Source organism: Panthera tigris, chromosome D1, assembly GCF_018350195.1.
Source record: "Panthera tigris isolate Pti1 chromosome D1, P.tigris_Pti1_mat1.1, whole genome shotgun sequence".
In the NCBI taxonomy this organism is placed as follows: Eukaryota; Metazoa; Chordata; class Mammalia; order Carnivora; family Felidae; genus Panthera; species Panthera tigris.
In genome coordinates this window covers 100,470,777-100,542,865 of record NC_056669.1, presented here as the reverse complement: position 1 = coordinate 100,542,865, position 72,089 = coordinate 100,470,777, and the positions used below count along the sequence as shown (strand labels likewise).

At 36.4% G+C, this 72,089-nt stretch overlaps 6 protein-coding genes and 1 pseudogene across 6 annotated transcripts; 2 read left to right on the top strand and 5 right to left on the bottom strand.

Annotated features, from left to right (window-relative positions):
- Positions 1 to 14,566: 14,566 nt before the first annotated feature.
- On the bottom strand, positions 14,567 to 15,556 carry LOC102955439 (olfactory receptor 8K3-like). The gene has a single exon (XM_042959626.1). The coding sequence runs from the start codon at positions 15,554 to 15,556 to the stop codon at positions 14,567 to 14,569; it is 990 nt and encodes a 329-aa protein (XP_042815560.1).
- A 6,937-nt stretch (positions 15,557 to 22,493) lies between these two features.
- On the bottom strand, positions 22,494 to 23,435 carry LOC102955147 (olfactory receptor 8K3-like). Its single transcript, XM_007088814.2, has one exon. The coding sequence runs from the start codon at positions 23,433 to 23,435 to the stop codon at positions 22,494 to 22,496; it is 942 nt and encodes a 313-aa protein (XP_007088876.2).
- A 9,105-nt stretch (positions 23,436 to 32,540) lies between these two features.
- On the bottom strand, positions 32,541 to 33,488 carry LOC102954852 (olfactory receptor 8J2). The gene has a single exon (XM_015540511.2). The coding sequence runs from the start codon at positions 33,486 to 33,488 to the stop codon at positions 32,541 to 32,543; it is 948 nt and encodes a 315-aa protein (XP_015395997.2).
- A 6,555-nt stretch (positions 33,489 to 40,043) lies between these two features.
- Positions 40,044 to 40,997, bottom strand: LOC102966957 (olfactory receptor 5T2-like). The gene has a single exon (XM_007088778.2). It carries the CDS (start codon positions 40,962 to 40,964, stop codon positions 40,044 to 40,046), a length of 921 nt encoding a protein of 306 aa, XP_007088840.2. The 5' UTR covers positions 40,965 to 40,997.
- Positions 40,998 to 57,502: 16,505 nt separating this feature from the next.
- LOC102954569 (olfactory receptor 5T3-like) lies at positions 57,503 to 58,483 on the top strand. The gene has a single exon (XM_015540522.2). The coding sequence runs from the start codon at positions 57,518 to 57,520 to the stop codon at positions 58,481 to 58,483; it is 966 nt and encodes a 321-aa protein (XP_015396008.2). The 5' UTR covers positions 57,503 to 57,517.
- Positions 58,484 to 64,745: 6,262 nt separating this feature from the next.
- LOC102954294 (olfactory receptor 5T1-like) lies at positions 64,746 to 65,738 on the bottom strand. The gene has a single exon (XM_007088813.2). The coding sequence runs from the start codon at positions 65,736 to 65,738 to the stop codon at positions 64,746 to 64,748; it is 993 nt and encodes a 330-aa protein (XP_007088875.2).
- Positions 65,739 to 66,977: 1,239 nt separating this feature from the next.
- LOC107180236 lies at positions 66,978 to 67,206 on the top strand (annotated as a pseudogene).
- Positions 67,207 to 72,089: the final 4,883 nt, after the last annotated feature.

The following is a 72,089-nucleotide window of genomic DNA, read 5'->3' as shown; positions in this document are numbered from 1 at the left end:
CCTGTTTTGACGTCTTAAAATATTACTTATAGATTTTATTTGCTCAACGTTTATCACTTTGTTTTACCTGTACAGAGAAATGTGTGGAGAGGTGTGTTAACATTATTCAATATGTAGTATGCTCTGAGCCCAGAGCTATGGTCCCCATTTCAAAATGACGATCTCATTATTCTGCAGGAGTGTCCTACCAGATGGATGTAATTAATTCTATGTCTGATGAGATACTTGAAGCTCAATGAGATTAAGTCATGCAAAGAGTCTGTGTAGAATGTTGATTAATGCTGTGGTTTTAGAGTTTTGCTTTACGTGTTTTGTTTGCTTTTTTGGTTACTTCATTGGTTGGATATTAGCCCACCAATTGCTAGCTGTGTGATTTTTATCAAGTGTTTATATGCCTGTGTTGTGTGAAACTATGGGATAATACACGAACATGAGATAGTACAGAGCCTGATAACAAAGAATGTAAAGTAATTGGTACCACATTTATTGTTTTTTGAACAGCATGTTTTGAACAATTATCTTTCTTTTCTTTTCTTTTCTTTTCTTTTCTTTTCTTTTCTTTTCTCTTTTCCTTTCCTTTCCTTTCCTTTCCTTTTCTTTCTTTTTCTCTTCCTCTCTTTCTTTCTTTCTTCTTTTTTTCTTTTTTAGAGAGCACGATCAGGACAGGGACACTGAGAGGGAGAGAGAGAATGCCAAGCAGGCTGTATGCCATCAGCACACTGCCTGAATCAGAATTTGAAATCATGAACCTTGAGATCATGACCTGAGTCGAAATCAAGAGTTAGATGTCCAACCAACTGAGCCACCCAGGAATCCCCGTTTTGAGCAAGTTTCTGATGTGGATTCGTGTTTGCATCCCAGTAACTCATTCAGCCTCACTGAGGAGTTCATAGTTGAAATAGGATTAGGAATAGCAAATGAATTATAATCTTGCATATCCAAACAACTGGGACATGTGTTATCTGCTATATATTTAACAAACAAATCAGGTTGCGTTCTCCCACAAACTAATTCTCTTTTAATACTGTGGTGTTAATTTTATCATATATCAAATATATGTCTGATGAGCTTATCCAACTCTGTTGCACTAGATATCCCATATCTCTTTTCTCCTACCATTGAATCCAAAAAGAAATTCACAGGTAAGTTTATGATTTAAAAAATCATTGTAGCAAGGCTCACTTTAGAAAAAATCATTTTCTGAATAAAGCATTTCAGTTAATGTTTCAGTCTCAGATATAATATACTCAATAAATATATCCTTATTTTACAAAAGTAAAAAAAAATCAACAACAGGAATTACAGATTGGGTACTATGAACCTGTGCAATCAGCTTTTGAAAAGGATTTATTTGCATATACCTTTACCTATTAATTTTATTTTCTACTGAAATATTAACTAACGGCAAAGCTAGGGTTGCTTTTTATTTTGGTAAGTACATGGCACAATAAAAGTTATTTTGGTTTTTATACATAGTTCTTTTCAAGTATGTTTCTGAAAAGAGATATTTTATAGTTTTATCCAAACAATAAATTCTCAGGGAAAAAATAAAGCTTTCAAAATATACTTGATGTTCATCACTTTATGGTACAATTGGGCTGAGAAACATTATTCCATATTAGTTTTTAAATAGCTACTGAAGTGATTTCGGAATATATTCTGTTGTTTTCTCACTATAGAAATTTGTCTTAAAATTATTTAAACATGGACCATGTTAGGGACACACCATGTCTTCTAATGAGCTCTCAGGGCTCAGTAAAAACATCAGTAACACCATCAGTAACGCCAGTTGACATTAGGGAATCTTTCCTTCATGGGGTTTGTCACCCTGGGAGATGCGAAAATCATGAAGGGGACAAACTTGTGTTTCTTGATGCTAAGCAATGTAGGAGGTCTTTCTCAGAGGGGAAAAAAATTATCTTTCAAAGACACTTAAGAAGTTTCCTAAGTGGTGTAGAGTTCCTTCTGGTACATTAATTCTACCAGTTGTAAGGCAGAAAGCACTCCTCTGTAACCTAAGGTGAAATACAGTCCTCGTAATGACTACTGTTTATTCTGTACAAATGCTCACACGGTCCAATTTATCAACAGAGATTCTGGATACCATTGTTTGAGTCATTTCCCTGTCCCTTCCACTTGGCCATCAGTGGGCAGAGATTAGAGTCTTCAGGAAAAGAGAGTAGAGCAGGTATCACTTCAGTCCCAGGTCTGATTGGAATCAGTAAAGCTCCCAAGATACTTGGTCTTCACATCCAGAGTGAGCACTATGTAAATTGGTAACCTACCTGTGTGCAGAGATCTGAGACCCCCTTCTAAGGTTCCGCAGGAGGTGCTTTGAAGAGCGTTACAAGTGTCTGAAGTCCCTGAAGGCCCGCACAGTAAATAAGCTTGTTTATGGCTCCAGTCCCCACGCTTGAACACAGGAATTCCCAAGTGAAGTGACTCCTCAGGGAAAGAAAGACCAAGTACCCAAGGCTCCACACAACAATTGCACCCTCAGAGCGAAAATGTGGGGTTAGCCTAGGAACACAGGTGGGTTATCATACTGATTAACAATCACATGCAATGATTCCACCCTTGGTGTGTTTATTTGTTTTGAAATATCCCCTGTATTGGTTGGAAGTATGGCTGTTGGCTGTGGGGTGGAGAAAATCCAACAGTTAGAAAGCACAGGATTCTGGCCCCGGTGTTGCATTTTACTGTGAATTTTAGAGTAGAACAGAGTGCAAAGCCTCCATTCTGGTGTCAGGAACAACCCTGATGTATTTGCCATAAAACCAGATGATAAACAGCATGCATTCAAAACGTGCATCATTGCAAGGACTGAATATCAATTGTTTCATTGAACTTCATAAGGCACCCCATCATATACCTGATCCTACTGCTGGTTTTTGATTAAAAATAACTGATGGAAACTTCATTTTTCATGTAATCTTGTGATCTCTCCTCATGCATGTAAGATATTGTAGTCAAATATTGGTAACATTTTTATTTTACTGTTTGTGTGGGATTTTCTAGTCTGTAAGCTTTTAAGTGAAAAGGGTATATCTAAATAGTTTGCCTTTGTATTAATAGCTTCTAAAATAATACCCAGGAAAGAGTAGGTGTTGCTGACTTACTCCCTGATGGATTGAATCATGAATAGGTGAATGAGTGAATATAACATCAATCTTAGAATTCTGAAATAAAATATGAGGGTGTATGGGTTTTTTTTGTTTGTTTGTTTGTTTGTTTTGTTTGTTTGTTTGTTTCTTTTAGGGGCATACTCTAATGTGATTTTCACTTTGGTGAAGAAACAGTTGCAAATTGCAGATCATTCTCTAGAATATTTGCTACTTTAGGGCAGGACGCACTGATCCTTCTTCACCCTGGCATATTCTAGGCTCTACCGTTATTGAAGTAACAGACAAATTCTGGACCATAAAGAGGAAACAACAAAGATTTTTATACATCTGAAGTTATTCATGATAATGAATTTCAACCTTTGAGGGTCTTTCCAGAGTCCAAGCACCCACAAGAGGGCTGTGTGCTTCCTCTCTAATGACATTTGTCAATTGTCTGTCATGTGACCACAGAGAGTCTGTACCCTGCTCAGTTAACAGTGCTTTCATTCCCTCATCAGCTCTGTCAACCTCCCCATCTATTTAGCATCCCCACATTGTTGTAAAATATAAAAATTGTTTACTTTTACATGTGGCATTGTTACTAATGCATTATATTATAGTTTGATCTGTCAATCACACTTAGTATTTATTACACATGAGGTATTGTCCATTTCCTAAGTTGTGAGTACAATATATAAACATACTTTGGTCAAGCAGATAAAATTCTAAGACAGGACCATTCTGAATCATAAAATTTCCTTTCAAAGTATTTGTAAGAAACATAAATACACACATCTACATACATATACATACACAAACTTATATATGTGCAAGAAATTATATTATAGACACCATAGTTCCATTCTTCACCTTAAATGATAGTTTTTTTCTTATATGATTCATTATTTTATTTTATTTTATTTTATTTTATTTTATTTTATTTATTTTGAGAAGGAGAACATGGGCAGGGGAGGGGCAGAGAGAGAGAGAAAAAGAGAGAGAATATCAAGCAGGCTCTGTGCTGTCACTGTAGAGCCCAAGTAGGGGCTCAAACCTACCAAACATGAGATCATGACCTGAGCCAAAATAGAGAGTCAGATGCTTAGCTGACTGAGCCAACCAGGCGTCCCTATAATTCATTATTTTAAAGTAATACTTTAATTACATATACCTTGAATATGCACTAATCCATTGTCTCCCTTTCCATTCTCTCCACCCCGTGTGGAGGCAACAGCTCTTAACTCTATACGACCTCTTTCTCTCTTTCCAAATATTTTTACTTACTTTTTATTGTGATCAAAAAACTTAAAACTTAATATAAGATCTACACTCTTGACCAATATTTAAGTACACACCACAGTCCTGGTGATCATGGGCACAATGTTTTAAAACAAATCTCTAGAACTTATTATATTTTTAGATTCATAAATTATAATATTATCACAGGTATGTGGCTTTAAAATTTATATAAGTGGATTGGTTACGTTTACTTCATCCTGTGATTGGTACATACATGTGTAATCTAATTTATATGTATTATTGATAATAAATTTTGCCTTTTATATGCAAAAATAATAACTTCAATTTCTTTATGACATCTTTTGTTTTATAACATTTTAAATTTGGTTCAGTTACATTAGTATATATTTGCAAATTGCCTAACTTTCACAAAATTAATTAACTTTGGGGATTCTACTAATTTTTTTTTTTTTTTTTTTTTTTTTATTTTTGGGACAGAGAGAGACAGAGCATGAACGGGGGAGGGGCAGAGAGAGAGGGAGACACAGAATTGGAAACAGGCTCCAGGCTCCGAGCCACCAGCCCAGAGCCCGACGCGGGGCTCGAACTCACGGATCGCGATATCGTGACCTGGCTGAAGTCGGACGCTTAACCGACTGCGCCACCCAGGCGCCCCGGGGATTCTACTAATTTTAAGTGCTCTGAAAATATTAACAAGGTAACTATGTGTTTTCTAAATTAAAACATATTTTTGTTTCATAATAAATATTAAATAGGAATACAATTGACTTTACATAGTCACATTAGTCAATTTTTTATTTACTTTTACCACATAAATGACTTTTCTTATAAAATTGAATCTCCTTTTATTTTCATTTTTCTATTAATCCTGGCCCTGATCATATCATGTCATCTGCTTTGCCACAGGTAAATTTTATCTTAATTTTGCCATTCATTGTTACTGGTTAACTATATATTTATGTACTTATTAACAAAACACTAGAATTTTGCAGGTATTTCAATTAATTTGTATTATACACTGAATGTCTCTTTCTGCAAGTTCACTTAGAAGTATGCTGGTGCATAGAAGTCAATCTCTAAATATAAGTTGACTCATTTATCCTTGCTTTTCTTTCTGAGAGAATACATAACAATGTTTAATGTTGATGATCTAATTCATAGGAACCCCACAGTACAATAAATTAAGCGAAGGTATGCATAGATTTTTCCACATCCTTTGTCCTGCATATTTTACATCTTTTTCCTCAAGCTATGGATCGAGGGATTCAGCAGGGGGATAACAGTGGTGTAAAATTTGGACACCACTTTATCAGTGTCAAAGGAGTGACTGGACTCAGGTTGGACATACATAAATATCAGACTCCCGTAGAACACTGTGTCCATTCTCAGTTTGGACCTGCCTTTGAAAAAAAAAAAAAAAAAGGCCTTGTGTCTGCCCTCATCCTGACTGTGGCTAACATGATCAACAAGTAAGATACAAAAACTATCAAAAGGAATAAAATCAAATTAAAAACAGAAAATCGGGGCTCCTGGGTAGCTCATTTGGTTTAGTTTCTGACCTTTATTTCAGCTCAGGTCATCATCTCATGGTTCATTGGCTTAAACCCTGCTTCAGGCTCTGTGCTCACAGTGCAGAGGATAAGATAACCTATTTCTACCTTTTGTAAAATATGTAATAAGCATTTACCAGAAACCAAAATATTTCCTCCACCCCAGGTGCATTTTTATTATAACTGACATATGCCAAGTGGTTTGTAACAGGTTAGGCATATATTGTATTTTAGGAATCTAGGAAAATATGAGGAAATTGAGAAAATTGGGAGAAAGTGGGGTCACTGGAATTGATTTTTACATAACAAAATTTTATAAATATTCCCTTTAGATAAAAGAAACCTCTACTTTAAAGAAGAAATATGTATACTTTATGTATTTTATGTCTACTTTATGTACTTTATGTCTACTTTAAAGAAGAAACAGAATAATGGCAAGTGAAAGCACATAGACAACTTTATAAATACATAGATGTATATAGAGATATAGGTTTATAGATTCTGGGATGTTATTTTAATTTTTTCTGCACAGTAAGGCTACAGAGAACTCCTACATACTATGAGAATAAGATAAAACACACAAGCATAAGTATAATGAAATCAAAATAGATACAATTGTCCCTAATAAACTACTAATTAAAAAATATCAGAATAGAAGGAGGATGGCAGGGTGAAGTAAAAGAATGAATGGTTTAAAAAATGGTATTGACGCAGAATTGTATAGAAGGAAGGAAGGAAGCAGGAAGTGAAAGAAGGAAGAAGAAAAAAACTTATGTTGGAATTATACTGAAATTATAGATCAATCCAAAGACACTGGACTCGTTATAGCAGTAGTAAATCTATTCCATGGACATATTTGGTATTCATTTTCATTGATTAAATAGCTTTTAAATTTTTATACATAATACTGAAATTTTAGGTAATTTTTATTAGATTTATTCATAAAATGGGGGAGGTTAGTGGTTTTCTAAAATATCTCTCTTGATGGAGTTAGATGGCACAGCAGCATGGAAACCCTGAGCTTGTCTCATCTCTGAAATGCAGCTAGATCAGCACTAGTCCATTTAGAAAACTTAGGAAGTTGATCTGAGAATTAACACAACAATCTGTATAACTTTAGCCACAGAATTTGGCAGTTTTTTTCTTCCTCCAGAACAACAAAATGAAGGAATTCACCACAAAAGGCAGAACAGGAAGGGATGACAGCCAGGGACTTAATCAACACAGATATAAGTAAGATGTCTGAACTAGAATTTAAAGCCACAGTAATAAGAATACTAACTGGGACTTAAAAAAGTGTATAAGACACCAAAGAATCCCTTTCTATGAAGATAAAAGAAACAAAACTAGTCAGGCAGAAATTAAAAATGTTATTACCAAGATGCAGTCTCAAATGGAGGCCATGATGGCAAGGATGGGCCAAACAGAGCAGTCAATCAGCAATATAGAAGATAAAAATATGGAAACCAATGAAGCAGAAAAAAAGGGAAACAAAGGCAAAAGATCACAACATCAGACTTAGAGAACTCTGTGACTTATAAAGGAATAAAATTCCAATATGGAAGCCCCAGAAGATGAAGAAAGAACAAAAGAGGTAGAAGGTTTTTGTGAGCAAATCATAGTGGATAGCTTTCCTAATATGGGGAAGGACACAGACATCAAAATTCAAGAAGCCCAGAGAATTCCCATTAGATTTAACAAAAAACAACCATCACCAAGGCATATCACAAAAGACACAGACAAGGAAAGAGTGTTAAAAGCATCAAGGGAAAAAAAAAAAGTCCTTAACCAAACAGGCAAGACATATTAGGCTCCCAGCAGACCTATCCACAGAAACTTGGCAGGTGGGAAAGGAGTGGCAGGATATATTCAACATGCTGAATTGGAAAAATATGTAGCCAAGAATTCCTTATCCAGCAAGTCTGTCATTCCAAATAGAAGAAGAGATAGTTTCCCAGACAAACCAAAATTAAAGGAGTTCATGACCACTAGACCAGCTCTGCAAGAAATTTTAAGGGGGATTCTTTGAGTGGAGAAAAGACAATACAAAACAAAAAAGACCAAAAGCAACCAAGACTGGAAAGAACCAGAGAACTTCACCAAAAAACCCAATTCTACAGGCAACACAATAGCACTAAATTTATATCTTTCAGTACTCACTCTAAATGTAAATGGACTAAATGTTCCAATCAAAAGACATAGGGTAACAGAATGGATAAGAAAACAAGACCCATCTATATACTGCTCACAAGAGACTCATTTTAGACTTAAACACACCTCCAGATTGAAAGTAAGGGGATGGAGAACCATCTATCATACTAATGGTTACCAAAAGAAAGCTGGCCTAACCTTACTTATATTAGACAAATTAGATTTAAAATAAAGACTGTAACAGGAGGTGAAGAAAGACATTATATCATAATTAAGGTCTGTCCACAAAGAATATCTAACAATTGTAAAGATTTATGCCCCTAATGTTGTAGAATCCAAATATACAAGTCAATTAATCACAAACATAAAGAAACTCATTGATAATAATACCATAATAGTTGGGGATTTCAACCACCCACTCACAGCAATGGAGAGATTATCTAAGCAAAAAATCAATAAGGAAGCAATGGCTTTGAATGACACACTGGTTCGGATGGACTTAACAGATATATTCAGAACATTTCAGCCTAAAGCAGCAGAATACACATTCTTCTCAAATGCACATGGACATTTGCAGAATACATCAAATACTGGGTCAAAAATTCAGCTCCCAACAAGCACAAAAAGATCAAGATCATGCCTTGCATATTCAGACCACAACACTATGAAACTCCAAATCAACCACAAGAAAAAAATTGGAAAGACCATGAATACTTGGATTAAAGCACATCTTACTAAAGAATGAATGGATTAACCAAGAAATTAAAGAGGAGATTGAAAAGTACATGGAATCCAATGAAAATGAAAACACGGCATTCCAAAACCTCTGTGATGCAGCAAAGGTGGTCATAAGAAGGAAGTGTATAGCAAAACAGCCTTCATAAAGAAGGAGGAATGTTCTCAAATACGTAACCTAAACTTACACCTGAAAGAGCTGGAAAAAAGAACAGCAAATAAAGCCCAAAAGTAGCAGAAGAAGGGAAATTAATAAAGCTTAGAGTAGGAGTTAATGTTTGAAAACAAAAACAAAAACAAAAACAGTAGGATCAATCAATGAAAGCAGAAGCTGGTTCTTTGAAAGAATTAACAGAATTGATAAAACCCCTGTCCAGACTGATCAAAAAGGAAAAGCAAAGGATCCAAATAAATCAAATCACGAATGAAAGGAGATCACAACCAATGCCACAGAAATGCAAACAATAATAAGAGAATATTATGAGCAATTATATGCCAACGAATTGGGCAATCGGGAAGAAATGGACATATTCACAGAAACATATACACTACCAAAACTGAAACAGGAAGAAATAGAAAATTTAAACGGGGGGGCCTGGGTGGCTCAGTTGGTTAAGCATCCGGCTTCAGCTCAGGTCATGATCCCACGGTCCGTGGGTTCGAGCCCCGTGCCGGGCTCTGTGCTGACAGCTCCAGAGCCTGGAACCTGCTTCAGATTCTGTGTCTCCCTCTCTCTGCCCCTCCCCGACTCATGCTCTGTCTCTGTCTCTCTCAAAAATAAATAAACATTAAAATTTTTTAAAAAAAGAATATTTTAACAGATCCATAACCAGTAAAGAAATTGAATCAGTAATGAAAAATCAAGAGTCCAGGGCTGAACTGCTTTCCAGGGGAATTCTACCAACCATTCAGAGAACAGTTAACAGCTATTCTTTTGAAGCTGTTCCAAAAAATAGAAATGGAAGGAAAACTTCCAAACTCATTTCATGAGGCCAGCGTTACCTTGATCCCTAAAGCAGACAAATATCCCACTGAAAAGGAGAACTACAAACCAACTTCCCCAATGAACATGGATGCAAAATTCCTCAAGAAGATACTAGCAAACCAGATCCAACAATACATTAAAAGAATTATTCATGAAGATCAAGTGGGATTTCTTCCTGTGATGCAAGGCTGGTCCAATATCTGCAAATTAATCAATGTGATACATTATATTAGTAAAAGAAAAGATAAGAACCACATGATTCTCTCAATAGATGCAGAAAAAGCATTTGACAAAATACAGCACTCGTTCTTGATAAAAATCCTCAAGAAAGTAAAGGATAGAAGAAACATACCTCAGGATCATAAAGGCCATATATGAAAGACCCACAGCTAAAATCATCCTCAATGGGGAAAACTGAGAGCCTCCCCCTTAAGGTCAGGAACAGGAAGGGATTTCCAGTCTCACCACTGTTATTCAACATAGTGTTGGAAGTCCTAACCTCAGCAATCAGACAGCAAAAAAGAAAGAAAATCATCCAAATCAGCAAGAAGGAAGTCAACCATTCACTCTTATTTCACCTCATTGCGAATTGAACTATTCTTAACATTAAATTACTTATCCAAACGTATACTTTTCATATATTTCCATAATGCGAAACTTCTCAACCATCTTCAACATCTTTTGTGACAACGTGTTTCAGTCTACATTCGGCCACTACTTTCTAGGACTGCATAATTCAAATATATTTTCTTTGTGAAAATTATCGCATAGACATTCGGCAAAATCACAGAACAATGACATATTTCTTTGTACTCAGAACATATTTCGTATAAGAGTGACTGTCAGTCTGCCAAGCGATTTTTCTCATTTGGCATTTGTTCCAAGATCAGGCTTCCAAGTAGAAGGTCTTTATGTCAACTGTAAGTAGTTCTAAATAATTCTATTCATTTTTTCTGCTGAAAAAAAAAATCCAGGAATATCTAAAAGCATGCTTCCCTTTTTCTTTGTATCATGTCTGTGCATCTGCACAATAGTTATTTGTTGTTGTCTGCAATGATGTACAAGGGGCAGCCTTTAAAACCTTTATTCATTCCTACGGAGAGTTTGCCTTCTAATCTGAGCCATACGTACAATAATAACAGATATTTTTCTCACGCTGCACAAATTCTTTTTTAAAATCACTTACATGTGTATTTCCAATGGAGCTTAGCACTTATAAAATTTCTGAGCTTACCGAAAGTACGCTGGTCTTGAAGGGAAGGGACTTGGGAAGTAACTGCGTTTCCCAATTCATAGAACTTGAAAAGAGTAAAACCCTCAATTGAAGCATTTTGTTGAACTTTCTTCTTATTGTCATAAAAGACATATAGCATAAAATGTACCATTTTAATGATTTTAGCTTTTAATTTGTAAGTATATATTTGTGTCATTAGATACATACCTACTGTTTTGCAAACATCATGGTTATCTACCTCCAGAACATTCTCATCATTCCAAACTGAAACTCTATACCCACGAAACGTCTATACCCATTCTCTTTTCTTCCATCATGTTGCAACTACCGTTTCTGCTTCTATGGATTTTACAATTCTAGCTTCCTCAAATAAAGGAAGTCATACGAAATAAATAAATACATAAACATTATCTCTTTTTCAATTTTTTTCTAATTATTATGGGTGGGATATAGAAATAAAGTTGACTTTTTGTAATTTGTTTCATATCCAGCAAATTTTATAAATACATGTATTATTTTAAATAAATTATTTATAGTTTTTTCTATGTAGTTAAGACATCAAAACAAATGTTTTTAATGGTAGTGTGTGCTTTCCCATCTATCTTTATACTTTTTATTTCCTAACGTGGTGAACCAGCTACAATGTCCAATATATACTGAATATAAGCGGTGGGTCTGGATCTCCTCGTCTTAGGAGTGTTCAGAGGAAAATCTTTAATGTTTCAGTATTATATTACAAGTTTTCTGTAGGTTTTTAAAATGTAATAATATGTACCCATGATTATGATATCATACAAGTATTTTCACTACCTTCAATACCTCTGTGTTCAATCGATTTATTCCCCCACATGCAGGATTTTTTTAGATATTATTTATAACACCAGTTTCTACTATCCTGCTCAGCGAGGCAGTTTATTACAAATCAGCGTTGAATTTCATCATAAACCTGTTAAGGATGTTGAATATGTGATTTATGTAATGGGTTTTCGTGTGTGAAATCAGCCTTGCATTCTTGCCTACATGCAGTACTCCTCAACTGTATCAAACATTCTAAACCAAAATGGGTCACTTGTATAAAGTGCCAAGTGAGTACAGCTGAATCTCATTTATATTTTCATAAGCCAGTGTGATTTCGGGAGAGCCTGGTGTCTTTCATTTAATATTATATCCAATCATTCTTCCCCTCCCTGGCCTTCTTCGCTTATTCCGAGTCGTGAAGATATTTCCCTTTTGTTCAAGAAATGTGGTTTTGGGGCACCTGGGTGGCTCAGTCTGTTAAACAGCTGACTCCTTATTTCAGCTCAGGTCATAATCTCATGGTTCTGCTGGTGAGAAGAAGCCCTGTGTCCATCTCTGCACTGACAGCCGGGAGCCTGCTTGGGATTCTTTCTCCCTCTCTCTCTGCCTCTCTCCCCTTCACACATATGATCTCTTTCTCTCAAAATACGTAAATAAACATTTAAAAAACAATCTAGCTTTATTAAAGGAAGTTGTACCTGTCATTAGATTCATCTTGTGGGACATTGCCTGGCTATTTTAAATCTCTTGGCTTGCCATATAAATTTTGATATCAACTGAAATATTTAAAAGTACTATTGGGATTGTACTGTTACTGTGTTAAATCTATAGGATAGCTTAAGGAGAACTGACCTCATCACAGCATTTACTTCTTCCAAACAATGGACGTGATGTACTCCTACATCTATGTTTTCTTTAATAACTGAGCAAGGCTTTTGTAATTTCTAACCACAAAATCATGTAAATTGTTTATTAAATTTTCTCCTAACTATGAGACAAATTTTTTCAGGTGTAATTGATAGTTTAAAATTTTATTTTTAAGCAGCACTCTCAACTATAGCCAAATTATGGAAAGAGCCTAAATGTCCATCAACTGATGAATGGATAAAGAAATGGTGGTTTATATACACAATGGAGTACTATGTGGCAATGAGAAAGAATGAAATATGGCCCTTTGTAGCAACGTGGATGCAACTGGAGAGTGTTATGCTAAGTGAAATAAGCCATACTGAGAAAGACAGGTACCATATGGTTTCACTCTTATGTGGCTCCTGAGAAACTTAACAGAAACCCATGGGGGAGGGGAAGGAAAAAAAAAAGAGGTTGGAGTGGGAGAGAGCCAAAGCATAAGAGACTGTTAAAAACTGAGAACAAACTGAGGGTTGGTGGGGGGTGGGAGGGAGGGGAGGGTGGATGATGGGTATTGAGGAGGGCACATTTTGGGATGAGCACTGGGTGTTGTATGGAAACCAATTTGACAATAAACTTCATATATTGAAAAAAATAAATAAAAAAAATAAAGGCAAAAAAAATAAAATTTTATTTTTACCTGTTTATTACTAGTGGATAGCAAAATAATTGATCTTTCATTTGGAAAATTTATATGTACTAACCTTGCAAAATTTAGTCATTATTTTCAGTGTATCAGCTTGAAGATATTTTTGAATTTTTAATATATACAATTATGAATCTTACAAACAATAATACTGTTATTTATGCTTTCCTCAGCATGCATATAGTCACAAATCATAATTTAACAGAAATCTACCCATGCAAGCAATAGTCCAAGGCTGAAACAATGTTAGTTGTTTCATCAGTGGATGAACTCATTGCAGATGTGGTAGACATAGTGAGACAACTAGAATCAGAAGTGGAGCCTGAAGATGTGAATGAATGGCTGAAATCTCATGACAAAACTTTAATGGATGAAGAATTGCTTCTTATGCATGAACCAAGAGAGTGATTTCTTCAAGTGGAATCTACTCCTGGTGAAGATGCTGTAAGGTTGTTGAACTGGCAACAGTGGATTTAGAATATGGATTTAGAATATGGATTTAGAATATGACAAACACATGGTCGATAGAGCAGTAGCACGGTTTGAGAAGATTGACTCCATTTTGAAAAGAAGTTCTACTGTGGTTAAATGCTATCAAACAGCACCACATGCTACAGGGAAGTTATTCATGAAAGGAAGAGTCAATCAATGCAACACACTTCACTGTTGTCTTATTTTAGGAAATTACCACAGTTGGGGTGCCTGGTGGCTCAGCCGGTTGGGTGTCTGACTCAGCTCAGGTCATGATATCGCCATTCAGAGTTTGAGCCCTGCATCAGGCTCTGTGCCTGTTTTGGATTCTGTGTCTCCTCTCTCTCTCTGTTCCTCCCCTGCTCATGCTCTGTCTCTGTCTCTCTCTCTCTCTCTCTTAAAAATAAAGAAACATTTAAAAAGTTTTTAATTAAAAAAAAAAACAGAAAATAATACAGTCACCCTAACCTTTGGCAACCACCACCCTGACCAGTAAGCAGCCATCAAGATGGAGGCAAGACCCTCTAGGCAAAATATTATGACTTTGAAGGCTCAGATGACAGCATTTTCAAGCAATACAGTGTTTTTTTTTAAGTATACACATTGTATGATTACCTTTAATGCTAAAAAACACTTAACAGACTATAATACAGGGTCAACATAACTTTTATATGTATTGGACAACCAAAAATTCATTCAATTTGGTTTACTGTGAAATTTGCTTCATTGTGGTGGACTGGAACCAAACCCACAATATCTCTGAGGTATGTCTATATTTGCACACTTTCTCCAAGTTCTTTGTAGGGCATTTTTCACCTCTTTTTTCCTCAAGCTGTAGATCATTGGATTCAGCATGGGTATAACCAACGTGTAAAATAAGGAGGCCATATTATCAGTATCAAAGGAATGAGTCGATTTCGGCTGCACATACATAAAGAATAGAGTGCCATAGAATAAGGCAATCACTGCCAGATGGGATCCACAGGTGGAGAAAGCCTTGTGCCTGCCTTCTGCAGAGTTCATCCTGAAGATGGCAACAGAGATTAGAATGTAGGACACAAGGACTGTGAGAAGAGATGACACCAAATTAAAAGCAGAAAAGATCAGAATTATCAATCTAATTTCATCGGTGCCTAAACAGAGCAAAGCTATCAATGGTAGACTGTCACAGTAGAAATGCCTGATGACATTATAATCACTAAATGATGAAAGGAAAATTTTCATGATGGTCAACAAAGACAAAGAGACACTATAGAGATAAGCCATTACCACTAGCACCTGACATAATCTTTGTGACATAACAGCTGTGTAGAGCAGAGGGTTACAGATGGCCACATAGCGGTCACAGGCCATTGCCGACAGAATGAAAATTTCACTAATGATAAAAATACTGAAAAAAGTGAGTTGGGTGGCACACCCATTAAAGGAGATTGTATGTTGATCTACAGCAAAATTTACCAGCATTTTGGGTCCCACAGCTGTTGAATAACCAAGATCAGTGAAAGCCAGGTGTCTGAGGAAGAAGTACATGGGTGTTTGTAGCCTAGAGTCTATCTTGGTGAGGATGATCAAACCCAGATTACCCACGACTGAGACCAGATAAACAGTGAGGAGTAGTCCAAATAATGGAGTCTGCAGCTCAGGGAGTCCTGTGATTCCCATTAGAATGAATTCTTTCAACAGTGTTAGATTGTGTTTGTCTGTGCAGGCCATTCGGGAAAACTATACTGGGAATAAATACAAAAATAATCATTAACTTTCATGACATGACTGAGAGGACCATTTTAATAATGATTAAAGGCCTAAATCTTTCATTATGGCCTGTGGCCGTAATTGTCTGTTCCAGCACCTGGCAGCTCATTTCTCTCTTTCTCTCCCTTCCTCTCTCTTTCTTTCCCTCTCTCAGCTTAGTTGAGCTCTTTATAGCTTTCTTAGATATGACAACAAAATGACAAACAACAAAGTTAAAATCTCCTAAATTGGATTTATCAAAATGTAAAAAACAGACAAGTTGTATGCATTAATGGACATTATTACGGAATGAAAAATTAACTCATATAATGAAAAAAAATTGTCAATCTTCTATCTGGTGTCTACTATATAAAATATACAAAGGACTCTTACAGTCCAATATCTAAATGAAAAATTACCCAACTTAAACAAACAAAAAAAAAACAGGCAAAAAAGTTGAAGAGACATTTCTTACAGAATATATGCGAATGGACATTGGCATATGAAAAGATATTCAACATCATTAGCCATGAGGGCAATGCAAATCCACACCACAAGGAGATACCACTTTGCTTGTCGTAAGGTGGCTTAAAAAAGAAAAGATAAGAAAAGAAAAAAAATCACAAAGGTTGACAAGGGTGTAGAGATAAGAATCCTTGTGTATTAATGGGAAGGTAAAACAGTACAGTCACTATGGATGGAGTTTGACGGTGACTCCATACATCAAGCTAAGAATTACCATTCTGATGCAGTAATTCCTTTCCAGATGTGTACCCCCAAAGTACAGACAACCACAAGAGTTCATACAAAAACTTTGCAGGTAAATGTTCATGACAGCATTCGTAAGAGATACACCAGTTCATGATAGTCAAAACTTGGGGACAACCCAAATGTCCATCAACCAATGCATGGATAACATCTCTGTTGTCTCCACACAATAAGAAATTAGGAAGCCATACAAGGAAAGAAGTATTGTTATATGCAACAACATGGATGAGCCTTTAACACGTGCTAAGCAAAAGAAGCCAAGTATAAAAGGGCACATCTGTGCGTATTATATTATATAATTCCATTATATGAAATATCCAAAAGAGATGAATCCATAGAGAAAGCAGATTAGCGGTCAGGAACACCAAATTCATTCTCAGGAGACAATTCAGTTAGGGACATATTTCGGGTGGATATTAAAAGCATCATAAATCTCACGGAATAAATGAGAATATCAGAGTGTGTGCTCTCTTTTAAATCCATGCTACTAAATACAAGTCCCCTTATATATGAGAAAAGATATGACGTGTTTCTAATTATCTTTAGAGTTCTATGTAAAACACTAAACTTTATTTTACATGGTTCTATTTACATTACTTTGTACGATTATTGAAGGTAACCTGGTTCTTACCTTTTAGATCTGTTTTTTTCCCTCCCAACTTTTCTTCAAACATGTAAAAAACACAATGAGATTAGAGTTGGACCTTCACTATAAAACTACCCTAAGGATAGAGGTGAGAGAATTAAATTATTCCCCAGCCCTGCCCCCTCCTATTGCCAAATACATCTTTTTACACTAAATTAGGTGACAATGAGTATATTCAACATGGAAGGTCAACAAAATATAGATTTAAATATATATACTTACACATCAAAGTAATTTTCAAGGGGGAATAGAGTTTTAGAAAAAAACTATTAAATAAGTGGAAAATACACTGTAATTGTAATCAAAATACATATTACTGCTTTAAAATTTTGCAAGAATTCTTCTTTATTGAAATTTGTATGTGCACATATTTTAATCTTAATTCCAATCTACATGAGATATGCTTTTCGTTATTTATGGGATAATCTGATGGCATTTCAGAGACCATTCCAAAGCTTACAGGTAAGGAAGAGGGGCAATCCTGTTATTAATCAGATGTTATGGGGTGATGGAGGCATTACATACTGATATCAATGCTTTAATAGTTTGCTTTCACCTCACTTCCAACTAAAAGGGATGGTTTGAAAAGGACATTGATAAATTTGGGAAACACATGATGTATTTGAAACAGAGAAATTGCAAGTGTTACAAACACATTGAGGCAATCCTTTTACTTTAGAGGGACTGGAAACCACTATGGAAATGTGTGATTTGAGTTAGAAATTCTGAAAATATCCAATTAACTACGCATAATAGTATCATATTTGACATTTTACTAAGGGTCCAAGTGAAAGAAACTAAACAGGAAAATCTTAAGGTCTTGGGTGTGAATTTCTTAACCAATTCCCTTTTCAGAGATTGCTTTTTTTTCCCCCCACTATTCAATGATTACAACCTTGCTGCATCTTAGCAAACGTCTAGCTTTCACCAAAAATTATAATAAAGATGTTTACAACCTTGTATTTGCCCAGAAACTTCAGTTAACAAAAGAGAACAGTTAAAGAGATGGTTAAATCATGGAAGCGGGTGGGGGTTTGGGGACAATAATGTAAATGGGAGGTGGGGTCCTGAAGAGTCACTAGACTCAGAGTTAGTCACAGAGACAGCTACAGTGTACTCACCTGCGAGGTGGAAAACCTCTGGACTCCCATTTGTTCATGGCACAACCCAGTAAGGATTTATGGATGACTTTACTCCTTTGAGTCTCTCCCCGAGGAGAAAGAATACAAGCTAATTATGCCTCAAGCATTTGAAAATATCAAACAAAGGCGTGGTATATCTCCTAATTCTACAGGACATCTTTATATTCCCCTGCTAATAAAGTTATGTTAGATACCTTTCCACAATGTCTCCTGGTAAAGTCTTTCTATTGTAACCCAGCGATCTGGAATCAAATCGTTGTATTTGTAGGAAAGATGTTTTCATTTTTCTTGCAACCCTTAATGATCTTCTTCTACTACAATGGCTTTTTATGAGTTTATCTCTGGGGGCAGAATGAAGATGATTGAATGATGCTTACTACATCATTAAAAAAATTTACAAGTAAAAGTAAAAATTTACAAGTATTTGTTTTCCCCCTTTTTTTGTGGTGTTTTAACTTATTTAAACATAATATACTTATTAACAAATGCATGCATCGTACATTTTTGCAAATTCAAGACAACTGTGTAATCAGAATCCAGATCAAACAGCTATGATGATAGAAAAATTGAAACATTACCAGGACCCCAGGAGAATCCTTCAGTCTGCTGTCTGCGATGAACTGTCCCCTTAAACACACACACTCACATGTGCACACACACATGAATAATTCTTTTTCTGCCTGCTAACAATGTGAATTATTTTTATCTATTTTTGTTACTTTTATTTTTTTAATTTTTTTAAAACGTTTTATTTATTTTTAAGACAGAGAGAGACAGAGCATGTGTGGGGGAGGGGCAGAGAGAGAGAAAGAGAGAGAGAGAGAGAGGAAGACACAGAATCTGAAGCAGGCTCCAGGCTCTGAGTATCAGCGCAAAGCCTGAAGCGGGGCTCGAACTCATGCACTGGGAGATCGTGACCTGAGCCGAAGTCCGACGCTCAACGGACTGAGCCACCCAGGCACCTCTGTCATATATTTTTTAAGGATAATAATTTATAGTTTATAAAAACATATTGCCCTGACATAGAGAAGAATTTCTTGAAAATGGTAATTAAAAACAGCTACTCCCACATCCTTTATGTCCACACCAATATCTTTTGTCATCTTCATATTGTATTTCTTGTCAACTCTTTATGGATTTGGAACAGTTACCTTTATATTATGCTTACAAAGCCTTTGTCCACGATTTGTCTGATTATGTAGGTCTGATAAAAGTATCCTCTCCCTCCGGCATCTAGGGGTGCCTGGGTGGCTCAGTTGGTTGAGCATATGACTTCAGCTCAGGTCATGATCCCGCCCTCCATGGGTTCAAGCCCCAGGTGGGGCTCTGACAGTTCAGAGCCTGGAGACTGCTTTGGATTTTGTGTCTCCCTCTCTCTCTGCCCCTCCCCCACTCATTCTGTCTCTCTCTATTTCTCAAAAGTGAATAAACGTTAAAAAAAAATACTCCCTTGGGCATCTGGATGGTTTAGTTGGTTAAGAGTCTGACTCTTGATATTGGCTCAGGTCATGATCTCATGGTTTGTGAGTTTGAGCCTCGTGTTGGGCTCTGTGCTGACAGATAGGGATTTTCTCTTCTCTCTCTCTCTGCCCCTCCACACCCTCTAAAAAAAAATTTTAAAAAAAAGCATCTTTTCCCATTGTTAGAGTTTCCTTCTCATACTATTAATTGTGATGAACATAATTTCTTAAGTCAGTGCAATGAATCATTTTAAATCTTAGATAACCATTGTTTTATGAGGTCTGTTTAAAATGCTTTATATATTTCAATATCTCCAAGATGTTTCACTATTCTTTCCTTTTAGATGTTTGTATTTCACACTGAGATCTTTAATCAAGTACAACTGAGTCTGTATAGGGACTGGATACGCGCCCAGATCCTTTTTTCTCTCCAATAAATATACAAATTGCCTAAGAGTATTTATGGAAAAGATTGTTCTTCCTCTTTGAGAAAATAGTGATGCATCCATCATAAGTTAGGTAACAGTGTATTTGTAGATCTGTTTCTGAAGTCACTATTGTATTCCATCAATCATTTGGTCTGTTTTCTGGACAATGTTCTCTTTCCTTTTTTTTTTTTTTTATTGCAGTGTAATTGACACACAATGTATGTTAGTCTCAGATGTAAAACACAGTGAATCAACGTGTTTATCCATTGTGTTATGCTAACCACAAGTGTAGCTAACACCTGTCAATACCATTGACTATATTTTCTATGCTGTACCTTTTATTCCTGTAACTTAACTCATTCCATAATTGGAAGCCTGTATCTTCCTCTCCCCGCCTCCCCCCTCCCCCCCCCCCCGCCTTTGTGCCTATCCCCCATCCCCCTCCTCTCTGGCAACCATAAATTTGTTCTCCGTATTTATAGGTCTACATCTAACTTTGCTTGTTTGTTGATTTGAGTGTTTTGTTTTTAGATTCCGTATATTAGTGAATCATATGGTATTTGTATTTCTCTGTCTGGCTTGTTTCGCTTACCATAATACTTTCTGTGTCTACCCATGTTGGCACAAATGGCAAGATCTCATCCTTTTTTTTTTACACTTATTTATTTTTGATAGAGAGAGACAGAGCACAAGTGGGGGAGGGGCAGGGAGAAGATGAACCAGAATCCCAAGCAGGCTTTGTGCCATCCTCGCAGAGCACGACGTGGGGCTCGAACCCATGAACCGTGAGATCATGACCTGAGCCAAAGTCGGGTGCTTAACCAACTGAGCCACCCAGGTGCCGCAAGATCTCATCCATTTTAAGGCTGAGTAATATTCCATCGTGTAGAAATTCCACATCTTCTTTATTCTATCATCTAACAGTGGCTACTTGGGCTGATTCCATATTTTGGCTACTGTAAATACTCCTGCAGTGACTATAGAGGTGCATATAACTTTTTGAATTAGTGTTTTTGTATTCTTTTCTATTCTTAGGGCAAATACCCAGTAATGACATTCTTGGATCACGTGGCATTCTCATTTCTAAATTTTAGAGGAACCTCTTAAGTTTTTAGAGCCACTATTTCCACAGCGGCTATACCACTTAGGAAAAAAGAAATTTAATTACTATAGCTTTGTAATAGGTCATGAAATCTGGTAGTATAACTCCTGTAACTTTAATCGTTCTTCAAACTATCTTTGTATTTTTGGCATTTTGCTTCTCTTAATTAAGTTTATAATCAGCTTCCATAAATCTAAAATAAAGAAGGAAAAAGAATGAAAGAATGAAGAAGGGAAGATTAAAAAATAGTTTCTATAATAATTTAAAACTATCTAGTTTATTAATGTTTACACATTAAAATAATATTGCTTAATTAAATAAATTGGTATCTGTTATTGGAATGCCTCTGTATTCTTTCTTCTATAATAGTCTAGATATTTGGATTTCCATGTAATCTTTAAAATCTACTTGACTATTAAAAAATGCTGCTGCAGTTTTGATCGTTACTACATTAAATATATAGAATAATTTAGGGAGAACTAACCACCATGCAACATTTATTTCTTCTCAGCAATGGTATGGTATATGCTACATTTATGACTTCTTTAATAATTCAGTAGTGTTTTTATAGTTCGTAGCAGAGATGTGATGCAACTTGCTCATTAAATTTTCCCTAAGTATTATAGACTTTTCATTTCTAGTGTAATTGATAGTTTAAAACTTTACTTTTACCTTTTTTTGTTATTGTAGAGCAAAAAAACAAATCTGATCTTTAATATGCTGACTTAATGTGCACTAACCTTGCAAAATTCAGTTATTATTTCTAATGTTTCAGCATGAACAGTTTTTGAAATTTTAATGTAAACAATTATGCCACCTGAAAATAAATACACTTTTATTTCTGCTTTCCCCAAGCATATACAGGTACACATATCGCTTAATAAAAGCTGAGATGCTTCCCACAACAAGAGGATAGAGTTCAAGTGTCATTAAGGTAGATATAATTGATTATTCATTATTGTGTGTATTTCCCCCAACAGGAACAATAGTTGCCATCTTCTATATGCCATATGCCATTGTGGTGGGGACTAGCATTTATTTAACATTTAGGCAAAGACATTAGAAAGCCTTTTAAGTAATAATATCTAAGGGGAGATGTATTACAACAAACCCAAGAAACAATACAAGTTGTCTTCAGTTGTAACATAAGTACGTAGCAATGTGAGAACAGTAGTCTGGACTTCAGTCACCTCCACTGAAACCAAAAATGATATCAGAAGGATCATCATTACTGAAACATCTATACATTGAAAATGGGAAAAACAATTCTAGTTTTCCGTGACTTTTATACATTAGTCCTTTCTAAGGCCTATGGCATATAATCAACAATAGTCTATAAACTAATTTATTATATACGTAGTTCACAGTGAACTCTACATAGGCAGTTTGGGCAGATTTTTCCATATCCGACGCAGGGCACCTTTTACCTCTTTGTTCCTCAAGCTGTAGATCATGGGATTCAGCATAGGTATTATCAAAGTATAAAATACAGAGGCAATTTTATCAGTATCAAACGAATGACTGGATTTGGGTTGCACGTACATGAAGAATAGAGTGGCATATAATACAATGACCACTGTCATATGGGATCCACAGGTGGAGAAGGCCTTGTGCCTGCCCTGTGCGGAGTTCATGCTGAGGATGGCCATCAGGATCAAGATGTAGGAGACAAGCACTATCAGAAGAGATGACACCAAATTAAATGCTGAAAAGATCAGTATTATCAACTCAATGTCACGTGTGCTTGAGCACAACAAAGTTAATAAGGGAAGATTGTCACAATAAAAATGTCTAATGACATTATGGTCACAAAAGGATGACATGAAAATCTTTATGGTGATTATCAGAGAAAGAAAGGCACTGTAGACATAGGGGACAGCCACCAGCACCCAGCACACCTTTTGTGACATAACAACCGTATAAAGCAGAGGATGACAGATGGCCACATAGCGGTCATAGGCCATTGCTGACAGAATGAAAAGCTCGCTGATGATGAACAAGATGAAGAAAGCCAGCTGTGTGGCGCACCCGTTATAGGGGATTGTGTTTTGATTAGCTATGAAATTGACTAACATTTTGGGCCCCACAGCTGTTGAATAACCAAGATCAATGAAAGCCAGGTGTCTGAGGAAGAAGTACATGGGTGTTTGTAGCCTGGAGTCCACCTTGGTGAGGATGATCATGCCCAGGTTGCCCACCACTGAGATCACATAGATGATGAGGAAGAGTCCAAAGACGGGAGCCTGCAGCTCAGGCCGGTCTGTAATTCCCATTAGGATGAATTCTGTTAGCACTGTTTGATTTGGTTGGTTCATCCTGGCCATGAAGGAAGAATGCTGTGGGAAGAAACATCACAAGAGTCCTTGAGATTCTGGAGACAGCATCTGTTCCCATTTTAGAACCCAAAGTCATTATGGGTAACACAAATCCAAGTTTTTAGATGAGGTGACTTAAGGGGCGCCTGAGTGGCTTAGTCACTTAAGCGTCTGACTTTGACTTAGGTCATGATCTCACAGTTCGTGGGTTTGAGCCTTATGTCTGGCTCTGTGCTGGCAGCTCAGAGCCCGGAGCCCGCTTTGGATTCTGTGCCTCCCTCTCTCTCTGCCCCTCCCCAACTCACGCTCTGTCTCTGTCTCTTAATTATACACTAAAACAAATTTAGATGAGGTGACTTGAAACAAGACTCACCGCCGACATTGAAGCTGGAACCAAATTTAGAAAGTGTTATAACCTAAGATATATAGTAGCCATTTTTTTTGTGCCAAATGCTAGCTACAATTATCAAATATATACAACTCCTTTATGACTTTGTCAACAATGCATCATTAGAAACCTTTGATCTTGAGTGGGAATACTGATATCTTTTTTAGAAATGTTTTTCGCTTAAAAACTGGAAGGAATTATAATAAAAGGAATGCCCTCTACTCCTTGCCCTTGCAACCTTAGTCTCAACCTCCAGAGAAAACCGTGATTAACTAATTGAATAGACTTTGATTTACTTTCCCACTATAACTCTGCATACTAATGGCATTCCCATTCCACCATTCATTTCATTTTTGAAACCATATTATCATTTCACTATGCTTTTATGAGCTTTAGATATTGTTGATGATTTTTTGAGGATAGACAAGATAGCTATTTTGCAGAAGTCCCCAACATGTGCACTGTAACGTACATAAGTAACTTTTATTTTTTCTAGAAGAGTGCATGTGAAATTTCAGCACATGTATGTGTTTTTTTTTCAGTTTATGATTTTTGCTGTGTTGCATACCAAGTGAGACCTGCATTTAGAAGTTACTCAGTATGAGAAAAACGCTAGGTGTCATTCTCACATTTGCTTTGACCTAAGAACTAATACCTCTGATGTTGGCTTAATGTTGTAGTTACAGTTTTCTAGCACATATTAAAGCAAATAAAAATTATTAAAATGTATTTGTTAATGTACCCCCTAAAATTATCCAGAAAACTGCTATAAAATAGTGATTCAACAAAGAGAAATGTCACTCCAAAGTAGGCAGTGCTATTTCAAATGACTTAGAGACTGGAAAATAATATTGCATGGAATATAATTACTATATTTTAATTTGAATACAATTCTTACCCCTTTATTTCATCTTCCATAAAAATACATAAAATGGTTGGTTCTAACACATTGAATTTAAGGATTGAACTTTATCTACCTCTACTTTTCCAACTCTGTTCTCCTTCAGATTGTTTTTAAAGGTAGGTGCTTCCAAAGTTTTGTGGGGAAAAAAATCATTTCAAACTCTCCAATATATAAGAAATGAGGACTACAGTGTGACTCATTCTAGGAGGCACAAAATCCTGATTTAAAAAATAAAAATATAATTTAAAAAACCACAATATATTCAGGCCTATAATTTCACTTATATAGATATAAATATATATAGATATAAAGACATAGATATATATAGATATAAAACCCTAAACAATACTAATATATTATTGGTATCACTTTTAAAAATGTATAAGAATTATAAAACATTTGTTCAAGCTGTGTTGATTCCATGTTTGGCTGGTAGGTTTAATTTTGGAAAATCTATAATTAGAATTCACCACATTATCAGAATGAATTAGAAAACAAAATGACCATTTGAGTAGATGAGAAATTAATAATATTTAGGATAGATAAAAGCTATAAAACTTAAGAATAAAAAGAAAATTCCATAATGGTAGGATATCTTATAAAAACTAGGCAGAACCTACTCTTAAAAGGAGAAAAATTAAAATGTTTTATGGAAACATTATAGAAGCCTTAAATAAATTAGTACAAATACTATGTTCGTAGATTGCACAATGCAGTGACAAAATGTCAATTCTGCTGAAATTAGTCTATTTTCTCGATGCCCTTACAATTGAAATCTAAGGATATTTGTAGAATTTGCCAATGATTTCAAAGGCATTGAGAAAATACAAATTATATGGAATAAGCAAGACATTTTGAAAAGACCAAATGGTAAAATTATAAAGCTGGAATTATTGAAACAATATGGCATACATCAGTGGAACAGAATAAGGACTTCAGGAAAAGATCCATGAATGTATAGAACTATAGTTTATGACTGAAGTAGCATGTTAGGACAAGCATGCAAAATCGAACTATTCAGTGGAGATAGGGAAAATGTTTATCCCTGTATAGGATGAAGAAATCGGATATTTGCTCATCCTTACAAGGTCAAGGACTTAACATTATAAGAAAATGTTAAACTTTTATAACCTTAAAATGTTAACCTTTTATAACCTTAAAAACTAGAACCTCTGGTTGCCCACAAATAAAAAATTCAAGTTTAATTTTGGAGATAAAACTACTTCACAAAATTTGCTCTACCCAAAAATCTATTCAAATTAACAAAATATCGACAGCAAAGCAATAACAAACATTCACTAGCGACAACCAAACAAATGACAAAGTCTAATGCCTGAAGCTACAAAAATTATACCCAAAGAAAGGACTAATCCACAGTAGTTCGTACAGTTGGCCAAACCTCTTCATCCCAACATCCATTTTATTGTGATTTTACAAACCCTGGAGTTCTTCTGAAATTCAATGGAGTAAGTATTAAGTGGCCCTCCTCCCACCAGCCCTAACCAAGCACTGCCTGAAAAGAAACAAGGAAATTGAGCATCACACCTGACTCTTATTAGATGAAAGCAGAAACTCGAGAGCTGTACCAGGACCAGGAGGATGGACATGAGTCCCAGGATGTTCTCTTATGCAAATGTAAGCACCCAATCTCAAGTCGATATTCTGTAACATTTTGCCAATAGCCTCAAATGAAATAAATGGGTTGGTTAAATGGAGAACATTGCTCTCCCACTCAGAGGAGGGAGGGAAAGGGAGAGGGAGGGAAGGAGAGAGGGTGACTTTAAGCTGAGCTTGCAAAAAATGTTGACTCCCCCTTCAGGATGTTTACTGTCTAGAATCTCAACATAAATGTAGGAATAATGACAAATAAAAATGACGTTCCTTATCACCTTCAATGAACATAATAATAGTGGTAAACATATACCATTACTCCAAAGAAACCTGGTTATGAACAGACGTTATTAATATACCTGATAGAATCTACTGAGTCTGGAATTGGTGACTATATTCATATCTTTCATTTAAATTGGAGACAGCCATCAAAAATCATTGCTGCAGCTAATCTAGCAATCATTATAATCAGTGACATCTACTTACCCTAAGCGAGGACTGGCTTCTTGTTCCCCCATGCGATTATGAGCCTGACTGCTGTGAGAAGAATTTATGAGTGTCCCCTCCCTTCACGACATTCCCCTGGGAGCTTGAATGCACTTCTTGGCTATTCCCAAAGCCTCTGAGAACAGGAAATGATGCCACTGGTGTTTGCTAATTATCCAGAGTAACTTTGATTTCTCTATTGAGGAAATGTTTTTTGTTTGTTTGTTTTGTGTGTGTGTGTGTGTGTGTGTGTGTGTGTGTGTGTGTGTGTGTTTACATCAACAATTCACCTGCTTTTATTAGTTGTTATTTTTATTGCATTTACTCAGGTATCTGGATTTAATAGATTATTTCTTATATGTCTTGATCACCTACAAAGTACATATTTTCAGCATTTTCTGCAAAGACTTCTTCCATATTTTATATGTGAGGATAAAAACAAAATTATCTAAATATGGCCTATAGGGTTTTAAAAGATTCAGAAGGAATAAAAGTTATGAATATGTGTGCAACTCCTATATTTATTTCTTTTTCTAACCTCAAGGAGTAAATTGAGTTAATGACACCCTAGTTCCACATCCATGTATATCTTGAGTACTAATTTTCCCTCTCCACTCGTATTTCTCTTCTCCACATAGGTCCTCCTTTACAAAAACCAATAAATGTCTTTACAATGGAGTATAGTTTTATAAAATAAATATGACATTTGTTTTAAATTGAACAACATATTACATAGCTCATTGATATCTAAGGTTCTCACTCAATTATATGTTTTTGAATTATATTCATTTTATTACCTGAATTCCAATATTTTGTTGATTTCTATTTAAATAAAATTGCTATAACCTGATTCTGTCCTCATTTACAGTAGGTTTGCTCCCATAGTAATAGGCATGTAGTTAGTTACCAACTTTTGATGTTTACATGTCTCACCACAATTAAAAACTTTGTGTGTGTGGTCCCCACTGACCTATGAATGAACATGTCTGTGATATATCTTCTGTGTCTCTGACTTGGGAAAAATAGGTACATTTAATTTATTTAAATAAAGATAGTTCTACTTAAAGGTTTCTTTCATTAATATATATTCCACTATCAGTATCCAAGCACATCATAGTCTGGACATCTAATTTATGAATATGTCTGACTTGTACAAATGGTAAAAGTTGCAACAAATAATTAAAATCGGATGTAACTTTATAGAGATAAAATTGTTTTTCTTGGTGTAATACATTATTTTTATTATTATTTTTCAATGTTTATTCAGTTTTGAGAGACAGAGAGAGACAGAGCGTAAGTGGGGGAGGGGCAGAGAGAGAGAGAGAGAGAGAGAGAAAGAGAGGGAGACACAGAATCTGAAGCAGGCTCCAGGCTCCAAGCTGTCAGCACAGAGCCTGACGCAGGGCTCAAACTCACGAACCAAGAGATCATGACCTGAGCTGAAGTCGGCCGCTCAACCAACTGAGCCACCCAGGCACCCCAATACATTATTTTCCTTAAGGAATCCAAATATTGGTCTAGATTTGAAATAGAAACATGCACTAAGTATAATCCATGCCAACAAAGAAGTTCAGAAATTATAACAAAGACAGATACATGTTAATTTTAATTTATTAAATTAAATTATAATTTAATTTAATATTAATCTTACTTTTTGAATGTCTACAACAGTGATAATGCCAATAAAATAGTTACCGAGGTGACAAAACCCTGACACATATCTTGAGGCAGAGGTTGGGGGATGACCTCTAAATCTTGCTTTTCCTCCTCGGCACCCGGCTGGCGGGATCTCAGCCTCCTGGCAGTTAGGAGTGGAGAAGTGGCCGAGTTGTAGCCTGACTCACCTGTGGTAACAGAGCATCTCCCCGTCTGCAGCCAATCTCTCCACCACTGTGCACTTGCCCTGAATGCTTCCTACAGCGCCTTTCTGTTTCAGAGATTGTAGTTCCCTCTAGTGGACCATGCAATGCTGATAAAATGCCGAAAAATCGTGAGAGAGGAAGCCAACAGAGAGAAAATTTATTACAAAAGAGATCAAGAAACTATTAGTTTTCCCCCAATGTCATATATTCTGTGATCAATATGCAATGTTTTAGGCATCCATATCTTAACATGAAAATATCTTACCCACATTTTCGTAAAGGTTTTAAATTAATGTAATATAATCTCATGAGTTCATGTCTTGATCACTTTTTGTGATTGTGCAAACATTCATAACCTTTATCATTCACAAAAACTATTAGATCTTTGAAATAGCCATTTTAAAGTACTTTTTTGGCACTTTATATTTAAAAAATCATTAGTAACCTCTTCTGACAATTATAGCTAAAATTGCTTTTGTAGTCAGATGCTTCTTAAATTGAAATAGAATTAGCATGCAATTTTATATCAGTTTCAGGTGTCTAACATATTGATTCTATAATTCTATACATTACACAGTGCTCACCATGATAAGGATAGTCACCATTATCACCATTGATTACTATTACAAAATTATTGAATATATTCTCTGTATAGTACCTTCCATATCTGTGACTTATTTATTTTATAACGGGAAGTTTGTATCTCTTAATCCCCTCTCTGTATTTTGTTCATGTCCTCACATACCTTCTTTCTGTCAACCACCAGTTTGTTCTCTGTACTTAAGAAACTGCTTGTTGGTCCGTTTGTTTTGTTTGGATAGTCCACAAGTAAGTGAAATCATATAGAATTTGCCTTTCTCTGTCAAACTTATTACACTATTTACCTATTACTACCTATTACATAGGTCTCTCTATGTTGTCACAAATTGAACAATCTCATCCTTTTTTATGGCCAAGTAATATTCCATTGCATTTGCTTTTTAAGAACTAGATATACTCATATTTACATTTTAGGTAACTCAAAGTCTTGTATTTTGTGTACTGAGGTACAAGTTTACCAAAGCTATTCTGTCAATAAAATTTCTCCAACCCAAATAATGATTGTTCGTAAAAATGGCTGTTTAGCTATTGAAAGAGTCAAAACCAATCCTGGACAGAAGCTTAGACAGTGCCACAGGGCATAATTTGTGGAAGAATATCAAGCTTCATAAGTAGTACTTCTGCCTTGCACAGAAGGAAAGAAGAAAAAAAAATATCTGTAGCTTTTATTGAGACACAGAGAGAAAAGAAAGGTGGAACAAAGAGGGAGTAAGACAAGGAACTAGTATAAGGTTTAAGTCTGATGATAAGAGAAAAGCAGTGGAGAATTATTTTGTTGGGCTTTAGCTAAGTTTCTCTAAGCAAAAGAAACCTGATGCTATCATAGAAATCTCTATTTTGCCCCTCTCCACCCATATTTACAGTGAAGTCACTTCTTTTTTGAATGATTTCCTTAACAATATTTTTTCATTGCCATGGAGGTGGCTTGTGGAAATAGCTATTTGAAAAGGAGAGTTGATAGAGGTGACCTATGGCATGTTTACATCTGGTGAATGCTTCTGGACTTCCAGGCAGATGACATTAATAGATCAAACCAAACTTATATAAACCTTAAGTAATTAAAAAAAATCTCCATTGGAAGACTTACAATTCCTCAATATAACTTTTGCATTGAAAAAAATTCAGAATCATACCAATCTCTGTTATCTATTAGATTATTGATATAGTTGGCAATATTTAATACTAGATATATGTCTTGGGACATAAGTAAAATATTAAGGTGTATGATTATGGTGATTCAAAGCATAATGAGCTGCTGTGAAAATAGTCCTTCAGTAAGTTTTTAGGTTTGAATTAATGAAATGGCATTTGTTCTGCAGAATTTGGGAAAGTTTGATGGTTTTTCTTATTTTCATGGTCTTGAGAAGATTCAGGGTGGGCCACCCAAGATTTATGCACTTGAGATGCTCTCTGCCCTGAGCATCCCTACCTACGGAGTCAGGTCAGTCTACTGCCTCTGTGGCAGCTGCAGAATGAGGGGCCTTGTGGTGTCATTTGAAGTTTGTCCTAGCTTTATAGGTGGTCAGACTTTGTCTTATGACTGTCTTGCATCTTCTCTCCCCCCTCACCACTAGGGGGATCTTATTGTCTCTGGACACCGGTGCCATGGAAACTGCAGAGCAGTTAGGTAGGGAGAAGCTGGAAGCACAGGTGACTTAACATCTCACAGGATGAGGTTTGATCAATTGGAGATCAAAGCTGACATATAAATTATTTTCCCTATCTTATTCCATGGAAGCTTGGTGCTGGGCTGATGTGCCTGCCTGGTTGGTTGATTATGTTGATTCATCATTTCTGATAAACGTGTACAAGTGATATGTGAGTGCATGTGTATGTGTGCATACACTTTGGAACCTTTGAGCCAAATGCTTTGTCGTTTCCTTATTTCAAAGAAGGCTTTGTGTATAGTTTGTTTAGGACAAATTTTGTCGGTAATGCATGCAGAAAGGGTATATAGTATGTAAGCTTTTGTGAGTAATAATGAATGAGACAGACATAATGTTTTAGATTGCCCAGCTTCCCAAAATATGCCAATATGGATATAGATGTTTTAGGCAGAAGAATATGCTCCCACCTACCCACCAAAAATGCCCATGTGCAACCCCCAGAAGTGTGAAGATGTTCCCTGCTATGTAAAATGAGACCAGAAGTATCCATCATACAGGGTGACTTTATGTTTTCAGCTTTGCTCTTTATTCATGACTAAAGTTAGAAATTAGCTCATGGACCTGAGTGTCATGGTTGCTGTATTTGGCTTGTTTCTGACTTCCCTGAATATTTCCTGAATTTATTTTAATCATAGACATTGCCTGACCTTGCATTCCCTTGCATGCCCTGACCAGTCTCCCTTAGTCCATTGTAAGTTAGCAGCATTTTACATGTACAGACAGAGATATGACACATAACGACTGTTAACTGTGTGTGAGTGTGTGTGTGGTCATGGTGCCCTTGAGAACTGGTGTCACTTTGAGAACACTGGCTTTATTTTTGTTCTAATAACACTTTACTTCAAAGCACACTAAATAAACATGCTAAAAGATGTGGTGTTTGTTGTTATGGTTCAATAATACAGACAATGAACTCTACACGAGTGTTTGTTACGAGATTATGACATGGAAATATTGATTTTATGTCACACTGGTATGAATATCAACATTTTCCTTTGTGTACATGCACCACGTGAGAAGAATGAAAAAGTGGAATCCTCTTTTGTGTTTTCTTTTTCTGTTTTCCCACGTGTCCTATTTCCATGTATATCTAAGCATTCTTGTTCGGTTTTTATTTTCCCTGAAAGGTGATTTAAATTTATGTTAAGTGCAAGATAAAAATGGATTCTAAAAGGTTAAGAAATTGAACAATAAAATACTGCAACAAGTAAAAATAAAACTTTTAACAGCTGAACAAACCATATATTTGGCGAGGAAGATAACGTGACTCTTAACCAACTTCCAAGCTCCCAGACTTTCTCTTCCTTGATTAGAAATCCTAAAAACCCAGTAACAGGTTGTGTTGAGCTCTAAAATATGCTTATTTTCAAATCATTGTTTACTATTTAAATAAATATACTTTCTTTGGTCAACTAATACATTTTGTATTAGGGAGAGTTGCGTATTTCAGGTTGGAATCGAAAGGGTTAAGATTTTACCATTGAAATTGATAGAATTTTTAACTATTTATTGTCTCTGCACTTAGCAGAGACTAGCTTTTCAGGAGCAAATAAAAACTCTTAAAAGAAGACACCCGTAATTTTAAATTTACATGAATTTGATAGACTGACATGCCTTATTTAGGAAACTCTTCAATGCATCCTTCACATCCTTGTTCCTTAGGCTGTAAATGAGGGGATTCAGCATTGGTATCACCAGGGTGTAGAAGACAGAGGCCATTTTATCAGTATCCAATGAGTGGTTGCTCCTTGGTTGCAAATACATGAAGAGAAGGGTCCCGTAGAACACAGTGACAGCCATCATGTGGGAGGCACAGGTGGAAAAGGCTTTTTGTCGACCCTCTGAGGAACGTATCCTCAAAATGGCAAGGACGATGTTGAAATAGGAAATTAGAACAATAATCATAGAGAAAAGCAAATTGGTCCCTGAAAAGGTAAACACTGCTGTTTCTGGAATGTAGGTATTAGAACAGGACAATGCCAACAAAGGGACATTATCACAGTAAAAATGATTGATTACATTGGAAGAGCAGTATGACACAGAGAACACACAGGAGGTGACAGTCAGTGCTGTGGTTAGACTGTAGAGGTATGTGAGGGATACCAGCAGCAGACAGATCTGTGGAGATACCACCACCCCGTAGAGCAGGGGGTTGCAAATAGCCACGTAGCGGTCGTAGGCCATTACAGCTAGCATGAAAATCTCAGCCACAATAAAGACTAAGAACCCACCCAGTTGGGCTGCACATCCATAGTAGGATATGGTCTTTTTTGAAGCCAAGAAGTTAACCAGCATTTTTGGGGCAATGACAGTAGAATCACCAAGATTGATGATAGCTAAGTGCCTGAGGAAGAAGTACATGGGGGTTTGAAGCTGAGAGTCAACACTGGTGAGGGTGATGATGCCCAGATTCCCTGCCACAGTGAACCCATAGATCACCAGGAAAACAAAGAAGAGTGGAATCTGGAGCTCTGGGAGGTCTGAGACTCCTGTGAGAATGAACTCAGTCACTGGGGTGAGATTCCCTTGGGCCATGTATTTGGTGGTTTTCATCTTCTAAAGGAGAAAATGGAAGGAGATTAATAGATGATGAGATAGATTTTTCTGGTAGATGCTAGAAAGTAAGATGTTTTATTTAAATTAGGTTCTTTTGTTCACAAACACTTAAAAGTGTCAGATCTTAATTTTTTTGTTCCAATTCTTTGAAAAAATTGGAAAATATGAACACTCTGAAAACCAATTTCAGTTTCTTAACACTGTTTTACCAAGCTTTCATTTTTTTATTCAGTGTTAGATATAGCTTATTGGATGAATATATGTAATTATATTATTACATGTATTAATGTTTTATGACTGTATTAAATATATTGATTATAATATTGGAAGAATATATGTGTGTGTGTGTGTGTGTGTGTGTGTGTGTGTGTGTGTGTATTCATGCCTGTATATATTTCCATATACACACAGGCTCTGTGTATATTTCCTATGATAAAAGATAGGTACCTATAAGAAGCTGATGAGCCAGAGTGACTTTCACTAACATTCAGTTAGTTTTTCATTAGCTGCCACTGGTTTTTCTCTTTAGCCCATTCCATGTCATCATCCTTGGGAATTTCAATATTTCCATAGGAAATATTTTGCCTATGCTGTTTTTTCTCTTATCAGTTTCTACCACACCTCACTGCTTCATCTGTCCACCAACAGACTACATCTCAGTAGTCTTCGTTCTTAGTGCCATTCTGAAACTTAATTTTAAAAAAAAATCACATTTCTTTGGCCAAATAAACTAGTCCTTTCTCTCATTCTGACTTACCTGCTCTGATGGTTTTCTATTATTGTGCTCTGGCAGCCCTTTCTTTTCCCAGCTTATACCTCTATCCTTTAAATTGTTTAAGGCCTTGGGGTGCCTGGGTGGCTCAGTTGGTAAAGCATCTAGCTCTCCGTTTCGGCTCAAGTCAGGATCTCATGGTTTGTGAATTTGAGCCCCTCATCAGGCTCTGCACTGACAACGTGGAACCTGCTTGGAGTTCTCAGTCTCCCTCTCTCTCTGTCCTTCCTCTGTTCATGCTCTTATTTCTCAAAATAAATAAAATTTAAGTCAAATCAATTATTTAAGACCTGTTTTGATGTTTTAAAAAATATTACTTTTGTTTTGCTCAAATTAGATCATTTTGTGTTACTTGTACAGAGAAATATATGGAGAAGATTGCTAACATTATTCAGTATGTAGTGTATGTGCTCTGGACCCAGAACTATGCTAGCCATCTCAAAATAATGCTCTCATTATTCTGCAAGAGTGTCCTAGAAGATGGTTGTAATTATTTCTTTTTCTGAAGAGACAGTTGAAGCTCAATGAAATTAAGACTCAAGGAGTCTATAGAGGATATTGGCAAATTGTATAGCTTTACGGTTTTGCTTTATGTGTTTTGTTTGCTTGTTTGTATGGTTACTTGATTGGTTGGATGTTAGTCCATCAATTACTAGTTTGTGATTTTTATCAAGCATTTATATGCTTTCGTTGTGTAAATGTAATGAGATAATACACAATCACAGGTTACTACAGAGACTGATAACAATAAATGCAAAATAATTGGTGCCAGCAATTATTGTTATTAGCATGTTTTGAACAATTTTCTATAGCGGTTTCCTGTTTGTGTCCTAGTAATCCATTCTACCTGACTGAGGAATTCATAGTTGAAATAGGAATAGGAAGTGAATTATTATTGTGCATATCCAAGCAACTGGGACATGTGATTTCTAGCTATCTATTTAACAAACAAATCAGGATGTGTTCTCCCACAACCTTATTCTTTCTTAAATCTGTGATGTTTGTTTGTCTAATGAAAGATACTGTATTCCAGGTGCACCTGAGTGTTTCAGTCATTTGAGCATCTGACTCTTGATTTCTGCTAAGGTCATGATCCCAGGGTCCTGGTATGGAGCCTGCTTAAGATTTCTCTCTCCCTCTCTCTCTCTTTCTCTCTCTCGCTCTGTCTCCCTCTGTCCTCCTCTCTCTCTCTCTCTCTCTTTCCTTATGCCCTTCTCTCCCACTCACACACACTCTGTCTCTAACTGAACAAAAGAATTAAAAAAATTTAAAATTAAAAAAACATACTGTAGTTCATAAATCAAATATATGTCTGATGAGCTTATATGAACAATTGGGTTGCACTAGATACCCCATATCATTTTTCCCCTACCACTGCATCCGAAAAGAAATGCACAGGCAAGTTTATGGTTGAAAACTGAGTGGCGACATTCACTTTATACAAAACATTTATTTGTTTGCAGCTCAGTGCATGTTTCACTTTGAGAAATAATATATTCAAACATGTATACTTAATTTCACAAAGGCAAAAGAGCAACCACTAACAACATTAATTATACGTTGTCTACTATGAATTCATGCAATTAACTTTTAAACAGATATATTTGCGTGCATCAGTAGCTATTATTTTCCTTTTCTAGTGAAATGTTATTAATGGCAAAGCTAGGTTTTTGTTTCTAGAGATATAAGTCACTGAAATAAAATATTTTTCTCCTGTTTCTTCAGAAGTGTTTCTGACAAAATTGTTTCTGATTAGTTACATTAGTTTTTTACACATATTTTTTCAAATTTGTTTTTGAAAAGAAATACAGTAAAACCTTGGTTTGAGAGCATAATTCGTTCTGAAAACATGCTTGTAATCCAAAGCACTTGTATATCAAAGTGAATTTCTCCATAAGAAGTAATGGAAACTCAGGTGGTTTGTTCCACAACCCAAAAACATTCGTATGAAAATGATCACAATACTGTAATATAATACAAAATAATAAATAAAAGACAAATTATAAAGACCAATAAACAAATTCACCTGCACTTACCTTTGTAAACCTTCGTGGTTGGTGTGAGGGAGACAAGAGAGAGGAGGATTGTTGTGTAGAACCACTTTCACTATCATTAATGGAATCACTTCTATCTCTTAACTCAATGGAATCTTTTTCTTTCCATGCAGTTTCAACAAAGAACTTATCCAATGGCCTAGAATGAAGCAAAGGATTCCTAAGCTTACTCTTGTATGGAAAAACATAGGACTTCCCATAGGTACGTTAAAGTGACAAAAAAATGCACCAGTGCCAGTTGTAGGCACCTTCCAACATTCTGAAAATTCCTCGATTTCTGCCAAACACTGTGGCCTGAGACCAAGCCTCTGAGCATGAGAGATGATCACCCACAATCCCGCAGCGAGAGAGAGAGAGAGAGACAGAGAAAGAGAGAGAGAGGGAGAAGAGAGAAGAACCCGTGGCTCAGTTGTGATCATGTGATGTTTGGCATTACATACTACTCATATTGCAAGACATTGATTGTTCATCAAGGTAAATTTATTAGAAATGTTTGTTTGACTTGCAACAACCTGGAACACTCGCAGGACAAGCTACGCACAATCCAAGGTTTTACTGTAATTTATAGGCCTAACAAATAATAACACATCAGTGAAGGAACTTTAAATATGTACCTAATACCAGTCATTTATATTACAGTTTGGCCGAGAAATAATACTGCGAAAGTTGTTTAATTGCTTCTGAAATGATTTCAGTATTGGTCTCTAGCTATACAATTTGTCTTAAACTTATTTGAACTTGAGTTGTGTTGGGAACAAACTGCATCTCGATATGAGCTATCAGGGTCCACCAGCAACATAAACCTGCCTGTTGACATCAGGGAATCTTTCCACCAAATGGTTTGTCACCCTGGGCAACATGAAAATCAGAAAGGAGAGTAATTTATTTTTGTTGATGTTAAACAACTTAGTAGGTATTTCCTAGGGAAGAAATCTTACCTTTCAAAGACACTTCACATGCTGCCTGTGTGGTGTGGAGTGCCTTCAATTCTGCCAGCTCTAAGGCAGAAAGCATTACTCTTTACCCTAAGGTGAAATAGACTCCTCGTAATGACTATTGGTTATTCTGTAGAAATGCTCACACGGTCCAATTTATCAATAGAGATTCTGGAGACCATTGTTTGAGTCGTTTCCCTGTCCCTTCCACCTGGCCATCAGGGGGCAGAGAATTTGAGTCCTCAGGAGAAGAGAATAGAGCAGATATTTCGGTCCTGAGTCTGATTTGAATTGGTAAACCTCCCCGAGTACTTCGGTCGTCACACCCAGAATGAGCGCTTCCTAAATCGTTGGGTTGAACCTACCTGTGCACAGAGGTCTGCTGAGACCCACTTCTAAGGTTCCGCAGGAGGTCTTTTGAAGAGTGTTACAAGTGTCTGAAGTCCCTGTACACCCGCACACTGAACTAAGCTGGTTTATGGCTCCAGTCCCCACACGTGCACCCAGGAATTCCCAGAGAAGTTCTGATTCCCCAGGGAAAGAAAGACCAAACACTCGTTTCCACACAACAGTTGTACCCCGGAGTGAAGATGAGGGGTTAGCCTAGGGACACAGGTAGGTGATCATACTGAGTAACCATCACGTGCAATGATTCCACCCTTTGTGTGTGTTTGTTTTGACTCGTCCCCTGTATTGGTTGGGCAGTGTGGCTGCTGGTCCTGGGGTGGAGTAAATCCAACAGTTAGAAAACACAGGATTCTGGCCCAATGTTCCATTTTACTGTGCATATTGGGAAAAGAACTGACTGCAAAGCCTCCATTCTGGTGTTGCGAACAAGCCTTGATATATTTGCTGTGAAAATCAGATGATATACATCATGCATTCAAAATGTGCATCATCCCAAGAAGACTAATTATCAATTGTTTTATTGAAATTTGCAACGCACCAATAATATGCCTAGTCCTATTGCTGGTTTTTAATTAAAATTATATGATGAAAATTGCATTTTTCTTATAATCTTGCGATCTTTCCTTACACATGTATAAATATTGTAATTAAATAGCGATGACAGTTTATTTTACTGTGTGTGGGATTTTCTAGTCTGTAAGCTTTATAAGTGAAAAAGGGTCTGTCTAAATAGTTTGCCTTTGTATTAATTGCTTCTAAAATCACACCCAGGGAAGAGTAGGTGTTGAAAAGTTATTCACTGATTTACTGACTGATGGAATGAGTGAAGATTCAGTGCATGAGTGAATATAACATTCATCTTAGAATTCTGAAACCAAATATGAGGGTTTGCTTTTAGCTCTGTCAAGTGTCTTTAATGTGATTTGACTTTGATAAAGAAACGGTGACAACGGGCATCTCATTCTCTAGAATATTCACTACGTTAGGGTAGGACACACTGTTCCTTCTTCATCTTGGTGCTCCTAACATCTAACAAAGGTGTGGCACATTCTAGACTCTACAATTATTTAAATAACAAATTGTGGACCATAAGAGGAAATTAGATAGATAGATGATAGATAGATAGATAGATAGATAGATATAGTTTATTTACTTATTTTGAGACAGAGAGAGAGAGAGAGAGCACAAGCTGGGGAGGAACAGAGAGAGAGGGAGAGAGAGAATCCCAAGTAGTTTCCATGCCCAAGCAAAGCCCAACACAGGGCTCAATCTCAGGACCATGAGATCATGACCTGAACTGAAATCAAGAGTTGCACATTTAGCCAACTCGCATACCCACGAACCCTTTTTTGTCACTCTTGAATATAAGTATGATCTTGACAAATGCTAATGCCTAGACCTTGTTTTCTATGAGAAATTAAAGCTGGTCGAATACCCATGCTCTGGACAAAATAACAAAAAGGGGAGAAATGCATCCTCACAAACAGAGTGTTAGCAACTCCAGGGAGTTGAACATATTATCTGTGTTCCCTGATCCGTAAACTGGGATTAGATTGCTGCCAATGCGCAAATCTAAGAATGGAGCAGAGTTCTCTGAACTAGACTCTGAACCAATGAGTCCGTGGAAAGTGGATTGGGATTATGTGAGATGTGGTTTGCTACCAATTAGGTGGAAGTTGACCAAGCTATTCAGATACAATTGTGATGTTATTTATAATTGCTAATATTGTAGTCTATACATTCAAGTAATATGGAGATGAAAGAAAACAATATACCGCATTCTAAGGTAAAGGTTACATACATATATGCCTATGTGTGCATTAGTGTTGTATCCGTCAGTATAGCTTCTACATATAATTATGTGTGGGTATATATGTGTGTGTGCATACATATAAGAGCAGGAACATATTGAAAAGCAAATAGGGGCACCTGGGTGGCTCAGTTGGGGGGCGCCTGGGTGGTTGAGCGGCCTACTTCGGCTCAGGTCATGACGTCACAGTTCGTGAGTTCGAGCCCCGCGTTGGGCCCTGTGCTGACAGCTCAGAGCCTGGAGCCTGCTTCAGATTCTGTGTCTCCCTCTCTCTCTGCCCTCCCCTGGCTCATGCTCTGTCTCTTTCTGTCTCATAACTAAATAAACATTAAATTTTTTTTTAAAGGAAATGGCTGACACACATATTCTCCATATGAAAACAGTGTGAGTAGTGTTTACCATGATCTTTATTTGAAAATATCCAGAGAAACAAATCACATTAATAAACTGAAAACATTTTCATCATATCTTCTCCATATTTAAGTGCAGAACATCACTCTCACTTTTAATTTAATTCTACTGTAAAAATATAAATTAATATACATCACTGATAAATCAATTTTTCTTAAACACTTTCTGCATTGCTTCCTTTACATCTTTGTTCCTCCAGCTATAGATCATGGGATTCAGCATGGGAATCACAATGCTGTAAAATACTGACACTATCGTGTCATGATCCAAAGCATAGGCGGAATTAGGTTTCACATACATGAAGGGAACAGTACCGTGAAAAACTGACACTCCAGTTAGGTGAGAACCACATGTAGAAAAGACTTTTCGTCTTCCTTCAGCAGAATGCATCCTCAGAATTATGAACACAATAAAACCATAGGAGATCAGGACTATCAGTAGAGTAAATATCTCAATAGACCCTGCAAAGTAGAAGAGGAGGAGCTGGTTTGTGTGAGTGTCAGAACAAGAAATGGCGAGGAGAGGAGGGATGTCACAAAAGACATGTCTAATTTCGTTGGATGCGCAGAAAGACAGGCTGAATGTGGCCACAGTGTGTACACAAGCATGCAAAATGCCACCAACAAAGGAAGCAGCGATGAGTGGTACATAGACTCTGGGTGACATGCTCACTGAGTACAGGAGGGGGTTGTAGATGGCGACATAGCGGTCATATGCCATTGCAGCCAAGAGAAAGCATTCTGTGGTCCCAAAGGTAACAGCCAGAAACATCTGTGTTGCACATCCAAGGAATGAAATGATTTTATTCTTTGACATGAAATCTACTAACATATTTGGGGTAGTTACTGAGGAATAGCAGGCATCCACAGATGATAACACACTTAGAAAATAGTACATGGGGTTGTGGAGCCGGGAATCCCCAATGACCAACACAACCAGTCCTAAGTTGCCCATCAGAGTAAAGAGGTAGATTGTTAGAAACAGGAAGAATAAGATGATCTGTAGTTCAAGGTTGTTTGTGAAGCCCTTCAGTACAAATGTGGTGACTTCAGTGACATTCTTCATGTCGATACTTCATGGAATGAACTTGAAGATATCCATAAAATAATAATTTATTCACTAGAAAAAGAACACATATTATTGTGACTCACTATTTTAACTCAAAGGAACACGAGGCATACCCTCATATTTATGTTTTGGCCCTGTAAATGTTCTCAGCTGCAGATCAGAAGACAATGATAAGACAGTGGATCAAGTGTTACAAAATTGGGAGTCAAACCCATACCTGAATCCAGAGTTTCAATTATTAGTCAATTATATAGCACAAGTTTGAAGACAAGTTGTACTGAAGTAATTTTTTAGTTCTTTTTTTTCTTTGTTTTCTTCCTTCCTTCCTTCTTTCCTCCCTTCCTTCCATTGCCTTTCTTTTTCTTTCTTTCTTTCTTTCTTTCTTTCTTTCTTTCTTTTCTTTCTTTCTTGCTTTCTCTTTCTCTCTTTCTTTCTTTCATTTCCTTTTCTTTCTTCCTTTCTTTTCTTTCTTTCTCTTTCTTTCTTTCTTCTTTCTTTCTTGTTTTTTAATACCCACTCATATGAAATTGAAGTCAGTCTTCAGAGCACATAATCTGCTGCTAATAAAAATGTGTACTCTACTTAAATTCATAATGTTAATGTATTGAAACAAGTCAAGCCCTTGTTTCAATACATTAACATGGATCCCATCAGTAAGAGAAAGAGCTGCTTGGATTAGAAATAATGTTGGAAGCAGAAGGAGATACATCCCAAAAACTTTCTGAAAAAACAAAATCAAGATTGCCTAGAAAAATTGTCAATATCAGCAGAAAACATTTCCATAGATTTATTGGAGGGATTAAAGGCAATGAAAACCAAAAAAAATATTCATATAAAATATCAGTAAGGCAGATTTTAGGTTGCATCTTATGTATTAGAAATAAAAAACATAACAAATCAAATTAGAACCCACAAGCTTTATAGTCTAATTAACTGACTATTTTTGAGTGGTTCTAATATTATAAGATGCTTTTAAATGTATAATTTAATTAAAATGCCTTAATAACTTGATTGAGGAAAAACTTTGTATATTGTTTTCCTATTTGAAAAAGCCATAGGGAACTGTGTGACATGAATATTAACTGATATAGAGGCTGACACAAGTGTTTATTTAGACAAGGGGTAAAAGAGTTTATGTACATGAGGTAGACGCACAACAAAAGAAATGCAGTGCAAACTTTGACGGGTATGATGAAATCTATGACTGGGAGTCACAAGAAAAATATCAGCCCCAATACCACTTTCACCATCGGTTCAATGATATACCCTGTTCAACGCAACACAGCATTTAGAATCTGAAAGCATGTGTTCATCAGCCAGGTTCACGATTTTTTTTTTTTACTGTTTATTTTATTCTTGAGAGAGAAAGCACAAGCAGGATAGGGGCAGAGAGGGAGACAGAGTCTATCTGGGGCAGGCTCCGTGCTGACAGCAGGGAGTGTGGTGCAGGGCTCGAACTCAGGAAAAGTGAGATACGACCTGAGCCAAATTTGGATGCTTAACTGTCTGAGCCACCCAGGCATCTTCAGCCAGGTTCATGATTAAAAGCCATGTATGATGTTAGGCTTTCTATCCACAGTTTACTGTTCTTAAAAATAGAAATGCGTTTGGGGTGCCTGGGTGGCTCAGTCAGTTGAGCGTCTGACTTTAGCTCAGGTCATGATCTCACTGTCCATGAGTTCAAGCCCCGTGGCAGGTTCTGTGCTGGCAGCTTGGAGCCTGCAGCCTGTTTCAGATGCTGTCTCCCTCTCTCTCTGTCCCTCCCCCACTCGTGCTCTCTCTCTCTCGCTCTCAATCTCTCTCTCTCTCTCTTTGTCAAAGATAAACAAACATTAAAACATTAAAAAATAGTAATTAATGTATTTGCATGATGAAGTAGACAAGATAATATAATAAAATACAGCCAGGCTGATGAATTAAATGTGTAAAGCAATAAATACATAAAGCAAATTTAGGATGGCCATATGACTGAATGTTTGTAATCAGATATACTTACTTCTTAAAACAGTAGCAAATATTGAGGCACAAAATTAACGTTTTAAGTAATCATTGAAAAGTATACATTTCCAGAACCCTGAGCCAGATGGTTCATTCTTTAGCTACATGTGATATATTGTTTAGCGATGTTTTTTAAATGTTTGTATTTTGAGAAAAAGAGACAGTGTGTGAGTGGGGGAGAGGCAGAGAGTGATGGAAACAGAATTTGAAGCAAGCTTCAGGCTCTGAGCTGTCAGCACAGAGCACACCTGGGGGTCGTTTTCACCAGCCCTGAGATCATGACCTGAGCAGAAGTCAGATGTGTAATAGACTGAGCCACTCAGGCGCCCCTGTTTTAGTGATTGTTAATACACATTAAAACATTATCCTGTCGTTGGGATGAGCACAGGGTGTTGTATGGAAACCAATTTGACAGTAAATTTCATATTAAAAAAAAACACATTATCCTCTCGGGATTAAATCCAATGACTTCTATTTTAATTATGTTATTTTTTCTTATTCTTTAAGTCTCTGGATTATTCTTTTTTTTTTTTTTTTTAATTTTTTTAACGTTTATTTATTTTTGAGACAGAGAGAGACAGAGCATGAACAGGGGAGGGGCAGAGAGAGAGGGAGACACAGAATCGGAAGCAGGCTCCAGGCTCTGAGCCATCAGCCCAGAGCCCGACGCGGGGCTCGAACTCACGGACCGTGAGATCGTGACCTGAGCTGAAGTTGGACGCTTAACTGACTGAGCCACCCAGGCGCCCCTGGATTATTCTTTAGAGAGTAAAGCTTTGTGAATGTTATATATAATCTGCTGATACCGAAAATACACACAGATCCCCACAATTCCATTGGCTACTATTCAGTGGGCAACTTGACAGTGGGCTTAAATTTACTGGGGTAAATAAGGCAAGGAAAGACTATCAGGTTAAGAATTTTAGCCAAATTTCTCCTGAAACAGGAATTTCTGCTAGATGTCCAGATAAAACTCATACTGGATGTAAGTATGTCAGTATTAAAATACTGAAAGGACTCCGAATTATAGAGAGAAAATGTGATTCTGGAAGAATTGAATACAGTGACAAGTGCTAAAATTAAGCTAAAGCCACCTTTAAAAAGACAACTTGAATAGAAGGCAGACACTTCCAAGTATGTTCGGCTCGACATTGAGACAGTTTGCAAAAGAGAAGAAAAGTAATATCCGTGTACTGAGCACAGAGAGAAGGAACAGACTTTTATGTGTAATACTTTATTTCGGTCTTGTAGCAACTTTCACAGATAATAAGTCTCCGGGCCCAGATTCACTCCTGTGTCTCACCAGAGTGCGTGTGCTTTTCACCATTTCATACTACCTCCTGGAATATCATGGCTTAGTTCTCTAACCGACTTCCTCCCGTGCCGCCTCTGGTAGAATAAAACGCGATTCTCAGTAAATATTGAGATAATTTTTAAACATCAAGACTGGAGAAACAATATGAAATAGCAATAATCTGAAGCGGCTTTGACCGCACAAAGCTAACAAAATAAAAAGACACTTGATTGTTTTCCTCATTATAGCAAAATATAAGCTCCCAGAGTGGTGAATAGGTCAAGTGTTTTCTTGCCCTCCAGTGACACATTTTCCTGTTTTTGCTTGAAACTTCTCTGTCTTCCATCAGGAAACTGAAAGGGTACTCAATTTGGGGCACTTTTATTTAACTCTACAAACATAAATTCATTAGTTTCTATTTTCTTTGTTGTATTTATTCACCTGTGCAATAGGCAAAAACTGAAGGGCTTAGTATTGGGGATCTCATAACAGGTTTGACCCTGATATTTTAGATTTCACCTCCTAAAATATTCTACAAGTGATCTGGAATGTTCTCTTACCTGTAGAACAGCCAAGGCAGCGGTAGATACACCATGAATATGATTAATTTATATTGCTTATATCCCCTCACTCAATTGTTGATGAAACCACAGGATATGCCCCAAGAGGAATACACTCCAATTATCTTCTCATGTAAAATTCTTATGGTGATTTACTCACTATAAAAGGAAAGTGGTTCTGGAATAATTTACTACATGTTAATACTTACTGAATTTATAGAATTTTTCCAGGGTCTATTTATTTATCTATCTATTTATTTATTTAAATGTGTATTTATTTTTGAGAGAGAGAGAGAGAGAGAGAGAGAGAGACAGAGTGCAAGCAGGGCAGGACCAGAGAGAGAGGGAGACACAGAATCTGAAGCAGGCTCCGGGCTCTCAGCCATCAGCACAGAGCCTGATGTCGGGCTCGAACTCACAGACCGCAAGAACAAGACCTGAGCTGAAGTCGGACATTTAAGAGACTGAGCCACCCAGGCGCCCCTAATTTTTTTTTTAAGTTTATTTATTTATTTATTTATTTATTTATTTTGAAGAGAGGGGGCGAGAGAGCACGAGCAGAAGGGGGCAGAGAGAGAGAGGAAGACAGAGACTCCCAAGCAGGCTCCATGCAGTCAGCATAGAGCCCTACACGGGCTCATCTCACAAACTGCTAGTTCATGACCTGAGATGAAACCAAGAGTCAGACCCTTACCGATGGCAGCACCCAGGTGCACCAGCGTCTAATTCATAACAACGCTTTAGTTTTGTATTTATCTGACGATTAGTGATGTTCGGTATTTTTCCATGTTGGCCAGTTGGCCATTTGTATGCCTTTCTTGGAGAATGACTGTTCAAGTGATGTGCAAGTATTTTCTCCCATTCTGTAAACTGCCTTTTCTTTCTGTTGATTGTTTTCTTTATGGTGCAGAAGATTTTTAATTCGATGTATTCCCACTTACCTAATTTGGCTTTTGTTGTCTGTGTTTGTGGTGTCATATCCATGAAATCATTACCAAGTCCAATATCGTAAAGTTTCACCATTATGTTTTCTTTTAAGAGTTTTACTCTTGTGCCTCATGTAAGATAAGGGTTGGATTTTATTATCTTGGATGTGGATATCCAGTTTTCCCAACATAAGTTCTTGAAATAACTATTTGTTTCCCATTGTATAGTATTGACACTCTTGTTGAAAAGCAATCAACTATATGTGTGTGGGTTTATTTCTGGGCTGTTTAATCTGCTACATTGCATTATATGTCTGTTTTTATACCAAGACCATATAGTTTGGTTACTTTAGCTTTGTAATATATTTTGAAATAAGTAAGGGTGGTGACTCCATCTTTGTTACTCTTACTTGGAATTTCTTTGCATATTCGAGGTCTTTTCTGCTACCTCATGAATTTTAGAATTTTTTTTTTCTATAAAAACCACCGTTTTTGTTTCTATAAAAACTGCCATTGATATTTGGTAAGTATTGCATTGAATCTTTGGATTGCTTTGGGTGGTATGGATATTAAAAATACCTTTCTATGGATAGATGGATAAATAAAATGTGGTTTATACGTACAACAGAATATTATTCAACCTTAGTAATTAAGGGAACCCTGAGATTTGCAACAACATAAATGGACCTTAAGGATGTTTGCTAACCCAGTAAGTGTTAAGGATGTTTGCTAACTCAATAAGTTTCAATAAGTCAGACACAGAAAGACAAATAGTGTATCATCTCACTTTTGTGAGTCACCTAAAATAGTGAGACTCAGGGGTGCCTGGGTGGTTCAGTCAGTTAAGCGGCCGACCTCACTTCTACTCAGGTCATGATCTCACAGTTCATGGGGTCGGGCCTCTCATGGGGCTGTGTGCTGACGGCTCAGAACCAGGACCCTGCTTCAGATTCTGTGTCTCCCTCTCTCTCTCTGCCCCTCCTCTGCTTGTATTCTCTCTCTTTCAAAACCAAATAAACATTTAAACATTTTAAAAAATAAATACATAAAATAGTGAAACGCATAGATGCGGAGAATCTAATGGTGGTTTCCAGGGGTTAAAGGATGGGGGAAATGGAGGGGTAATATTCAAAATATACGGTGTTTCAATTACTCAAGTGAGATAAGTGCTGGCATAGTGCCTATAATTAGCAGGATTGCGTTGGATACTTAAAATTTGCCAAGAGGGGAAATCTTACACTAATGTTTTCCCTACAAGGTGACAGTAACAAAGAGGACAGAGGAAACCTGGAGATGTGCGGATATGTGTATGGCTTTGATAGTGGAGGTGTTTTCACAGGTATGTATACTTATCCCTAAACTCTTCGAGTAGTGTCCACTAAATAGGTACAGTATTTTACATGTCCCTTATACCTTAATAAAGGAGTAAGCATATCTATGTAAAAATCACACACATATATATGTGTTTTAATACTAGATGAGAACTCTTAAGACACGAGACATGATCTTATATAATATCTCTGATACTGGGTTAGTACTTAGCCTCTCTGAGGTTCAGTCTCCTCATCTCGGCAGCGTCACTTGTTTATATCATGACAAATTAGTTTATATGGGAAACTATAAAATGTAAAATTACACTATATTTCTTGCAAGATACAGTGCATGGACTTACAGTCAGAGTTCTTGCATTCATGACGGTTCTACTCTGTTCACATCATCAAGTGTTATGTGTAAAGTGAAAAGGAAAAGATTTGAACTCATTGAAATGGTTATTATTCAAGAGATGAGAAAAATACAAAATGCCATAAGCATGTGGAACGCAAGACGTAGACACTTACAGCTCAGTAAGGCTCCGGAAATCATGAGATATTGTGGTTCCTGAATACTAATCTATAGCGTATTTGGATGACATGGTAATATCTATATGTCTATATCTACACACACACACACACACACACATGCTCCTGGAATCTAAATACAGACATTTAACATTGATAGGCAAAGAAGGCTTATCAACAATCTTATTTTTCATCAATTCTCCAGATGTTCCCAATGAGCAGTTGGACTGGAAACAATAGATCTAGTGACCAATTTCTTCCTTTAAAGATGAACAAATGAATTCTGTGGTGGTAAAATGACCTGACGATCATTCATATATTTATCTGTCCAAAAATAGATTTGAGGGCTTACTAAGTTGGGAAGAAATAGAAAAACAATGCCGAGGACTATAAACACCAAGGATAGAAACAAAGAAGGTAAAGTGGGACGTTGCGGGGGGGATTGGGAGTATTTTAGAGGTGGTGTAGTGTATTTCTATGATGATGTCAGAAACAAATTTGAATGAAGTGATGTAACATGATATTAAGAATTACTTTCAGGGCATCTGGGTTAAGCATCTGACTCTTGATCTCGGCTCAGGTCATGATCTCACAGTTTGTGAGTTTAAACCCTGCATGGGGCTCTGGGCTGACAGTGTGGAGCCAGCTTGGGATTCTCTCTCTTGCTCTCTCTTTCTCTGCCCCCCCCACTCTGTCTCTCAAAATAAATAAATAAACTTAAAAAAAAGAATTCCTTTTAGTTACCTACATGTAATGATGGACAGACAACATATGCTACCAGACATTTGATTAAATCCTTTACTATGGGAAAGAGAAAAAAAGAAACAAGTAATAAAACAAAATTGGTGACTTCGGTTTCTAGCTCCAGAGTAAAGAGCTTGGAGGGCACAACTCTGTCCTATCAATGAGTAAAACAAAACTGAACACACTATATGCTTCTCAGATCCTTAAAGAGAAGAGGACAGAAGGCAAGTAGCAGCCTCCAAGATTGCAGAAACAGGCAAATACAGGGAGTCAAATCTTGCTTGAGCAGAAACTCAGAAGCAGAAAACACCATGGGAACCAGCACCTAGATAAGAAAACCTGAACTAAAACTGACAAATTGTGGAAGGTGGAGTGTGAACAACTCTGAGTCTTAAAGATTTCAGGGGTATCTAGAGTGTGCCCCCACCCCTGCTTTAATTTACCTTCAGAAGCTTGACCTGATTCCCACCAGTAAATACTGAAGAAAACATCCTGTGCTTCCTGTAAAGGGAGACAGAAGGAACTATTTTGAAGTATATATATATATAGCTAACCAGTGCCCAGGCTGGTGGGGTATTATCAGAGCCTAAGTAAGGAGGGAGGAGGGAAATACCCAACTCCAGATACTCTAGCCATCCAGACACACCTAAGGGAAAGAAGAAGATTAAGAAACAATTGTGAAGTTCACAATCGGGTGGCACAGGCCAGCTAAAAGACTGAGATCCAATCTTAAGACTAAAGAACACTTCTCTAGCTCCCACACCTGACTACATTGTTACTTAAGGTCTATTTAAAGCAGTTCCTTTTACTCAGTACATTATGTCTGGCTACCCAAAAAAAAAAAAAAATTACAGTTCAACTAAAAGGCAAAATAGAGCACTTTGAAGGCACAAAACAAGTACCAGAGCCAGACTTGGCAGAGATTTTGGAATTAAATGTCAGATGGGGCATTTAAAACAGCAATGAGTAATATGCTAAGGGTTCTAATGGATCAAGTAGACAGCATGGAAGCACAGATGAGTGGAAATGGAAATCCTAAGGAAAAAAAACAAAAAGAAACGTTGGAAGGACAATGACAAAAACTTCTGAAGTGAAGAATGCCTTTAATGGGCTGACTGGTGGATTAGACATGGCAGAGAGAATCTCTGAACTTGAGCATACCTGAATAGAAACTTTGAAAACTGAAAAGTAAAGAGAACGAACACTTCAAAAGAACCCAAACAAAACAAAACAAAACAAAACAAACAAACAAAAAACCCCAGAAAACTAGAATAGAATATCCAAAGATTGTGGAAAAGGAAAGAAGAAGTATTGAAACAAAATGACTGACAATTTCCTCAAATTAATTCCAGACACTAGACCACAGATCCAGGTCCAGAAAGTTCAGACGACGCTAAGCAAGATAAATGCCATAGAAATTATACCTTGGCATATCATTTTCAAACTGCAGAGAATCACAAATAAAACAAAATTAAAAACTAAAACAAATTTTAAAAACCCAAAAGCTTTGAAAGAAGGTAGAGAAAAAAAAAACACCTCACCTACAAAGGAACGCAAATAAGAATCACATCCAACTTCGTAGTAAATATTCAAACAAGAAGCGAGTGTAATGAAATGATAGAAAAGGAACAATGTACTCGATCATATATGCATATGTATGTGTCTTACCTGCATATATGCTTATGTGTACTTACGTATAAGGGAAATAAATGACCAGCAATAACAGATAAAGGAGGAAGGAATTACAAAGCCAGACATACTCTTACTCTCTGATCCAGCAATCACATTCTTTGGTATTTATCCAAAGGAGTTGAGAACTTAACATTCACTCAGAAGCTTGCACACAGATGTTCGTAGCAACTTTATTTGCAATTGCCAGAATTACATCTAGAAGCAACCACATGTCTTTCAATATATGAATGGATACATAAAGTGTGTTATACGCAGACAATAAATTATTATGCAGTGCTGAAAGAAAAGAGCTATCAAGTCATGAAAAGATAAGAAGGCAACAAATATATTTTAATAAGTGAGCAAAGCTAATCTGAAATGCTACATAACCAGTATGATTCCAACAATATGATGTTGTAGAAAAAGCAAAACTCCGGAGAAAGTAAAATTATGAGTGGTTGCCAGATGTTTGGAGAGAGAAGATGAAAAGACAGAGCAAAGAGAAATTTTAGGGCACTAAAAATACACACACACACACACACACACACACACGTACCTCTTTATGATAGTCAAAATGCCCATCATATATAAACATGGGGGAAAGGGCAATAAAAGAATTAATGAAATATTATAGAGTTGACCCTTGAACAACATGACTAGGGGTGCCACCCCTCCCAGTCAAAAGTCTGTAATTTTGACTGCTTGCTAACTTAACTATTAAGAGCCTACTGTTGACCAGAAGTCTTATCAACAACATGAAGTCATTAACACATATTTTGTATGTTATATGTGTTATATGTTGTATCCTTACAATAAAGTGAACTAGAGAAAGAAAAAATGTTACTAATAAAATCGTAAGGAAGAGAAAATACCTCTATAGCACTGTACTGTATTTATTAAAAGAAATCCAAGTATAAGTGGACCCACACAGTCCAAACCTGTGTTGTTCAAGGGCCAACTGTGGCACATAACTTGTAAAGGAATAAAAGTAAACAATATTCCAAAGTTACCAAAATCCACTAATAAAACAAGCCTTTAGAGCAAGCAAGCTAATATGATAATTCAGTATCTTAGAATAAGGTTAAAGAAAATTTAAAATAGTAAAGTTTTATTGAAATAATAAAGTATATGAATATGTTACAATTGAGAAGGCAAAACATTGAAAGGATTTGAAAACATGAGTAAGAGAAGAAGGAATTAACTAGAAGTAAAAAAATCATAAATCAAGAATAATTTAGTAAAATACAAGGTAAGTGCATTCTATTAGCTGTTTTCATACTTTTAAAATTATTATTATCAGAGAGAGTACCCACAAGTAGGGAAGTGGGGCATGGGGAGAGAAGATAGAGATAGAGATAGAGATAGAGATAGAGAGAGAGAGAGAGATAGAGAGAGAGAGAGACCCAAGTAGACTCCAAGCTCAGCGTAGATCCTGACATGGGGCTCGATCCCACAACCCTGGTATCTTGAGCTGAGCCAAAATCAAGAGTTTGGCTCTTGAATTTGAGCCAGAAAGTTTAACACAAAAATGGTGTTAACCTTTCTCATGGTCTTAGTTACCATCTGTGTATCTTCCATGGTGAAACGTTTGCTCAAATTTGTGCCCACTTTTTTGTTGTTTTTCTTTTTTGTTTTGTTTTGTTCTTAGAGTTTTTTCATATATTCTTTATTGGGTTCAGCAAATATTTTATGCAAGTCTACGGTTTTTTTTATTTATGCCCTCAACAATATCTTCTTCAGAGCAGAAGATTTTAAATGTGATGAAATACAATTTATCACTTTTTTTTTTCTCTCATGTCTCATGTGTTTTGAGATTTATCTAAAAATCTCTGACTAAACCATGATCACACAGATGCCCAAGTTTTCTCTAGGTATGTATAGTAATAGGACTTATATTAAAGGTGTAAGATTCATTTTGATAAGTTTTACATATGGTTCAAATAATGAGTCAATGTTTCTTTTTTTGTGGCATAAGGCTATTTTACAAATTAAGCACCATTAAAAAATTACTCTCCTTCACAGATTTTTCTTAGCAATTATGGACGAATCTATTTCTTAACACTATTCTGTTCCATTTATCTAGTTGTCTATCTTTTCAATGGTTCATTAAGATTATTTAACTTTACATGTGTGAATATCCCAATTATTTTTATTTTCATAATTCTTTCTTTTCTTTATAAATATTATAGAATTGGCATGTCAGTTCCTGCCAAGATACTTGTTTAGCTTAAATTGGAGTTGCATTAAATTTATAGATAAGTTTAGGATTGCATTTAATGAAGAGATCAATTTTTCACAGTTGAGCTGCCTGCCAATATCATCCTTTTTTTAAATTCCATTTCTATAAACAATATTCCCTATCTAATAACTTATAATCCCTGAGTGTGGTACCTAGGCATCCATATAGTTTCCATAATTTTTCTTTTTTCTCTTTTTAATTTATTCGAGAGAGAGAGGGGCGGTGGGAAGAAAGAGAATCCCAAGTAGGCTCGGGTACTGTTAGCACAGAACCTGATGCGGGGCTCAAACCCACAAACCATGAAATCATGACCTGAGCCAAAATCATGAGCCAGACACTTAACTGATTGAGCCACGCAGGTACCCCTTTCCATAATTTTTTTAAGAGTACTTTATGTACATAGTAAGTACTCTATATTAGTATATAATATCTCAAATACAAGACAAAATCCTATAACTCTAATTTTTTTACCTTTATCTCTGCCATTTTCCTATTACATGTTTCTATTTTTCTATTACATAGAATATTACCATTTTCTGTATTCTGTGCCATCTCTCCTGTCAATAATTCCTATTCATGTAGTCACATCTTATCTTTCCTATTTAACTCTCAAGGAGCTTGAATGTATTTCTCAGACCACTTGGAAGTGTAGTATTTTAAAATTTATTGAAAATAAAATAATCTTTATTAAATTATTATGAAGTTTGCCATAGGTTATGCTTTCGTATCACTTCATTATGTCCATGTTTATAGGATTTTGAGGGAAGCAAATGGGTTTTATTTCCAGGAGGATGATACTGGACTTCAGAGAATTTAAGTCATCAACCCAGCGACATACAGCTACTTAGTATCAGAACCGGGACTATCTCCCATTTCATTAGCTTTCTTTTCCTCTGAGGGATCATTTCAAACCAGAGGCCAAAGTGCATTTATGTAATCATTTTCACCATGTAGTTCATCATCCAGAACTATTCACTTGTCTACAATGAAAAAAAAAATCATCTTCGTACTTCTCTGTCCCAGAAAGGAATTAGTGCATTTTCCTCTTGGGGCATCATGGCAAACTTAAAACCTTGAGATGGAACCTAAACACGTTATATTCACAGCGAACCCTAATGGCAATTCAATTCTACAGGTAAGAGGAAAGTTTTTTCATAACTTACGAAATATTTTAGCAATTAGACCTTTGAATTGGAAACTAGAGTATATGCTTCAATGTTCGTATTTAAGAGAGAAGATGCTAGTCAATTAGTTAACTCAAAGTTATATTGACAATTGATCACATGCCTTTCAGGGAATATAACAGGAAAAATAGACAGGGCTTCCCACATATTTTGGTCAATAGAGCTGTAAATTAGAAATTTGCTTTAATGTTCTTGATGAAGGATTATGGTCAATATAGGGACAATAGAATTAAGGGGCTATATTTAAAGTTTAAGAAAAGTATTAAATGGAGGTAACATTAACTATTAACCAGCTAATGTATATATATAACTTTGAAATCACAATGTATTTTTTTTCTGATGGATGGATGCAAACAAATTTTAAGTTTTATTTTACTACTGACCCCACTGATCCAGCAAATTTAGTGGGTACTTTTTTCATGGTCTATTCATATTTAATTGCTTAAAAAAAAAAGAATTCCAATGTGCAAGGATGCTCTTTCATTGATTCTACATGATAACATTTCCAGAGTTATGTCATCTCATAATGTAGTTTTAATATGGCCAAGTAGAAACAGTGTAGAGTCTGAAGTCGTAGAAATTGAGTCTTGAATCCTGTATCTTTTAGAAATTATGAGCTTGGTTGAGTTATACGTCTAGTTAGACTTCAGTCTTTTCATCTATAAAATGACACTGAATTATTCAGCTTCTGGGTTGCTATGTAGATTGTATTAAATACTGTGCACAAAATTCCTAACTCTTGGTAGCCAGTTCATGATATACAGTAGCTACCATCGTAATTTTCCTTGTTGTTGAACTGGGTGTTTGTTCCCGTGCGTGTACTTTTTATGTTTGACCATGAGTGCTGAGCCACTGATTTTATTTTAGTCTTCCAGAATGATCGTGCTTTGTTAAAAACTCAGGATCTCTACTTTTGTCTCTCTGGCCCCCAGCAAAGTGAAATAGCGAGACATCAACACAGCCAGTTCTAGTTTTCCTAAATTTCAGTTAATAGAAGTACCTGCTGTAAAAGCAGTTTGGTATTTTAACATATTATTACCATGTAACAAATATATGCATAACTTGAAGTGCTTTGCTTCTGTTTGGGATCCATTAACTGCAAATGCTTTTATTTTATTTATTTATTTATTTATTTATTTAAAGTTTATTCATTTTTAAGAGAGAGATGGAGTGTGAGAGAGGAAGGGGCAGAGAAAGCAGAACCAGAATCTGAAGCAAACTCCAGGCTCTGAGCTCGCAGCACAGAGCCCGACTTGGAGCTGGAACTCAGGAACCGGGGGATCATGACCTGAACTGAAGTCGGACGCCCAACCGACTGAGTCACCCAGGTGCCCCAAAATGCTTTTATTTAAAAAAATGATTGTATAATCCCTATTTATTTTGTTGGAGTTAAATAAACTCGGAGGTCAGATTTCATTTGTATGCATCTTTTGCATATGATTAACACCTTAAGGTAGTTCAAGGTATTTTAACGCATCAGGTCAATAAACACTCTGCAGTCATCATACAGTTGTAGTTGAACAAGATTTGCCTGAATATTTGGGTCAATGTTAGTTATTCTTTGGTTAATGAGGAGAAGTAACTTTTCCAAGTTCACGTTGTCACCAGGTGGTTTTAGAGTCCATATGTAATGTTCTTAATCTCCCACAATTATCTTATCTCAGGCACATTAGTTAATTAAAGGCTAGAATTGTCAAGTTGTTGACATTTCTTCTGTGTATATGAGTCAACATGTATTTTGTGATGGGTACTTTTAGTATACTACCCATTGGTACATTTTTCAAATTTGCTTGTGTGTTTTGTTTTCCCTATACTTATTCTTACCTGCTTAACTCCTATTTTGTATCTGACTCTTTATAGTAAACATTTTTGTTTGTATTCCACGGATTTGATAGAGAAGAAGAGAGAGAAGAGGAGAACAGTTTGAGATAGAGAGAATAGGAATTTTTTAAATAGAAATGTATTTTTTGTGCTACTCCAAACACATATGAGAATTATGTAAGTTATCTGGATTTATTAAAAAATCAGATTTTAACTTTATATATTTTTTACTCTCAATTTTTCTAAGAATCAAATGAGCATTTTGGGGTTTCAGAGACTCACCTTTATGAATCTATTCTATATGTCAGAAATATATCTGAAAGGGGCACCTAGGTGGCTCAGTCGGTTAAGTGTCTGGCTTCAGCTCAGGTCACCATCTCTTGGTCCGAGAGTTCAAGCCCCGCGTCCGGCTCTGGGCTGATGGCTCAGAGCCTGGAGCCTGCTTCCGATTCTGTGTCTCCCTCTCTCTCTGCCCCTCCCCCATTCATGCTCTGTCTCTCTCTGTCTCAAAAATAAATAAACGTTAAAAAAAAGAAATATATCTGAAATATATATGTCAGAAGTATATCTTGCGGAAGCGCAAGAATGTCTGAGAACGTTTCTGGGAAAATAAAGACACGTGGTTTTCTTTTCTTTCTAATAGTAGCCTTAACTTATTTATTCGTTACCGATGTGTGGATATCTCAACATAACAAAACTGTGGCATATTTCACATCATGCCTATAAATCATTTGTAAGTGAGTAAATCCAGCATGGCCTTATGTACTGTGGACTTTTTTTACTCTTCTTAAACACTTTTTGGTTAAAACATGCCAAAGGAAAAGCAAAAGTCACCATGCTGAAATCTGTCCCCTAAATATGATGAATCCAGTAATTAATTGTGTTTCAATAACCTACATTTTGGTCCAGATTACAGGTGTCTCTTCAACTTGTTTTTAAGTTTCATTTATTCGTTCTCCACTTAATGAGGAAGAGTATGATGACATCAAGAAAACAAATAAATTATTTTGTGACAAATATAGTGATTTGATTCTCTTAGCAAAAACTTCAGAAACAATTTTATTATCTACTGCCTGGTGACATTAATTTCACAGTTATTTTAGGAACTCCATAAGCAGCTATAACATTAAAAAATGGACAGAATTTCTTTTTGATAGAAATATATCTTAAAAATACATCCAAGGGTGGGGCACCTGTGTGACTCAGCCGGTTAAGCCTCTGACTTCGGCTCAGGTCATGATTTCATGGTTCATGAGTTCAAGCCTCGTTTCAAGCTCTGTGCTGACTCCAGCTGAGAGCCTGAGCCTACTTCGGATTCTGTGTTTCCCTCTCTGTCTACGCCTCCCCTGCTCACCCTCTGTCCTATCTCAAAATATAAATAAACATTAAAAATTTTTTAAAAATATATCAAAGGATTTTGTAGTAATAATCACATAAATTGAAAACATATATTAAGATAAAATTTGAAAAAAAAATAACAGTATAATAAGCCACAAAGGTCAAAATGAACAACCTAATGATGTATATTTTGAGAAAAAAAAACTGAAAGAAAAAAAAGACATTGCACTGTTTATGTTTGAAAATAAGGTGCATCTATCTCCAGAATATTCTGCTATTCTATTCACCCATGCTCTGGAATGGAAACCAATGGAACAGGATAACTGTAAGAAAAAATAATGTAAACAGTTTTGCTGGGAAAGACAGCCTTGTACAAGTTCAGATGTGTAACTTATCTCATTTCCTAGTCATCTGGAAACATGTTAGAAGTAAATAATTTCCATAGTATTTCTCACTTAAATTCATCCCAAACTCGTGATAGAATATGCTTACTCCCATTTTAACAGTTGGGAATATTAGAGCAAGGAGTTTGATGTGCATGGTAGCCAATCCAGAACCAGTATTCAGATGTGTACTTTCCATCATGATGTTTTTAAGATTCAAATATGCCTGCTTATTAATCATTGTGAATTTTAAGATTATGTGATATGAATATAAGACCGCAAAGAATTTAACTGAAAATGAATTAGACAGTAAACCATTTCAATCAACAGAATATTTTTCACTTGATAAATGCACTCAATGACTGAATATAATCATTTCGTCCTTTTATTTAACAGCAAAATGCAACCACTTGGGTACAATATCATTATCACCGCCTATTTTATCACTGCCAAGGAAACCTTTATACCCTGCTAAGAAACAAATATGAGAATATGATTGGGTGGACTCTATTTTCACAAGATATTGCCTTTAGTACCTACAAATAGAAAGTGAGATGTCAGGGTTCCCATCAGTTTTAAATTTACACAGCATTCAGATGGAAAATGTGACCAAAGTCACCATGTTTATATTGACGGGTTTCACAGATGATTTTGAGGTGCAAATCTTCCTCTTTTTACTATTTCTAGCAATCTACCTTTTTACTCTGGTAGGAAATTTGGGACTAGTTATATTAGTCATTGGGGATTCTCGGCTACACAACCCCATGTACTACTTTCTGAGCGTATTGTCTTTCCTGGATGCCTGTTATTCTTCAGTTGTCACCCCAAAAATGTTGGTCAATTTCCTCGCAGAGAATAAAGCCATTTCCTATGTTGGATGTGCAGCGCAGATGCTTCTCTTTGTTACTTTTGGGACCACAGAATGCTTTCTCTTGGCTGCAATGGCATATGACCGCTATGTCGCCATCTACAACCCTCTCCTGTACTCAGTGAGCATGTCACCCAGAGTCTATGTGCCGCTCATCGTTGCTTCCTACGTGGGTGGCATTTTGCATGCTTCCGTACACACCGTGGCCACATTCAGCCTGTCCTTCTGCGCATCCAATGAAATTAGACATGTCTTTTGTGACATCCCTCCTCTCCTCGCCATTTCTTGTTCGGACACTCACACAAACCAGCTCCTGCTCTCCTACCTTGTGGGCTCCATTGAGATCGTCACTATCCTGACAGTTCTGATCTCCTATGGTTTCATTCTGTTGGCCATTCGGAAGATTCATTCTGCTGCAGGGAGGCGGAAAGTCTTTTCTACATGTGGCTCTCACCTAACTGGAGTGTCAGTATATCACGGAACCATCCTCTTCACGTACGTGAGACCAAGTTCCAGCTATGCTTTGGACCATGACATGATAGCCTCAACATTTTACACGATTGTGATTCCCATGCTGAATCCCATCATCTACAGTTTAAGGAACAAAGATGTAAAAGAAGCGATGAAAAAATTGGTAAAAATTGGTTCCTGAGTAAAATACATTTTCAACACTGAGTTTCAGACCAGTCCAAGTCTCTTTGCTCAGAAACTAAAGAAAATGTCTTGATTGCAGTAACAGTGCTTGTATATCCTAGAATATTTTCCAACAAAGCATTTATCAGCCTTCGAACACAGCATTTTACAAATATAGATATTTTTTATCATCTGTTTACTTTTATTGTGTTCAAATGGATTCATATTAAATATTAATTGATGTAGTGTATTGCTGTCTGTCATTGCGGAATGTGATTTGCACTCACTACTACTATGGCTTATGTTCTCGGGATCCTATGGATTAGAACACATTCACACCGCTGATTGTCTTTAGCACTCATTATGAGGTTACTTCTCCATTCTGGAGTCCTGTGAAGACCTTCTTAATGTTACTTCATTTGCCTTATTTTTTTTTTTTTATTTTTTAAAAAATTTTTTTATTAATTTTTTTTAATGTTTATTTACTTTTGAGACAGAGAGAGACAGAGCATGAATGGGGGATGGTCAGAGAGAGAGGGAGACACAGAATCTGAAACAGGCTCCAGGCTCTGAGCTGTCAGCACTGGGCCCAACTCGGGGCTCGAACCCACGGACCGCGAGATCATGACCTGAGCTGAAGTCAGACGCTTAACCGACTGAGCCACCCAGGCGCCCCCATTTGCCTTATTTAGGAGTAAGATCCATCCAGGCTTATTGCCATGGCATTTCCACTGTTTGGCTCAACATTATATATCTTTATTCCATTATCAGAATCTTTTCTTATTACTGTCCGGTCATAGAACAGTAACATTTATTGATAGTGTATTTATTTAAAAAAAAATTTTTTTAATGTTTATTTTTGAGACAGAGGGAGACAGAGTGCGAGTGGGGGAGGGGCAGAGAGAGAGGCAGACACAGAATCTGAAACAGGCCCCAGGGTCTGAGCTGTCATCCCAGAGCCCGATGCGGGGCTCAAACCCACGAGCCGTGAGATCATGACCTGGGCAGAAGTCAGACGCTTAACCGACTAAGCCACCCAGGCACCCCCTATTGATGGTGTATTTAAGTGTCGTGAAAGACAAATAGAAATAGAGCTGAGAGAAAAGCAACAACTGTTGAAATATATAAATATATGTATATATAATATGTATGTGTGTACCTTATATCTACATTATATACATACATGATATATAAACATATTATACATACATACATCATATATGCATTTATGTATGTATATATGGTTTGTGTGAGTGTCAGAACAAAAAATGGCAAGTAGTGGGGTGCCTGGGTGGCTCAGTCGGTTAAGCATCTGACTTTTGATTTCAGCTCAGGTCGTAATCTCACAGTTCGTGAGTTCGAGCCCTGCATCAAGCTCTGTGCTGACAGCTCAGAGCCTGGAGCCTATTTCAGAATCTATGTCTCCCTCTCTTTCTTCCCCTCTCCCACTCATTCTCTCTCTCTGTCTCGAAAATAAACATTAAAAACATCTAAAAAATAATTTAAAAAAGGCAAGTAGTGGAGGGATGCCACAAAAGACTTGTATAATTTCATTGGATGCATGGAAGGACAGGCTGAATATCGTCACTGTGTGTACAAAAGCATGCAAAATGCCACCCACATAGGAAGAAACACTGAGTGTGTTACATAGACTCTGGGTGACATGCTCACTGAGTACAAGACAGGGTGGTAGATTGCTATATAGCAATCGTATGGTTTCTTGGTTGAGACAGTTAGAGTTGCTCCCACTTGGCTTTTTCCATCATGATAACCCTAACTCACATGTCAGGGAACCAATGTGGGGATTCTTCCAGGGGCTCAGTTGTTTTATTCCAATTAGACATTCTGGAACTGGACAAATAACCAGAGGATGGGCCAGGGACACACTGACCTCACTGCAACATCGGTCAGAAGTAAAACTCCATTGATCACCTGACTTCCACAAGCCCCTCCCCTGACTCTTGGATCACAAAAACGCAAACACACAGTGATACTTTGGGTCTTCTGGAGTTATCATCATCAGTCCAGAACTAGTATCCAGTAGTTCCCAAAGACCTGGTTATTTCTTTTTCACTAATGCACAGTTACCCTGGTAAATGTCCAAAGTCCCTTTGGCAAAGGCTTGGAGAAAGATTAATAGTTTAAATTTTTTGGTAATATACAAGGTTCATCCCTCAAGGGTACCTGACCTCCCTTCACTAAAGAGGTTCTAGGGCTAAAAGCTTCCTCAGTTCACAAACTGATTGCTGAGCTCCCACAATGACAGTTTTTATGATTCAAGTTAGACTTTTGTTCACTTAGCCTGCTTATACAGATCAAGCCAGAATTTAGTGTTTTTCATCTGTTTCACTTCTAGAAATATCATGATCAGCTTGCCATCGCCTTGCTTATAAATGAGCAAGGCTATTCTGATCGCTGCTTTGAGTCCACAGTCCTAGGGGGTAACCACATCCCTCTGTCCTTGCAGGTGGATGCCTCCACTTGGACTCTACCTCTCCAGAGTGAATGTTATCTATGTAAATGGTTATGTAGCAATACCTATCCCAAACGGGAAACTTCTCATACAGGAGATACAACGAGAGAAATGGAACGAAGTCTGCTAACTTTAGGAAAACTTTATACGCCTGTATTGTTTTCAAGTAAGAAAACTTTAATTAAGACATAAAGACTTAGGGGCACTTGGGTGGCTCAGTCCGCTAAGCATCAGACTTTGGCTCAGGTCATGATCTCACATTTTGCAAGTTTGTACCTCAGGTCAGGCTCTGTGATGACAGCTCAGAGCCTGGAGCCTGCTTCAGATTCTGTGTTTCCCTCTCTCTCTGCCCCTCCCCGCTCATGCTCAGTCTCTCTCTCTCTCGAAAATAAACAAACATTCAAATTTTTTTTAAAACGTACATAAAGACTTTAAACCTTCAATAAGGTTATTTTTTTTTATTTTTTATTTATTTTTTAATTTTTTTTCAACGTTTTGTATTTATTTTTGGGACAGAGAGAGACAGAGCATGAACGGGAGAGGGGCAGAGAGAGAGGGAGACACAGAATCGGAAACAGGCTCCAGGCTCCGAGCCATCAGCCCAGAGCCTGACGCGGGGCTGGAACTCACGGACCGCGAGATCGTGACCTGGCTGAAGTCGGACGCTTAACCGACTGCGCCACCCAGGCGCCCCCAGTAAGGTTATTTTTGTAGGTAAGTATGTAGAAAAGCTTTGTGATAATTGTTTTTACAAGTGTAGTGTGGCATTTATGAAAACTTCCATACATTAATGATGACTAAGACCTGAATAAAAAAAGTTTCTCAAAATCTCATTCTATTTAGAAATGAAGGACAAATGTAAAAAAAAAAAAAAAAAAAAACCAAAAAAAAAAACCTCTCAATGTGTTCATTTAAGCATTTTTGTATGTTACTAAACTATCCTTAAGTCAAAAGAAATGGGAAAAAATCAGAAATACTGATTATGAAAACATGAAGTGCTGAAATATGCGTGATTCCACTGACATAATATTCACTGGAAAATTTGTACCCAAATGAGAAAGCTAGAAAAAAATAGCAAAGTGATCAAGAGAGAGAGGATAGATTTTAAAGGAAAAATGTAAATTAGAAAATCTAAGGCAGTACCTAATAACATTCTTTTTTCACATGCATCCCTTCATTGAGTTAAATAAAATCTTTTTGACAATTTCTTATATACACAATTTGTTCATTTAAGGAATGTTGATTGAGCTACAATATGTGTGAGATAAAATTCCAGACACATATGTCTGGAAAATAGATCAGACAATAAGTCAAATATAAATTAAATGCATGTTATATGAAATTGTGATAAGTGAAAGGAGTGTATTTAAGAAGGAAAGAATATGAGGATATTCAAAGGAAGTAAATTCTAATCATAATGTAGTCAATGAACTCCTCACTAAGAATAGGCATTTAAAAACAGGAGTTATGTGAATGACAGCCCAGAAAACCTTGCAAACAGAAGGAAAATAATGCAGAAAAATTGTTGGGGCAAATATATTGTGGTAAAAGATTATCTATATTTATACAGTTAAGGTGTTATTTATACTTAATGATCCCACTTTAGGGAAATGTCCTTAAGTGGTACTCTGTGTTCTAAGGAGATCATCTTGTTGGAACCAAAGGGATTCAACACTTAAAATAATAATAATAATAATAATAATAATAGGGGCTCTGGCTTGGCTCAGTTAAGTGTCTGCCTCTTGATTTTGGCTCAGGTAACGATCTCATGGTTTGTGAGTTCAAGCCCTGCTTGTGGCTCTGCACTGACATTGTGGAGCCTGCTTTGGGATTCTCTGTCTCCCTCTCTGCCCCTCCCCAGTCTCTCTCTCTCCCTCTCTCAAAATAAATAAAAAAATAATAGCGATGATGATGATGATGATAATGAAGTGTAAGAGGGAAGGATGGAGGGGCACCAGGGGGGCTCAGTCAGTTAAGCACCTGACTCTTGGTCTCAGCTCAGGTTGCGATCTCACAGTTTGTAGGTTAGGGCCCTGTGTGGAACTCAGCACTGATGCGTGGGCCCTGCTTGGGATTCCGTCTCCCTCTCTCTCTGCCCTCCCTGGCTTGCTCACTCTCTCTCTCTTTCAAAATAAGTAAAAATAAAACTTTAAAAAAAAAAGGAAGGAAGGGTTGAAAAACACAACCACTTACAATTAATTAACTTTGAAGGACACATGTCCTTGCAATTAAAATGAGGTCTGTTGGAAACAGGGCTAAACATGAGTATAGTTGGGATGGTTCTTTAAAAAAAAATTAATGCTTCTTAGTTTTGATAGAAAGAGAGAGAGAGATCGGTCACTAGCTGGGGAGGGACAGAGAGAGAGAGGGAGACACAGAATCTGAAGCAGCTCTAAGCTGTCAGCACAGAGCCCGATGGGGTGCTCGAACTCACAGACCATGAGATCGTGACCTGAGCTGAAGTTGGTGGCTTAACCAACTGAGCTACCAGGCACCCCTATGCCTTGGTTCTTGGGTCTGGGCACCGAGGAGTAGTGGCGTCTGTAAGACCATAATAAGGTGGTAGTGGTCAGAAGAAAAGAGAGCCAAAGCTGAGTCTATACCAGGTTAGTAGGAAAGCCCATAAAGTTGGGCTGCAGCTTAGCTCAGCTTCAGTTATTTTATCAGGAGTCAGATACCAGTGACTCAATGGAAGTGGACTGGGATTATGTGAGCTTGGCTTTTTTTTCCCAGTGACGTGGTATTTGCTCAAGCTATTCAGATATGATCTTCAAGTTATGTATAATTGCAACTATGGGAGAATATCCAGTTTGACTCATATGAGGATGAAAGGTAATACTATACATTTTAAAGTAAAGATCACATACATATGTGACTCTGTATTTATAAATATACTTACAAATAATAAATATATGTATGTGTCTATATGCAAATATATCTATATGTAATGAATATATGCATGTGTGCACATGTACATGCATGCACACCCACATATACATATGTGTATATATGTGTATATATACATGTGTATGTGTATTGGTGTATATACATATATATATACATACATATATACACATATATATATATACATACATATATACATACATATATATGTATACACATACATATATACATACATACATATGTATATATATACATATATATACATATATATATGTATATACACACACCAATATTCATATGTTGAAAATCTAACTCCCCATACCTCAGAATATGAGTATATTTGACAATAAAGCCTTTGAGGAGATAATTAACTTAAAATGAGGTCGTTAGAGTGGACCCTAATCCAAGATCACTGGTATCATAAAAAGAGATCAGAACGCAGAAACACAGAGAGGAATGACCATGTGGAGACAGAAAGAGAAGACTGCCATCTACAAGTGAAGGAGAGAGGACTAGGAGGAAATTCACTCCGTTTCGCCTTCAGACTTACAGATTCTGTAACGGTGAGCAATAGATTGCTGCTGTAAAAGCCACCAGTCTGTGGCACTTTGTTATGGCAGCCTGAGCAAGTTAATACAATCAGCCTCAGCATAGATGCATATGTATTTACACATGTGTGTATAAATGCATGTGTGCGCCTGTGTGTATTTCCGGGTGAATTAAGGAAGAAGCAAAGGAATGACAGAGATTTTCTACGTATGTGAAAAATGTACAGGTGGAGACGTGATCACAATCTTTAAAAATATATAGCAAGAAGAGAAAGACACAAATAAACTAAAGCAAAATATTTCTATTTTAATATTGAGATGATCAATAGCATTCATAATTTTTCTCAATTTAACGGTCAATGTGAAAAGTAGACTTTATTGATATACCAATTTTTACCAAACAGATTTTTCATCGCTTCTTTTACATCTTTGTTCCTTAAACTGTAGATGATGGGATTCAGCATGGGAATCACAATCGTGTAAAATGTTGAGACTATCATGTCATGGTCCAGAGCATAGCTGGAACTTGGTCTCACGTACGTGAAGAGGATGGTTCCATGATATATTGACACTCCAGTTAGGTGAGAGCCACATGTAGAAAAGACTTTCCGCCTCCCTGCAGCAGAATGAATCTTCCGAATGGCCAACAGAATGAAACCATAGGAGATCAGAACTGTCAGGATAGTGACGATCTCAATGGAGCCCACAAGGTAGGAGAGCAGGAGCTGGTTTGTGTGAGTGTCCGAACAAGAAATGGCGAGGAGAGGAGGGATGTCACAAAAGACATGCCTAATTTCATTGGATGCGCAGAAGGACAGGCTGAATGTGGCCACGGTGTGTACGGAAGCATGCAAAATGCCACCCACGTAGGAAGCAACGATGAGCGGCACATAGACTCTGGGTGACATGCTCACTGAGTACAGGAGAGGGTTGTAGATGGCGACATAGCGGTCATATGCCATTGCAGCCAAGAGAAAGCATTCTGTGGTCCCAAAAGTAACAAAGAGAAGCATCTGCGCTGCACATCCAACATAGGAAATGGCTTTATTCTCTGCGAGGAAATTGACCAACATTTTTGGGGTGACAACTGAAGAATAACAGGCATCCAGGAAAGACAATACGCTCAGAAAGTAGTACATGGGGTTGTGTAGCCGAGAATCCCCAATGACTAATATAACTAGTCCCAAATTTCCTACCAGAGTAAAAAGGTAGATTGCTAGAAATAGTAAAAAGAGGAAGATTTGCACCTCAAAATCATCTGTGAAACCCGTCAATATAAACGTAGTGAACTCAGTTACATTTTTCAACTTAATTGTGTATAAATCTAAATCCAATGTCAACCCTGGCATTTTAGTGTTTATTTGCAGGTTTTAAAGGAGATATTTTTGAATATAGAACCCACTTTATGTATTCTCATGTTTGTTTCTTAGAAGGACATGTTGAAATCCTTGTCAGTGAAGGAAAAGGCAGTGATGAAGAAGTTGTGTCCCAGAGGATACATTATCCTGCGTAAATAAAGAAATTATTTTATTAAGTTGTTGGCTAAATTTTTCATGTTAAACAAATTATGCCAATTATTGGGTTAATTTCCAGTTGTTTTCTATTAAATTTTCTCCCACCTTGCTTCATAATGCATCATCTGAAAATCCTCAAATATGAATGAATATAGAAATTTAAAAATCTGAAAATAATATAATAAAAATTACATACCTGTTACTAGTCCTAGATTTTGTAAAATGTGTGTGAAATTCCTTGTGTGTGTGTGTGTGTGTGTGTGTGTGTGTGTGCGCGTGTGTGTGTATCCAGTTGTTAAAATGGGACCAACTACATGTGTATCCCTGGGATGCATTTAAATGAGAAATACAGTGTGAAAATTATTTAAATTCAAAATATTCACAAATGAGTACAATATAGGATGTTAGATTTAGATATTAGCCCTTGTCATACAGGGCAGCCCTCTCTGACCATCACAATACTCTGTGGTGTCAGGCATCTTGGAAATTCATTGCTATCATTGCATTGTACTTTGGTCATGTCAGTAAAATGATAGTACGTCTACTTACATCCCCCTGATGATTTTGTCCATAATAATTTTTTTCCTTATCTAGCTCATTTCATCTTAGGAGATAGAGATTAGATAGACAAAAATACAAACTCTCAATTTTAACAAAATAGACCAATCTGGAAGACTAATTTTTTCAATTCTTCACCTGTAATACAGTTGGAAAACATACACAGGGCACATCTATGAGAACAATGTCATAAATGCTAAGCTTGAGAAGGACAGCAATGATAGGTACAACCACATGATATTAAGTGGCTACTGAGGGTTAAAAATTGTGTGTACATTGTCTTATGTCATCTGCATAGCAACCTGCAAACTAAATAATTTAGCATCCTTTTATAGATGAGAAAACTGAGAAGCAGCCTGACCTATAACCGGGCCGTGGTCATACCGATAGTTAGAAGCAAAGACAGGATTGAAGACCAGGTTTCTCTGTCCCACACTTGCAGCTGTGTCTAGCAGGAGCATGAAGGACACCATGAATTCCATTTGGGGGCATCTTTGAGGTGGTCGAGTAGACACCATGAACAAAGCTCACCCTCCCGAGTTGAAAAAAAAAATATGGACAAGAAACTGTCATTGAAATCAAATGGCAGACATGTCCAAGGACTATTGCAGGGGTTCAATCCCTTTATGAATTTTGTGATAGATGGAAGTGTGCAAATGGCAACTAGTGGGCAACAGAGCAGTATTGGAATGGTGGTATACGAGGAAATAGCATCATCATGTTAGAAGCTTTGGAACGAAAATAAACAATGGGGGTGTTCATCAGAAGAAATCAAAATGGCTTCCACATGTCCCCTCTCCACAGCACCTGTTTTACTACAATATAAAAATCAGGTTATGTGCATTTTCATATTGAACCTTTTGTTAAATTAACTTTTGTAATGATCAAAAAATAAGCTATGGGCAGTTGACTATGTTGCAATTCATTTTGATATGCCATAATTCTGGAAAGGTTGTCTTCTGGAAACAATACAAAATAACATCCTCGTGTGTTTGAATTCTTTTATAAAGCCATCAAGTTTAAGCAGACCATGACTTAAAAAAAAAAGAAAATAAAACTGAAGTGGCTTCTTCAGCAAGCAGCTAACCAGTAAAACAAATCTAAAATTCATTTATGTGTTTGCATTAGAAAAACAAATTATGATCCTCAACTGGCATGTATCTGATGATTGGTTGATAGTCAATTTGCTCTCTATTTAATAATTTTCCTAAATTTGTAATACATCCCTTTATTTCAACTACCTTTATTCCAGCTGTTACATTCCATCAAGAAAGTGAAATAAAATGTCTAATTTCCAAATCTGTTGACCTAAACATGGAAGGAGTCTCTCCTATTATCCTTGTAATGTTCCCTGGAATTTCCTTGTTCAATTTTAATTTAATTCTCAGTTAACTAGAAATTTCCATCTCAGATTTAAATATTATAATGTGGAATCTAGTTTGAGATTCAAGGTTATGACTTCTGAAGAATTCTGTAAGTAATAAGAAACACTTTCCTCTTACCTGTGAAAATGAACTGCTCATTCAGTTAACATACCCTATGATCACTGATCATTTGGAGTTTTATAGCAGACTTTCAAGCCCTTCTTGATGTCCACAGGGATGCTCCAAGGAGAAAATAAGGTAATTATCTTCTGGGACGGAAAAGTCAGATAATTTCATGTGTTTCTTTCATAGTAAATGAGTGGCTCTGGAACCATGAGCTACATGATAAAAATGATCACATGAATACACTTTGGCCTCTGGTATAAAATAGCCCTCAGGGCAGAGCAATACATAGGGCTGGAAAACAATCTAATGCTACAGGACACAATCCTGGCTCAGATACTAAATAAATATACGCCACTGGGTTTATGACTTAAATTCTCTAAAACCCAGTTCTTTCTTCCTGAGAACATAACCTGTTTACTTGTCTCAAAATAAGGTATGACAAACTTCATAATCATTTAATAAAGATTACTATATTTATTTAACTTTTAAAGTGGCATGAAAAATACTTGAAGCTCACTGAGACTTTAATAGGGAGAAAACATATGAATACATAAACAGGAAGTATTGAAAACAGAGATGGGACACTATATAGATAAATTTAATATTCTATGTAATAAACAAAATATGAGAGATCTGGCAGAGATAAAGGTCAAACTTTTTGTGTCGGTTAAGGTCTTGTCTTGGAAATCTTGTATACTCATCTATAAACTCGTTCATGGCTATGTACTTAAATAAATTATTCAAAAATGTGTTTAAAATACATAGGTGCCTGAGCTCAACACCTGGGGAGACTAAATTAATAGATAGGGAATGTTGGTCATGGGATTTGAATTTAAGAACAAAAGAATGAAAGAAAGAAAGGGATAAAGAAGATACTGATCTATTAATTAAGTGTAATTGCAAATTATCTATATATTCAATGCAACCCGAGTTAAAACTAAGAAAAGCATTTTTGTAGAAATTAACAAAGGAATTCCACAATACTACAATATAGAATATTTCTATTGCCCATAATGTGGTTATTGTTACACAGTTGTGTGTGTCTATTCAAATTCATGTAACTGGCACATATAAATGGTAGATTTTCTGTATTTTATTAAAATGCAATAACTCTGTCCTTGAAAAAAACTAGCTATTACATAAATTAGTCTCTGTTTCATACTATGGTTATCTTTACATGGGAGAGAGTGACTGGAAGAATACAGGAGGTTCCCTGGTTCTGGAAATGTTCTTTTTCTTGGGCTTGTTTATAAGGGTATGTTCAATTTAAAAATTCATCAAGCTATACACTTGAGATGTATGTACTTTTCTATGTGTACATTTTTTCAATAAAATTAAAAAGGAAACTAAATGTTTTATTGTAACTTTTCCAAAGAAATGTCATAAACCCTTATTTCTTAAAAATTCTATATCTCTCATTTTATTGATATACTCATTCAGATAGTTATAAATTTTTGTATGTCAATTTTATATTTGTATGAGTCACATTTCTATTGTTTTTTAAATTATATCTTAGTACTTTTAGATCTGTCATTTTCTATCAAATTCTTAATTCTCTTAATTATTTACTTGAAACTGATTTTTCTTCATCTCTCTTTCTCTTCTCTTTCCTTAATTATGCTTTCAGTAGTGACCACCCACTCTTGTATTAAATTTCTATGTATTAAATTACTCTTGATTACTGAATTTTTGCCTTATTTCCATTTTCTGGTTTATTATTCCGAGCTCTTTGTAGCATATGTCCTCATCCTTCTGATATTTTGTATTCTCATTTCTGATACATTTGATATTCTTGAGTCATCAGTCATTTAATTGTTTTTGTTTGTTTTCTATTAAGATGTATTTGATATGGTTCATTTGATTCCTTATGGCCTGGGTTGATGCTCTGATTTTGGTAACATTTGAACATTATTTGGTTTTACCCTTTTGCAATTTAAATGCAATTATAAAGAGTTCAATAATAATCCTTTGATTCATTCAATGTGTCAATAGGATGGGCATTTTGACTATCAGGAGGCGCATGTGTAGTTGGAGATATATCCAGTAGCTTTTCCAGCTTTGTGTTCAAAGATGACTCATGTTTTTATGAAGGTCTTAAAATATTATTGTACAGCTACTTTAAGTGTCACAGCAGATGTTGCCTTGTAAAGGATTACTCTACACTTTAGACTTGTGTATTGCTCTAGCAATCCTTTATAAGTCCTGCATTTTCCAGAAGACCCCTCCCTTGTTGAAACTTACTTTCCTAGTGTATTTGCCTTACTCAGTTGACATGATTCTCAGCTTTTCTTCTAAGTGAAGCCCTGTCTTTTCCAAAGCAAGTATGTACGGCATACTTCTGAGATCTATTCCAGTTTTTTATGGACCCTTTGTAACATGATTAAGCCTGTGTAAGAGTGGGGGACACCTAAAAAAAATTAAATAAAAATAAAAAATAAATAAAAATGTTAAATGTCTCTATTTTGGTCCCAGGGGTATGTGTGTGTATGAGTGAACTGCACGTGTATACGTGATAAACATCTGTTTGTCAACCAATCAATAGATATTTTTATTTAATTTGAATAAACACTACATTAACATTTAGTAGTCACAAAATTACATGATTTATCAAGTCCCACAGAGCTTTAAACTTTTAATGTCTCCTCCACATTTCTATGGGAGTTTTTGGATTTTTCTTATTTTACCTTGAATAATGATCAATCTTCCAGCAAGCTTAGACGGCACACTTCTAAATGTATTCATCAAACCCATGTACTCTATGATTTGTACAGAGTAAAAGTGTAATACCTTTCATTGACTATAAATCCATCTGCTAGATTCTGCAGGAGATATATTGTAGTTTTACATCATTTTAGTTTACCATGTTTACTGACCTGTCACAATTTAAAAAATGGCTTATATTGCCCAGATGAGGGAATTGATTCTCAGAGAAGTTAGTTCTAACCCAGTGTCAGAGCTATTATATTAACAGCATGTCTCAGTTCTAAAGACTTTTTATCTAGTGTCTGTATATATCTTTAGGGCATTATTTTAAACCAGGGATCAAACAACTATTTATTTTCTATAATATTAACATACAATACATTATTCCAGACTACTTACTTCTTTATTATTGAGTAAATCCTTGTATTGCTATTTTGAACCAGAAGATAATTGGACCATATTCCCATTAGGGCATCTCCTCTGAGTTTTATCAACAGCTGAGTAAGTGGATATAAGCAATCTAAATGAACTACATTCATAAAGTACCTAACCTGCCTTTGCTGTTCTGTAGGTAAGAGCAGTTTTCAGATAATTTGCAGAATATTTAGGAAATGAAACCTAAAACATCAAGGTCAAATATGTGATGAAATCCCCAATATTAAAGCTTTTACTTGTTGCCTATTGTACAGGTGAATAGAATACATTCTTCACAAACTGGACTTATGCAGATCTGTCTAAAAATTGGATAACGACACTTCCTGGAATAAAACAAAAGAAATGGAAAATAATGAATTTGAATTTGTAAAAGCAATTAGAAGTCTCCAAATACATCTATATTTTCATTTTCTTGATGTCAGAAGGCAGACCAGTTCAAAGTGAAACAAGATAAAATGTTTCAATCGAGGGCAAGAAAACATTTAACTCATTCAACTCTCTGGGCACTTATATTTTAATATAATAAGGCAAATAATAATTTATAGTATATTTTATATTATATTTTAATATAATAAGGCAAATAATAATTCCTTTCATTTTATTTTGCTGGCCACTTCAGATGATGACTTATTTCATAGTGTTTCTCTTGTCTTGATGACTTAAAAATATTTAAATACATTTAAAAAAACACATTTTGTTTTATTCCAATGGAGGTCCTGGGGAGGGAAGTCAATTGCAGAATGAAGCTATAGCATAATAAGAAACAATGAAAAAAGGTGAAAAGTGGGTGCTCTCTGAAGGACACTTGAGACTGAATCTTGACTGTGGCACTTGTTATCTGTGAGAGTTATTACAAAAGGGAAATAAAGTAATGTGTGCAAAAGTCCATTCCTACAGCTCAATAAATGTTAGTTCTCTGTTCTCTACTCCTTTGTGAATTTAGAGCTTCAGTAGTGAGCCCAAAATATTTGGAGTATTCTGCCTTCTATGAAAGTTATAT

Excerpts from the sequence above, each read along its gene's own strand:
- LOC102954852 (XM_015540511.2), bottom strand. The coding sequence starts at position 33,488 with ATGGCCCAAGGGAATCTCACCCCAGTGACTGAGTTCATTCTCACAGGA.
- LOC102955147 (XM_007088814.2), bottom strand. The coding sequence starts at position 23,435 with ATGAACCAACCAAATCAAACAGTGCTAACAGAATTCATCCTAATGGGA.
- LOC102954569 (XM_015540522.2), top strand. The coding sequence starts at position 57,518 with ATGTCAGGGTTCCCATCAGTTTTAAATTTACACAGCATTCAGATGGAA.
- LOC102954294 (XM_007088813.2), bottom strand. The coding sequence starts at position 65,738 with ATGCCAGGGTTGACATTGGATTTAGATTTATACACAATTAAGTTGAAA.
- LOC102966957 (XM_007088778.2), bottom strand. The coding sequence starts at position 40,964 with ATGAAGAATGTCACTGAAGTCACCACATTTGTACTGAAGGGCTTCACA.
- LOC102955439 (XM_042959626.1), bottom strand. The coding sequence starts at position 15,556 with ATGGCCTGCACAGACAAACACAATCTAACACTGTTGAAAGAATTCATT.